General features: G+C 56.3%; 1 protein-coding gene across 7 annotated transcripts; it reads right to left on the reverse strand.

Moving 5' to 3' along the window:
- Nucleotides 1–2,669: 2,669 nt before the first annotated feature.
- ADGRL1 (adhesion G protein-coupled receptor L1) lies at nt 2,670–48,592 on the reverse strand. 7 transcript variants are annotated; one of them, XM_059918297.1, is made up of 25 exons: nt 47,624–48,592; nt 31,616–31,779; nt 28,579–28,792; nt 24,701–24,810; nt 22,820–22,873; nt 21,014–21,028; nt 16,477–17,277; nt 15,321–15,635; nt 14,469–14,572; nt 13,998–14,183; nt 13,628–13,666; nt 13,275–13,458; nt 12,970–13,092; nt 12,222–12,436; nt 11,757–11,927; nt 11,109–11,318; nt 10,795–11,015; nt 10,520–10,586; nt 10,031–10,122; nt 9,194–9,362; nt 7,766–7,894; nt 7,483–7,579; nt 7,261–7,389; nt 7,085–7,102; nt 2,670–6,615 (listed from the first exon to the last, which is right to left on the reverse strand). In XM_059918297.1, the coding sequence occupies exons 2-25, from the start codon at nt 31,683–31,685 to the stop codon at nt 5,873–5,875; spliced, it is 4,476 nt and encodes a 1,491-aa protein (XP_059774280.1). In that variant the 5' UTR covers nt 31,686–31,779; nt 47,624–48,592; the 3' UTR covers nt 2,670–5,872. The 7 variants fall into 7 exon arrangements, with proteins under 7 accessions (XP_059774280.1, XP_059774281.1, XP_059774282.1 ...); XM_059918298.1 differs by lacking the exon at nt 7,085–7,102; XM_059918299.1 differs by lacking the exon at nt 22,820–22,873 and having other exon boundaries at nt 47,624–48,591.
- Between the last annotated feature and the right edge of the window lie 21,040 nt (nt 48,593–69,632).

The raw sequence follows: 69,632 nt of genomic DNA on the forward strand, positions 1-69,632 counted from the left end.
AACAAATATTTATTGAGCACCTAGTGTGTGCCAGACACTGTGCTAAACAGTAGGGAACAGCGGTGAAAAAACAGCCCATTGTACATTATTTTCTGGTGGGGGAGGCAGACAATAAACAAGCAAAAAAGACAGTTTGTGAGATGGGAGCACTATGGGAGACAAAGCAAGACAGGGGTTAGGAAGTTCTGGAGTGGCCAATTGCAATTTAAATGGAGTAGCCTGGGAAGGCCTGCTGGGAAGCTCTTATTTTCATAAGCCCTGCAGGGAGAATAGGTGAACCCTAGGAACAGCCAGTGTAAAGGCCCTGAGGCAGGCAGGAGGGTGCCTGCATGTTTGTGGACGGTGAGCACCCCAGTGTGGCTGGAGTGGAGGGAAGGAGGAGAGCCGTAGGGATGAAATCTGATGCTGTAGGGCCTTGTGGGCCACTGTGCTGACCTTAGCGTTTTCATCTGGGTGAGAGAGGAGGCCTTTGGAAAGTTTTGAGCAGAGGAGGGACAAAAATATGCTTACTGAGATCACTCTGTTTTGTGTGTTGAGAAAAGCCTGAAGAGGGACAAGGGAGCTAGTTAGGGGACTGTTACAGTGGTGCTGGTGAGAGACAGTGGTGGCTTGAACCAAAGTAGTGAGAACTAGTTAATTCTGGATATTTCAAAGTTAGAGGCACTACTGCATCTACTGTCAGATTAGATATGGGGTATGAAACAATGAGTGAGTTCAAGGGAGGCTCCAAGGGTCTTATCTTGAGTCTCAGGATGGACTTGCCATTAATCAAGGTGGGGAAGCCTGTGGGAGGAACTGGAACAGTGGTGTGTGTATACGTGTGCGTGGAACTGGATTTAAGTCTGAGATCCTATCAGACACCCAGGGGGAGATGTGGAGTGGGTAGTTGGATGTAAATGAATCTGGATCTCAAGATGGAAGTTCAGGCTGGAGCTCTACATTTGGAAGTCATCAGCATAATAGATAGTACAGCTGACACTTGAAAAATGCAGGGGTTAGGGGTGCTGACCCCTGTGCAATCAAAAATCTATGTATAACTTTTTTTTTTGGCTACACTGTGGCATGCGGGGATCTTAGTTCCCCGACCCTGTGCCCTCTGCAGTGAAAGCATGGATTCTTAACCACTTGGACCACCAGCAAAGTCCCTCCATGTATAACTTTTGACTCCCCCAAAACTTAACTACGAATAGCCTGCTGTTGACTGGAAGCCTTAACCATGACATAAACAGTCAATTAACACATATTTTGTATATGTATTATATACTGTCTTCTTACATGAAAGTAAGCAATAGAAAAGAAACTGTTATTAAGAAAATTGTAAGGAAGAGAAGGTACATTTACAATACTGTACTGTATTTATCAATACCGAAAGCTTACATCATCTATTTACAAGATGAATCGTCTGTCAGTACCTACATCAATATTGTCTTATAAAAAACACTGTAGATATTACACATATTACTAACACTAGACATCAAAAATGAAACGAAAATGTGAAAAGGAGATTCATTTTTATTTACAGGTGTAATGATTCATGCACTGATAATGAAGAAGCAGCAATATGATTGCTTTATGGTAGCCTAGTGCAGTCGATGGGGCTGTGTACGGTTTGTCAGTGTGTGCATAACTTTTGATAAATTTTAACTTTTTATAATAGATATGTATGTATTTTATGGTAGTAAATGATAAAATAGACTAGTATCTACATATATTCTGTGCATTCATGACATACCTCTTTCTTAATTTTTTTGGTATTTCTAGGTTACATGGTTCATTTGCGAGTTTTTTCCAATTGTCGCAAATCTCCAAGAATTTTTCCAATATACTTATTGCAAAAAATCCTCATCTAAGTGGACCTGTGTGGTTCAAACCTGTGTTGCTCAAGGGCCAACTGTATTTAAAAACCATTTAATGGGATGAGATCTCCCAGGGAGTGAGTGTAGGTAAAGGTCCAAGGCTGAGCCCTTGGGCTCGCCAACATTAAGAGGTCAGGAGATGAGAAGGAACCAGTGTGGAGACTGGGAAGGAGTAGCTGGGGAGTGGGGAGGAGGAATGGCTGAGTGTGGCATCCTGGACGCCAGTGTTGAGGGCAGAGGGGCATGGAGAGAGGTGCTTGCACTGCTTGGTCATTCCTCTCTCTCTGAGCACTGTGAGAATGTGAAATACACGTGATGCAATTCCACTGTGCTGTCATGATCAAAAATGCACCATTCCAGTAACGTGTGGGAGTCTAGGAATAGCAGTTGGAATCAGACAGGCACAGCATACAGTTCCTATGCTATGCTCTGATATAGCCTGTGGACCGAAGTCCAGGCTGAGAAGGGCTTGAGGCACAACATGGCACAGTGGCCTGGCCCACAGAGACTTGTATGTGCATCCAGGTGCTATAAGCCTCAGTTTCCCCATCTGTAAAATGGAGCTCGAATAACCTCCGCCCAGAGCATTTATGAGGATTCAGAGAGAAATTGCACCTGAATTGCCTAGCAGGCCCTTGAACCTACCAAGTTCTATAAACATTAATGATTCTGTGACTCACCAGTCCTCTGCTGTGGGTTCTAAATGCGGCAGTGCAGGTTCCTCACTCGGTCCCAGCCTCAGGGGGTGCTCTGTGCAGATCCACTCACCTGTTTCTTGCCTCCCCCCGCAAATGAGTCACGCCACTCTTGTCATTCCAAGAAATCTTAATTTCTTTATTGTTTGATTTTTTTTTTTGACTCAACAATTTTTTTAAACTTTTTTTTTTCTGAAACGTTCTTGTTATGAGCCTTTTGTTTTGTTCTCATTAAATGCACTCGACCCAAAATTGGTTTGGCATATCGAAAAGGAGACCAAGGAGGGACTGGGGGCATGGGAGAAGAGGGAGGAGGCCCAAATGGACAGAGAGAAATTGAGGGTAAGAGAAGGAGAACACAGAGACAGTGAGAAAGACACAGGGAAGGAGGTGGAGACACAGAGAAAAAGGCAAGGAAAACCAAAACCAAAGCCAAAAAACCCCCACCAAACCCAGAGAAAAATAAGATTTGAAAGCAAATGAATTCAGGAGCCCAAGAAAGGGAGTAGGAGAGGAAACCAAGACCCTTCCTTCTTTATACCGTCCCAGCTGGGGTGGGGGCATCAAGGCACCAGGACTGGTTGGGGTGGGGGGGACACCTGGGCTCTCGGGCTAGCTTTGTGCTGGACTGCAGTGGTTTCCAGCCCTACCAGGGGGCCCTGCCACCCAACTCTGAGGCCTGGGAATCCACCTTGGTGATTCTGGCTGGAATGGGAACCAAGGGACCCGCTGTACCCTCTCTCTCCCTTTGACTGTCAGAGTCTGGAGAGATAAAAGGAGGACTGGGCAGGGGAGAGGACGCAGGACTCCTTGCTTGCCCCGCAGTCCCCCTGGGAACTCTCCTACCCCACCCTCTCTTCCAGACCTCTTTGCTGGTCAGAGGCATTCTCTGAATCTATGGGGGCTGATGGCTGGGCCGGGCCCACTCTTCCATCTACCCTTGTCTCCCACCAGCTCTTCACAGGTCTCTAGCCACCCCTCCCCAAAGAGGAGTTCCTGGCTTAGTGAAGCCAAGGAAAGCCACGGAGCTGTCTCCTGCCCTCCTCACAGAGCCATCCACGCAAGACCGTTCCTATCCTTACTTCACCTCCCCATCCAGACTCACCCATGGTCTGGTGAAACGGGTTAAAACTCCCTACCAGAAAACAGATGGAACCCACCTTTACCTTCTCCCCACACCTGTCCCCCAATGTGGGACAAACCACCATCTTTGGTCTGACCCCTTCTCCCCTAACTGATGGGGACAAGCCAGCCCTAGCTCCTCAGGAGAAGGGAGGGGCTTTCTAGCAGCAAAAAGGGTCCCTCCAGCCACCTATCTGTCCCTTTCCCCCAGTTCCTCCCTGGAGTTCCTCCCCCTTAACCCAAAGTTCATGGCAGCAGCAGGCTGAGACCCGAAGATGTTTGAAAACTCATGGCACTTGTGAGAAAAGAGGGAGGGACAAAAGAGATGAGGGGTCAGAGCGGAGGTGGAGGGCCACCCCTGGGGAAATGGCAAATGACAGGGCTGGGCTAGTATGGCAGTGGGACTATGCTACCCCCAAAGAGTTGGGGGGTGTTGCTGGGAAGGCCAGGGTGACAGACTGGAGAGGGGACTGGGAGAGGTACTCAGGAGACATCCCAAGCCTGGAGCTTCCAGCATCTGCAGCTTTGGGGTTGAGCCCTCTGAACATGGGTGTCCTGACCCTAGCCAGGCCCTGGTACCTGGCTTTGCCTCCCCTGCGGGAGTGTGTTGGGTAGGGAAGGCAATCTCTCACCTTTGGCCTCCCCACCCCATGAAGGAGAACCACCTCACCGCTCCCAGCCCTCCCTTCTCAGTCATCTGTCAAACCCTGCTGCCCTCATTTTCCTTCCCCTCTCAACCTCTCTAGGTGGGAAATCAGCCCCTTCCTCCCAGGCCAAGTCCCAGAAGCAATATACAAGAAGCAGGAACTCAAAGGGACAGTGCAGCCACCTTGGCAAAAGCATCTTTGGGTGTGAGGGTGCCTCCCCTGGGCCAGTGGGGAGGGGACGGGGAGAGAGGCCCCAAGTCCTGGGGCAGGCAGTGAGGTACACGCCCCAGGAGGGCTGACTGATGCCAGGGAGAGGCGGATCAGGGAAGGAGGCAACAGAAACGGGTGCTGGGTGCCGGAAAGGAAACGGGTTCTTTGTTTCGATGTTGCTTCTAGATTTTGTTTTCTGTCTCTGGATTGTAAAAAGCTGCTCTGGCGGCCCGCCCACCCGGCTGGGGATGCACACGTACACAGAGAAGTCCTGGCTGCCAGGGCCCAGCGGCGCAGCTCTGCTCCGGAGAAATCCCGGGCTGGCCAGGCCGCAGGCTCCTGGTGGCTTCAAGTGATGAGATTTTCTTTCTTTCTTTTTTTGTCTTTTTTTTTTTTTTTTTTTTTTCCTTTTCCATTTCATTGAAATATTTACAGCAATGGGGACGGAGGAAGAGGAGAGAGGGAAGGGGTAAGAGGGCCCCCTAGGGAAAGATCCAAGCCCAGGACCCACTCCCCAGGGAGATCCAGACCCAAAATCTGCTCCCCAGATAGCCAAGCCCACAGGACTGGGAACTGCTCAAATATGGCCACCCCTGTGGGCTGGGGGCCCTGCGGGGAGTTGTGCTTCATCAGGAGTCGCCCCAAGGGAGGGGGTCATTGGGTGCACTCAAGGAGGGCTGAGGGGGGCAGGCTTGCTGGGAAGGCTGGGACAAAGAGCAGAGAGAAGGAGCTTCAGAGAAAGTTCCACCTTTAAACCACCAGCCACAACCGCCCATTCCTCTTGCCCTGGGGCTTTCTCCCCGCTAGGGCTCTGTCCCCGGCCAGAGGCCCCAGTCTCTGTGGAGCAGGGAACTGTAGTGCAGAGGAACCTGTCCATCTGTCCCGTCCCCACTGCTCCATCCCGGTGCAACTGGCAGCACTCAGGCTGCAAAGAGAGGAGCAGCTGACGGGTTCCATCCAGCAGGGCCTTTGACCCAGGGAAACCAGAGCCCTCACTTCCCTCCAGGGAGTAGGAAGAGTAGGGGGTGGGAGGGGGAAGTCAAGAGTGGGCTGCACCCTTCCAATTTCTCCTTCCTCATTCCCCTGGGGACCTCCTGGTTCCTCACTGCACTTGCCCCAAATTGAGCTGGTGCACATGGCTGGTGGGAAACCCTGTCTGTGAACCCTGCACCTCGGGCCCCCAGAGCAGAGTCCCCGAGGGGCCTGGAGGGCCCATGGCCAAGGGGCACCTGGAGAGAGTGGCCCAGCAGCCACTGTCTCCATCGGTCTCCCTCTCCCACCACAGCCCTACCCAGGGTTCAATCCCCGGCCTGGGACACCAGCCCCTGGTCCGTGAGGTCCCTCAGAGACTGGTAACCAGTTGCATCTGCCCATCCCCATCGGGCCCTGGCCCCTCGAGGCCTGGGGCCGCCAGGTAGCCCTCGTGGCTGGGCCGCCGCACCTGGTAGTAGCCCTGCAGGGGGTTCCGGGCCACCAGGGCCGGCGGGCGCGAGGTGTAGTAGATTTCGGGGGGGCCAGGGGGTGCAGGTGGGGGTGGGGGCAGGGCCTCACTGGGCCCCTCGGGGCTGCTGTCCGGGTAGGAGGGCGAGTCCCGCAGGTTGGCCCCGCTGGCGTAGAGGGAGTCCCGGCCCGGAGGGGAGGAGAGGGGCCGGCTGGTGGCCCCGTCCTCCGCTGTGCAGCTCTCCGACTCGTCCAGATCGCTCTGGTACAGCACCGACTGGGCCCGGGGCAGCAGCAGTGGCTCCTCCAGGGCCTTGTAGAGAAGTTCGATCTCTGCCCGGTCAGCACCCCCGGGCCCGCCTGCCTCTTCCTCGCCGCTGCCCCCTGGCACTGGCGGCACGGGGGGCTCAGGCGGTGGAGGGCCCTTGGCTCCGCTGCTGCCACCCCGAAGGTTGTTGTGCACCAGCTCCGAGATGATCATCTTCTCGAAGGCGGCAGCGTCGGCCAGGTTCCGGCCTCGAGGCGGCTCGGGGGCCCCATCCCCTGGAGGGAAATCCCCGCTTCGCAAGGAGTAACTGTTGTTGAAGTTGCCGTTGAGGGGCAGCGTGTCCATGCCGCAGGCTTCTCGGCCTCCCAAGGGGTGCTCTGCAGGCAGAAGGGAGCTGCTCAGAAGGAGAGCCGGGCAGCGAGAGGGGCGCAGGCCATGTGGAGGGGGGTGCCTGCTTTCACCTGGCTTTCCCTGGCTTCACCCCTGCCCCTGGGGACTTGTATTCCCTCTCTTCCTCACTGGCAGTGGGGACACCAGCTCAGCAGAAGACTAGTGGAGGTACGTGTGGGGACCAATTCCCCCAGGGTCCCCTCCCAGCTGGGGGCATAGAGTCTCAGCAGTATGCGGAGATCTGGGTGACCAGGTCCCTTTCCAACGCTCTGACCCCCCATCACCTTCATTCCCCACCTAATGCAACAGCCTCCAGCCAGCTGCCAAGCCAGAGACTGTCTGCATGTGTGTGCGGGGGGGGGCACTCGAGTTCTTCTAAGTTAGGCCATCTGAGGAGGGCACTGTCACGTTCCCCTCCCGGCCTTGGAAATGTTACCAGGAAATAGTCACACTTACTGGGTTCCCGGTAGCTCCCTGCAGGCGCCGGCCAGGAGGGAAAAGAGAGAAGGTGAGAGCGGGCTCAGGATGCCAAGTCTCGGCTCCAGTTCAGGAGGCACGAGGATGCCCCAAGCGGAGACCCCCCGCCACCTGACCTGGGCTGTCACCCTCTCCTGGCACCAGAGTGCTCTCACCTGGGGAGTTGAAGACGGCGGGTGAGGAAGGATTGAAGCCCACTGACTCGGCAATGAGAGTGTTGTAGGGGCTGGTGCCCCCACGGGGCTGCAGCACAGGGTTGGTCAGCAGATGGTTCCCCATGGTACCTGCCCAGGAGGTCAGAGGTCACAAGGCGGCCAGGAGACTCGGGCTCGGGAATCTTGAGGGACTGAGGCCGGGGGTGAGGGATCCAGTCTCACCTCGGTTCAGGGTGGGTGTGCTGTTGATGTCGCCCGCCATGAAAGAGGATTCCGTCTGTTTCCTCACGGTGTCGTTCCACATCCTCCGGATTCGGCTCTGGGGACACAGCTCAGACGTGAGGGGGCCCTTGGGCCGCCCACCCTCCACGATCTTTCTGAGACCACTTGCCTGATGAGCACCACCAGGGACCTGGGCAGAGAACTGCCCTGCCTCTTGGGCTCTCGGGTCCCACACTCAGCCCCAGGGAGCCCTGCCTGGCGCCCCAGCCCCCGGCCCGGATACCTGGGTCCCCGTGTAGTAGCGGGTGTTGCTCCGCATAGCTGAGGTCTTGAGTGAGCCGTGAGTGCCCCCGGGCGGGGAGCGAATGCAGCAGTAGGAGTGACGCAGGCACTTGCTGTACTCCTTATGCACCTGGGGGCCGAGGAGGACAGGCAGTAGGTGCCCCCGCCTTGGGGGTCTAGCGACCAAGCTCCTGGTGGGCATCAGAAGCCCCACTGTCTCCTGTCTCCCAACAGCCAGCCAAGAAGGCTCTCTTCTCACTCAGGCCCATCCTCCTTTCTCCACCTCCACCAATAATTTCTCATCCATTCATTCACGCAACAGATCTTTAATGAGCATCCTCTATATGCCAGGCGTGCTTTAGGCCCCGAGGACAGACACAAATCAGACGAAAAGCCCTACTTCTCAGAGCTGGTATTTCCTAGCAGACAGAGATTGAACACGGGTGAAACATCAGTACGTTATGTGGGGTGTCTGATGGTGTGAGGTGCTGCCGAGAACTATGGCCAGGAGTTAGGTAGTGCTGGTGGTTGGGGTTTGGGGCACGATTTCAAAAAGATCAGGGGAGGCCTCACTAAGGAGACATTTCGGCAAAAACCTAAAAGAAGGCAGTGGGCCCTGTGGATATCTGGGGAGGGGCAGGGGACAAGCCCCGGGGAGGGTCCATGTCTAGGTGTCTGAGGGACCAGAAGACAGAGCATGGCTGGAGGGAAGGGAAGAGAAGGGGAAGCCCAGGCTGGATGGACCGTATGAGCCTGGGGGCCTCTGTAAGGATGTCACTGTCACTGTGTGTCCGATGAGGACCATGGGACAGTTTTGAGCAGAACAGTCAACCTTGCATCCAAGACTTGTGATCACTGCCTCCTTCATCCCCTCCTTAGCCTTACCCACCTCACTGTCCCCTAAGACCAACAACAGTCTGACCGGGCCGCCCCACTGCCTTCAGGATGAATCTACAAACGCCTTGGCTCAGTTTCCCTGGCTTTAGTCTTGAGTCTACTGCCCGTACACCCTTCTCCACATTCTTCTGCTTCTGTTATCTCCTTAATTTATATTTTTTAAGAGTCAGACTTTAACACACTTTATTTTAAAAAGAAACTTCCTATCACCACAAAATTCACAGTTTATCCCACAACTATTAAAGTCGGAAATGTTCTGTCTGGGTGGCACCCAGAGTCGTCTCCCTCCACGTGCTTGACTTGTGCCCTACGCCGTGGGGAGGGTCCATCAACCACGTCCCTGCCCTGTGCTCTCCCAACTCCCCAAATCTGTCTTGCTTTCTTGTTCCTCTAGGCCCCTGTATCTTGCTCTTTTCCAGAACCCTCTTCACCCCTGCCTAAATCCTCCCTGACTGTGAGCCTGTGCTTCCCGCCAGGCAGACACAGGTCCCACTACAGAAGGCAGGCAGCTGGTCCCTTCCCTGGACCTCACCTTCTTCTGTAAGGCGCAGTGAAAGACGAAGATGAAGACCCCCTGGAAGGCGTTGAAGGTGGTGAAGAGATAGGCCATGACCACCGACTCCTTATTGATGAAGAGGAGGCCGAAAGCCCAGGTGAGGCCCAGCAGGAAGAGCAGCGCAATGGCCCCCAGGGCCCAGGATCTGGGGAGAGGTGGAGAGGGAACAGGGATATCAAAGTCCCCACCAGCAGAGATGCCTCCCCCAGAGCCCTGCTGCGTGTCCCTCTTTGAGCGGGCCTGGATGCTGCCCTGGGGTGAGCAGGACTGCCCAGTGACACTTTCACCCAAGCTGAGCCTGAGGGGCAGGCAGAGGTCAGGGGTCAGGGTTCTGTGAATAGCCAGTCATTCTCCTGCATCCTTCATCCTTTTGGCCATATTTCCAGACCTTTAAACTATCTTTTGCTGCCTATCTGTCTTTAAGTTGCCCTGAAATGGACTTTTTTCTTCTTTTTTTTTTTTTGCCGAGTCGCATGGCTTGTGGGATCTTTAGTTCCCCGACCAGGGATTGAACCTGTGCCCTTGGCAGTGAAAGTGCGGAGTCCTAACCACTGGACCGCCAGGGAATTCCCTGGACTCACTTTTTGAACTCAGTCTCACCCTTAGCAATTATGTGCTTAAAACCACAGTTGGATGTGCTAATACCACGTTTTCTAATACTCGTTAAATAGATACATAACGAACACAGTAAAACACCATCTTTGTCCTTAAAATCCCAGTATGTGACACCAGAGGTGAGAACACCACCTTTTAGGAAACCCTGGGAGAGGCCTGGAAAGTCCCAGGGCATGGGTGGGGCAAGGGGGAGCTCACTTAATGTTGTCGAGGCGACTGGAATCGGGCTTGAGCACGGATGAGCTCCGGATCATCTTGTGCAGAGTCACCATGAGGAACACCAGGTTCACCTGGGGGCGGGACAAGGGGAGGGGCTGGGCCAGGGTCCCTCTGCCTCCTAGCGTCAGCTCCTGGCCAAGTCTCAGCCGCGACCCCCCTTCTTCAGGGTCCCCTCTGCTGGTGTACCTGCCCACAGGTGCCTGCCGACTGGTGTAACTGTTAATGTGGCTCCCGGGGCCGGGGGAACAGGGCCCATGGCCTGATACAGAGCAGGGGCTCAAATCACAGCTCCTGGAAGGATGGACCTCAGTGCTGGAGCTCTACAGACCCACTCTGCTCTTGTTTTCTCAGTTGGCTGCTCAGTTCTGATGCTTTTCAAGGGCTTGGGGAGAATGGGGGCCTTGGGGTCAGAGCTGGGCTGGATGAAGGACAGAGACTCAGTACTGGGGGTGCTGCCTTCCAACTTACCACGATAACAAAGGAGACGGGCCCAATGAAGCTCCAAATGAAATAATTGTCCACTCGGAGCCAGCAGCTGTGAAGGAAGCAGGGCCGGGGTATTGAGAGGTGAGGGGGGCAGGCTCTTCCCTCCCTCTGACTCCAGGAGCCCAGGGACTCTGCCGGCTGCGGCCTCGGGGCTCAGGAGGAGGGAGGCCAGTGCCCCGAGGGTCCCGGCCCAAGGGATGCTGCCGAGCAGGGAGCCAGCAAGGAGGAGAGACTCGGGGGGTGAAGGGGGCACTCACGCCTTCTCGGTGCCGTAGCTGCGGTAGTCGATGGCGGCCGCGATGCCCACCACCAGGGCTGGGAAGCAGTACCCGCCCAGGTAGTAGTACTTGGTGCGGGAGTACTCGCTCTCAAACACCTCCACCAGCAACAGATAGAGGTGCACGCCCTCCAGGCACAGCCAGGAGAAGGCAGCCAGGAAGAAGTAGTGCAGCAAGCCAGCGAAGATGGGGCAGGCAATCTAGAGAGTGGGGAGCACCACAGGTGAGGGGCTGCCCCGGCCGGCCGGTGTCATCGCTGCCTGCCTCCGCTCCTGCTCTGGAGTCCTGCTCACCTCATACTGCGTCTTGTCTATCCCAACCAGGAAGAGCAGCTCAGCCAGGAAGAGGTTGATGCACAGGTTCTTGTGGATGGTGTTTCGGTCAGTCTGCAGTCCCCGCAGGAAGCAGAAAGTGGAGATACAGATTGCCAGGCAGACCAGGGAGATGACGATGCCCACCCAGGTGATGACTGACAGCAGTAGCTCGTTGATGCGGCCCTGGTACTGGGGGAAGGAGCAGGGGGTGTACTTAGCGCCTCTGGTCTTGCGCATGGCCAGGGCTCAGCTTAGGTGCCAGCTATGGGCAAGGCTGTGGGCCATGAGCACCGCTGGTGCAGCCCACCCGGCCTTCTGCCCCCCTGGCCAACTTGCCGGCCCCCACCCCTCTGCAGGCGGCAAGCTCACTTCCTCATGCTCTGGAAGGCTCGTGGAGAGATGACAAAGGTGACACCAACTTGCTTCTCCAGAGTGCCTTGGGAGAAGGTGGGACCGTGACCAAAGAGAACCAGACGTATGGCCTCATGCCCCAGGCAAGACTCAGGCCCCCCATGCCCACGAAGCTGGCCTTCCCTGGCACCGCCCATGCAGCACTTTCTATGATGCCATGCAAAGCCGGGCCAGCAAGTGGGCCCGCCCGGAGGAGCGGAGCGCTGGCCAGCTTACGATCTCGCGGTGAGCCATGAGCACGGCGAAGTTGGTGAGGTGGCTGCAGGCACACGTGGTATGGGTCTTGTTGGACTCCACCAGGCGGCAGCCCTGGGTTGACCAGTAGCCCAGCATGGAGCGTTCCGAGTAGTTCCAGAAGGAGCAGTTAGCGTTGAAGTGGTTCTTGGCCTGTTGTGTGGTGGTGACCGGGGGGTCAGATCCGGGGAGTCCCACTCCAGCCCGCACACCCAGCTATGGGGATAGCGACAAGCAGGAGAGAAGTGCCCGGGGCTTTGGGCTCCAGGTGACAGTCTCAGATCTCTGGGGACAAATGGCCCAAGCTGCTGAGGTGGGGGCTGGTGCCCCAGGGAGGGGTTGTAACTTGCTCTTGGGGTGGGTGAACACACAGTAGGGGGGGATACACAGCCAGGGACAGTGGAGGATGCTGGGACGCTCACGGAGGGAGGGGGCACCTCAGCTCACCTCCAGGTGGGCCACAGTGAAGATGACAGGGTCCATGAGGAAAACTCGGCTGGACTCCTTGTTGATGGACGCTGCGATGACCTGGGAGTTCACCACCAGGGAGGCGCCCCCCAGGCCCCCCGCGCCCGCTTCTCCTGCCAGCTTCACCGTGGCATTCTCGGTGGACAGGAAGAGGCCCAGGTTGTTGTAGAGGATGAAGACAACTTTGACCACTCCTGGGGAGAACAGGCGCAGCAGGGTGTGCCGTCAGCCCCTGGCTGGTGTGCAGCTCCCCCACGCTGGCCGCCAGGACCTCTGAAGCCAGGCAGGCTGCAGTCCAGGCAAGTGGGGCTCCGGGAGCCCTTATAGGGGACCACTGCTCAGTTATAGGCAGTTTCCAACGACAGGGCAGTGGGCCAGGATACACAGGCTGGGTCCCTGGCCCACCTCTCACTTACTGTGTAACCTTGAGCAAATCCCTAACCTTTCTGGACCTTAATCTCAAATGGCACAATCCTCCCTGAACTATGAAGATCAACTGTTACTGCACAGGAGCCCTACAAACTGCAAACTGTCCTAGGTTCTGTGGGGCTTTCAGGGGGGGTCTCCGTGAATCCCTTGAAATGTTAACACTAGCTTGAATGAAGGACATCTCTGTGTGTTGCCACGGGTCCCAACCTCCTTTCAGATTCTTCAATCTGATAAAAGTTAAGAACTGCTGTCCTCCATGAGAGGAGCAGGGGTGCCAGCACGGGGCTCGGGCACTGACCGTTGCGGCTGTTTTGCTTGATGGTGTTGGCGGACAGCTGGATCGAGTTCTCGCTCGGGTACTCCTGGGGGAACACCAGCTCTTGCACTTGACCCTCTGTGTTCAGGACTGTGACCTCGAGGACTGTGGGGACAGGGGATGGCAGGGCACACAAGGTTGGGGGTCTGTCCACAGTCCAGAGGCCCGGGCTGTGACAAGAGGCCCAAGGTCGAGGGCCGGGGTATCCCCCAAGGTCTCCAGGCCGAGTGGGCCCCACTGTTCAAGATTTGCACCCAAACTTGCCCTAGCACGATTGTAGCACTCACCCACGTTCTGCTTGGCGGCCAGGAAGCGGGCAGGCTCCCTGACATTGTCGGCCAGCAGGAAGGCGCCCTCCTCTAGGACGTCCAGGAGCATGGTGGCCGTGTGCACCTGCTCGGTGGCATTCATGTCCTTCCAGGACTCAAGAGCCTCTGGCCGCAGCAGGTTGTCCACCGTCTCCACCACGGCCTGCAACGGTGCGGGGGCAGCGCCCTGATTCCCCCTACATCCTCCGGTTCCCTAGGCTGGGCTCTGCGCCCCCTTCTCCGAAACTCCATCCCCAGCGCCACCTGGGGCCTGCCCAGGAGCGACAAGGGCTGCCCCACCCCCTCGGCCAGCAGGAGCCCTTGAGCCTCACCTTGATGTAGTCCTTACAGGTTCTCTCTCGCTTGTGCATCTGGGGAAAGAGATGGAGGTGCTCTCAGGGCTGGTCTCCCAGCCCCACTCCTCTAACCCCGACACTCACGTCTGGGCCCCAGGGAGCTTGCTCTTCTGCCTCTGCTACTGACCTGGGCCTAGGCCATGAGCAAAGGCCATTCCTAAGGGAGCCCACACCCCCAGGACCGTCCAGGGCAGTTCAGCAGGGAGCCCCAGTAGGCCTGGGGTCTGTCCTTCCTTCTTCTCTCATCACCGTGGGTGGCAGCCCAGCTCTGCGGTAACAGGCCGGATATCTCCTAAGTTCCCAGGGCGGTGCCCCCTGCCCTGCTGGCCCTGCCGCCAGGCCCTACCTTGTTGTAGTTCTTGCCAGCCGACTCGCGCTCGATGGGCCTCAGGGCCTGCAGCTGGGCATCCAGGATGTCCAGCAGTTGCTCCATCAGCTTCACAGAGGAGGACACATCACCCGCATAGATGGAGCCCCGGGTGTGGCGGGCCAGCTCGCTGGCAATGTTGGCTGCGTTCTCCCCGCTCTTGATCTGTGTGAGGCGGGAGTGGGGTGCCCCGGCTCTGTCAGGGACCGTTTTGCTTCCCTCTTCGCACGCCCAGCCTGCTCAGCCCCTCTCATCCCTCTCTCTGCTGCCCCTTCTCCCTGTCTGCCTTCTCCCTCCCCATCTGTCTCTGCTCCCTCTGCAGGCCAGGGAGTGGACCCCTGCTTGTCTCCCCAGTTGTTCCATTGCCCCCACTGTGCCCTGTGCCCGGGCACCCAGGGCCTGCTGCGTGAGCACGTGTGCCTGACTGGGAGGGGCAGCTTCTGCTGGTACCTTCTGGGCCACCTGGTTGACCCAGGGGGAGGTGCAGTTGCTGAGGTCAGGGCCCCGGGGGTTCCAGAGCCCCAGGGCTGGTAGACACTGGAAGGAGGCAATTCCTGTAGGGACAGACACACAGGAACAGAGAAGGGAGCCACAGGGAAGGAGAGAAGGATGGGCCAAGGCAGGGAGAAAGGAGATGACAGAGAGAGGGGGACGAGTGGGTGAGGAGAGAGGTGAGGGGAACACGGAAGACCAGGCATGAAGCAGGCCAGACAGTCAAGAGAGGTGTCACTCTGAGGTGACATAAGCCACTCCTCACTTCCCCTAAACCCTCCCTCTTGGCTCCTCTTCCGTCTTTGCCTACTACAGTTGGAACCTTCTAGCAAAGCTCGTCTTGGAAGCCCCCCCTCCCCCACGAAGCCTCTTCTGAGCCTCCCCTCGGGATCCCTAGAGCATGCCGTCCTGGCGCCACCCTCTCTGGCACTTCAGCTGCTGTGCCCTGTCACCAGCTGCTCCCAGGCCTGTTCCATTTCAGTCTGAAGCCAGGACTCAAGTTACCTCCCATGGGCTCCCTGCAGGGTCCACCCAGCGCTTTGCACGTGGCGGGTGCTTAGTAGCGCAGGAGGGGACGGGGGACGAGGCGTGGGGCACTAACTGAGCTGCTGTTGGGCTCTGGGGACACAGCTGCAGACATCAGGCATGACCCCTGCATGAAACCCACACTCTGCCAGGGGAGGTGGATAGGTAAGTGCATCTACGCTGAGCTGAGTTAGGGGCATGTCCCCTGGCCCTTCCCTGGCCAGACCCAGCAGTGGCCATTCCCCAAGCCAGCTGCAGTGGAGGTAACCTTGGCTCTGCACTCACCTCGAGTCCCCTTGGGGCAGGGCCTCTCCACCAGCATGCCCTGCTGGGTGGCCGGCCACTGGACCCGCCGCACCTCTCGAGGTTCACAGAAGAGTTCTGGGGACACGTGCAGATTGGGGGCGGGGGGCCGCCGGGTGCTGGGGGCGGGTGCAGTGGCTGGAGGTAGGTCAGGTCCCAGCTGGTTGATGGCACCCACAGGGTGCGTGGTGAGGGGCGCCCGGCGGAGCGGGGTGGTGGCCACAGGCGAGGCTGTGCTGGTCAGGGGTGTGGGCCGGGCCGTGGTGGTCGTGCTGAGGGGTGGCGAAGTGGCTGGGCCTGGAAGGGAGAGGGGATATGAGATGGGGTTAGCCACACGCTTCAGGCCTACTGAAAGATATCCTGGTCCCCACTAGGTCTGGGAGAGCTCCCCTGGCCCCTGTCTGCCCACAGAGGTCCCTTGTACCCCTGGGTCCATTGGAAAGTGGCAAAAATTCACTCATTTGTACTTTGAAGTCTGGGAGAGCAACGACGGAAGACACGCCAGGAAGGAGGTGTCTGGAGGCTGCTGTACACGGCCACCTCCCACCCTCATTCTCCTCTTACTCTGGTCTCTCTGACCCGGCCACGTCCCTTCCCTCTGGGGGCCTCAGCTCCTCCTTTTGGATTAGATGGGACTCCCTGGAGCTGTGGGGCTGCTCAGAGCTGGTTCAGGGCAGCTGAGGGGGCAGAATGAGACTGTGGAGGGGCCCCCAATCCTGGCCAACATCAGCAGCACAGCTTTGCTGTTTTACTGATACTGGGCTTCCACCCAACATTTTGGTTGAAGGGGTTCCAGGGCTCAAAATGCACAGGCCTCTAGGAGACATAGTGCAGCTTGGTTAGGAGCCCAGAGTCCTTGGTCCAAATCCTCAAATGAGCAAGCTAATCCCATACTCACCCAGTGCTTGGGTTTCCTCATCTGTAAAACGGGGCAATAATATGCCCTGTCTCCTAGGCTGTGAGGATCAGAGGAGTTAATTGGGTGCTTAGAACAGCCTCTGTCACGTTGCCATGTCACACTGCCATTGCCTCCAGGGCTCCCCCGAACCCACCTCCAGGTCTCCTAAGATGTCACAGAGTGCACCCCCTGACCCTGGGACCTAGGGGGCGTTTGGGAGCGAACTTGAGCTGTCCTCACCAGCACTGGGGTCGGGTGGCCCGAACTCCAGGCTATAGCGCACCACAAAATAGTTGTTCCAGACATACAGCTGGTTGTCACGAGGGTTATAGTCAACGGAAGAGACGAACTGGTAGGGGTTGGGGAAGGCCAGGCTGACGGGCTCCTCGCGGTTGGCGTTGGTGTTGAAGGCGTAGTCCACGCGGTTGCCGGCAGCCTCGCTGTCGTCATCCACATACACGGAACGCAGCACGTAGAGGACGCCGCACACCATGAAGGCGTTGGATGCTGAGCGCTTGTCGTAGCCGGTCTCCCACGTGCCCTCGAAGCGCAGCGTGTAGGGGTTGAGCTGGCTCACCACCAGCCGCCCATTGTTGCCCTCGGTGGCGTAGATGACCCACAGCCCATTCTCGTCCACGGCCAGGTCGATGTCGGTCTTGCCCCCCCAGCGGTAGGGCGAGGTATCGTGGTAATTGGCCGTGTTGATGACCGTCTCCCCGCTCTTGATGCGCGTGCGCAGGTCGTACTTGACGATGTTGCGCGTGCGCTCCTTGTTGTAGAAGACGGCGCCGTCATAGACCACGAAGCCCGTGCCATCCACACGGTTGGGCAGGCGGTAGGTGGTGGTGTGGCGCGCCGCCACGTAGTCCTCCCATGAGGCGTACTCGGTGAGCGTGTCCGTGCGGTAGGGGATCCAGGGCATGACGTAGATGCGGTCACCCGCCTGCAGTGGGTCCTTGCACCATGCGCCAGACTGGTGCTCCGACTCGTGTGTCGAGGTGGGGTCCAGCACCTTCTGCAGAGTCCCTGGGCACACGAAGACTGGGCCAGGTGGGTGGGCGGGGAGGACACGGGGAGAGGAGCAGGGGCAAGGGAGAGGGAGAGAGAGAGGCAAGTTGGTCACGCGGCCAGGGGGGTGCCAGGCTGTCCCCTCCTGCTGCTGCAGTCACGGTTGCTTGGTAGGGCTGGTGATGGGAAGGGGGTTTCCGGGCTGGGACCCCTGCCCCACCCAGCTGCCCCTCTCCCTGGAGATGTCAACCCTGGAGGCCATTAAGAGCAGGGTTAGTGGTGGGAGGTAGTGCCCCTCTTTCCTCCCCTGGCTGCTAGAGACCCCACAGGCTGGGGATAAGGGGTTTGGCAAGAGCCATCCCAGAGACGATCTCGTGTGCCTTAAGCAGGAGTGGAAAGATTTCCTCACTGCAGCCACTGGTGGCTTTGAGGATCCAGGGACTCGGGGCCCTGCCCCTTCGCCATCATCTGCACCCCCTATGGAAGAGCTAGGGTCAAGGGTCCCATCCTTCACCAACCACACCAGGACACAGATTTTTTTTTTTTTTTTAAACTCCATTTTCTTCCTCCTGCAAAAACTGCAAGGTAGAGTGATGTTTCCGTACCCACTGTGGGTGGGTGTCAGGAGCGCACTTCTATTCCAGGGTGGGAGAGGCACCCGAGGTTACTGATGCAGCCTGTGGCAGCCCCCACCCCCAGTACCCATGAAATCAGTAGCTGAGGAAGGGTATTCGGAAAAGTCCAGCCCCTCCTGAGGGTGCCCAGCCCTGCCCCCAGCCGGCAGGGTCTCTCATGGGGTTTATTCAGCAGCAGACACTGACACTGGTGCACAGGGTGAGGGGGAGAACTTGGGGAGGGAGAGGACTCCCGGGAGAGTTGGGTGGGGGGGAGGAGAGCTGTGTGGAGGGAAGAGAGACAAGGTGGTGGTGGTGGGGGGCTCGGCGAGGTCCTGGCTCCAAGGGAGGCACACTGGAGAGCACCTGGGAAGAAAGGGTTAGTGCTGGCGAGGAGAGAGGGGGGTGAGCAGAGAATTCACTCCAAGGCCCAGGCCCGACTGAGGGTCCCTTGGGGGGGCAGTCCCAGGTCCAGCTCAGAAGGGGCAAGGGAGGGAACCAGGTGCTAGGATAAAGACCCAGCCCGCCCCCAATAGGCCCCCCCCCCACCTCCCCTGCCCTGACCCCGATTTACCTGCAACCATCCCCGGCTCGGGAGGAGGGACCAAGGCAGCGCTGATGTCAGAAAGGTGGGGGGCCCCGCCCCACCCCCCCATTCCCTGAAAAGGAGGAAAACCTCAACTGCATCTCGTTGGCCACCAATAGCCTGCCCACCCTTGCCCAGTCACGTCCCAGCGCCGCCTACTCCTAGCCTCCCCTTACTGACCCGGTGGAGGTCTGGACTTTCACAGTGTGGCCAGGCTCCCCTCCTCCGCCTATAGAGGGGATGTCCCTCCATCCAGGATGGCTGGGGGCCTCCCTCTCACCTCCCTGCTAGCAGAACCCACGGACAGGCCAGGGTGAGAGTTTGTAGTGAATTCTCTGCTCCTGCTTGGTCTGTCACCAAAGCAGCTGGCCCCGAGGGGACGGGGAGGGCTGGGACTTAGTGCTGGCTTGGGGGTGGGGGGGTTGGCCCCAGTGGTTAGAGGGGCTTGGACACTTCTCATTCCCCCACTTCCAGCCTCATTCTTCAGGAGGCTCAGGTGGGTGGGTGCGGATATCCAGCCCTCCCTTCACAGCAGCAGGGGGACATTTTGACCCAAGGGTCTCCAGGCACAAAGCAGCCAGGCGCATGCCCTGTTTTAGGAGGGGGAGGGGAGCTTGGGGCTCCACCAGCTCCCTGTCCCCAATGCCCTGAGGGGTTGGCCTGCACCTTCTGTCCAGCACACTGGCCTCTGCCCTTTTCCCCTGTGCCTGGGTCTCCCCTCTCCCCAAGCTAGGTCCCCCGCCAGCTTTGTGACAACTGAGCAGATGTGTTTGTGTGTGTGTGTGGGTGGGGGGACAGTGGGAGGTCTCAGAGCCTGGCCTGGTCGGCAGGGCATGGAGGAGGAAAACGTGGTTAGAGGTTACCCTGGGGAAGGGGGAGAAGATGAGGAAGGGTCTGCCTGGGGCCTTTGCCAGCAAGGACCCCTCCCCAGCACCAAGCTCCCAATACCTCCTCTGCCCTCCAGCCTCCTCCCACCCGCCCTTCGAAGAGAAAAGATCCCAGGCTGCCGTATCCAAACCACCACCGGGCCTGCAAGAAGAGTGTCTGGTGCTGGGTGGGAGAGAGACTCCAGGAGAAAGAGAGGGAGAGAGTGGAGGGGTGCAGTGAGGGGCAGGGCGGTGGGCTGGTTGCCCAGGCCTCTATGAGATGGGGGAAGGGATAAGGGGGAGGGGAGCAGCTCGGAGGGACCCCGCCCCACCTCCCTCAAAGGGGGTGCTCCACCGACCACCGTAATTTCAAGGCAAAAGCGATCCTGAAACGTCATCTCTTCCATCCGTGCCCCCTGCTGCCTGCCTCAGAGCTGCAGATTTCCCAAAACTTTCAGGGGAGGAAGTGACCATCCCCAAGAGCCCAGGCCTGCAGCTGCAGCCCTGCCCGGCTCCACTAACAGACAGCTCTTCCCACCATGGAGTTCTACACCCGCCTCTGCTGAAGGTTTCACCCGCAAGAAATTATGGTGCTCGTGGAAGTCCCCAGACCCAGCCTATACCTCCCCCGCCCCCCTCTCCCTGGTCCTCTAACCACAACAGCCCAGAAGAAACCCTGACTGCAGCTTCGCAAGTATTTCAGAACCAGAGAAAATGCTCCCCCGCCCCTCACTCCCCCAACCTTGAGGCCCGCCCCCACCCCCTCGCCCCGATTTGTCAGGCTGCCCTCCCCGGGCTGGGGACAGCTTATACCCCTCCCCAGGGCTGGGCCCCCCGCTGGTGGAGGACAGGGGTTGGGACTGGGGGAAACTGGTACTCCATGCTCCAAAACAGCTCTGGGCCTTGGAAACACCAAACCAGAAGGAACTTAAGCCGCCAGGAGCCAGAGAGAGAGAGAGAGAGAGAAAGAGAGAGGAGGAATCTGCTCCCCAAAAGGAAAACAAAGGTGTCCCCCCTACCCTGCCTCCCCCGAACCCCGACACATGTTACAAAAGCGGGGGCACGAGGAAGAGAGGAGAGAGACGGCTCACCCGGTGCCCTCCACCCCTGGTCGGGAGCCAGGGAAGGGGGTCCCTCCCTCCCCACCCGCCCTGGATGCTTACACAGTTCTCCTGAAGGAGGCAAAAGAAGTATGAGAGAAGGCCAGGTGCCCCCTGGCCCCGCAAGGGCCAGGGACTAGGAAGGTGGGCCGGGGGTGGAGGGGAGGGTTGGGGGGAAAGAGAGAGAGAGAGAGAGAGGGAGGGAGGGAGGGGGGGGGAGAGAGAGAGAGAGAGAGAGAGAGGGAGAGGGAGAGAGAGGGAGAGGGAGAGAGGGAGGGAGGGGGAGAGAGAGAGAGAGAGAGGGAGGGAGGGAGGGAGAGAGAGGGAGAGGGAGAGGGGGAGGGAGAGAGAGAGAGAGAGAGAGAGACACGGAAGATCCTGCCCAGGCTCAGAGAGGAGCTTCCTCAGGAGTCTGGAGGGTGGAGTCACCTGGCTGCACCAGGGCTTGCCCCACCAGGGGGACACCGGGGTGGGGAATGGCGACTGGACCAAGTTTGGGGTGGGGGGAGAAGAAGGGGCCGGAGGGGAGGGTGGGTCACATAAGTACGGTACAGGTAAAACAAAGTCTGAGTTAGGGGTTAGCATTGGTAACAGTGCGTTTACCTTTCTGCTCCACTTCTACTTTAAGCATCGGAAGAGAGAGAGAAAACAAATTGAAAAAAAAAATGTGCAAGAAAAAAAGAGAAAAAAAAAGATTAAATTGCTTTCGTTTCTTTTCTGGCAACACGCCCCCTTTTCCTTTCTTTCCTCACTCCTGGTTCCCCAACCCCGAAGGTAGCATCAGCCCCCGCCCCCAAGTCCTTTCCTCTAGGGAGGGTGTCAGGGAGACAGTCACAGGGAGGGGGAAACACATGGGAGGACAGAGACCAAGAGAGACGAGGGGTGGGGGGAGAGGGAGGGGGGTGTACAGGCAGGCAGGGGGACAGAGCCTTCAGATGGGAAGGGGCACCCTCAGTGCAGTGGGGACTCGGGAGGGGAGCCCCAGCTGGGAGGCGGCTCCGCTTAGGGGGCACCAGGGAGGGATGGTGGGGGGGAGTGAAGGAACCACTTAGATCCCCTTCAGCCCGGCCTGCTGCCCTCCTGCTAGAACCAGGGGCCCAGCGGAGGGGGTTCAGTGCCTCCTGGGGCCTGGTAGCCCCACGAGAGAGAACACACTGGACTCCTTCCCCTGCTGTGCTGGCCTTGCAAGAGTCCAGCTGAGTTTCCCCAAACCCTCAGAACCCCAAACAAGCCAACACAGAGAGAGGGTGGCAGCATCAGACACAGAATGACGGAGAGGCAGACAGGCAGAGCCCCCCTGGGCCCCAAAGAGCCCGGTGAGGGAGACAGAGGCAGAGAGGGAAGAGGCTGGGGTGGGGGGACATCACAGATGGGGCAGGACAGCAGGTGGGGCACAGACACGCTCCCACACTCCCCCGGGGCAAGCCCGAGGCTCAGTTTCTCTGCCCAGCTCCCCCCTGGGGGCCCAGGAGCCGGGAGCTCCCCAGCCCGCTGTTGGGATGGGCGGGCGGCACCTGGGGGAGGAAGGGGGCATGGTTAGACTGTGCTCAGCTGCAAGGCAAATCCAGTGTTAGTCGGGCCTGTCCGGTACGTGTGTGCGGCAGGGAGCCCCGCACACCCACTGCTCCCTTCCCAAGGTAGCCCTGCACCCGCCCCTGACCAGCACTGGGGTCACCCCAGCCTCTGAAGCCCAGGGCAAGACGGCTGCCCAGGCCGCTCCCCCTCCAGGCTCTGTGTCCTTGACCCCTTAGGAACCTCTGACCAGGGCCTTGCTCTCCTGCCACCTCTCTGGAGGCGCCGTGCTTGGCTCCCTTCCCAGCGCCTCATCCAGGGCCCGGTACGCAGGAGGTGCTCAGAGAAACTTTGGGGGATAAGTGAGTGCCCGGCTTCCCTGTTCTGCGGCGTGGCTTCCATCACCCTTGTAACACCAGCCATCTTCTTCTGGGACCGGGAGTTAGCTCAGCCCCCCAAGACACATCCTTCATGTCCGTTGACTATGAGTGCGTGTACGTGTGTGTGCCCCTGCGTCTCCCAGGGCTCAGGCTAGCTCTCTCCCGTCAGACTGGGGGCTGCCCATCCCCTGAGCCCTCCTGATCTCTGAGGGGCATGCCCTCCCACCCACACTTGGAGGTTTGGCTCCAGGAGGTCTCTAAGCCCCTCTCCTCCCCACACCCTCTAACTTTTTTCCTGCTCCTTTACCGGCATGGTATCCACTGGCTTTGGATGCCACTTGGATCAGGGGATTTTTTTTTTTTTTCCTGCCCTTTATCTTACCTGCCTCAGGAGAAACTGGGTTTGTCATCTGTTGTTAGTTTTATTTTTGATTACCAATAGCAATTATAATAATTGGTAAAAATCATGATGAGGAGTCACATGAAAAGCAACAACTACCAAGTGCCCAGCGCTTACTATGTGCCAGGAACCGTGCTAAGCACCTCTCGGGCAGCCTTTCGAGAGCCCTGTCTGTAGAGGGGAAAGAGGATCAGTGAAGTGAGGCAACACGGCTGAGGCCACATGGCTATCCAAAGCAGGCACCGTTTCCTTCACACCTACGGCTGAGGGTGCACAGGGAGCTTTTACCCACATTCTCTGTGCTCCGGGCAGCACCTCAGGGAAGGTGTTTGATTCCCCTCCCACCATTAAAGAGGAAGATATAGGTTCAGTTGGATCGAAAGGGCACCCAAACCATTACTGAGCACATCCTGAACCAGGCCTGGGTCTGGGCGCTGGGGGGGTGAAGATGAGGCCTCCGCCCTGGAGGAGTTTACATCCAGCACTGTGTCACCAGGAGCAGCCTCTGTGGCCAGCCCTGGGTTAGGCGCTTCGCACACACGATCTCCTGGACTTTCGCCTCCTTCTGCAGCGGCCCAGAGAAATCAAGTCATTTGCTCAAGTTTCAGAGCTAGAAAACCCAAGGGCCGGGGCCGAGCCTCGAACCCAGCCCGATTTCCCCACTGTGCTACGCTCCCCAACTCCTGCCCCCTTTCCCTGCTGCCCCAGCCGTGGGGGTGGGCGGTGTCCCCAGTGCTGTGGGGAGGCTTCAAGGATCAGATGGGCGTCCCTCTCAGGCAGTGGCTGGAGGCCTTGGTCGCTGAAAGGAAAGGGTGAGGAGTAAAAGAAGAAGGTTATGGAAGCACATAAGCTGTCCCGTCTCCCCCAGCACGTCTGCAGTCAGTCACCTGCGAGGAGAAATCAAAGGTTGGGGGGAGGGGGGGAAGGCTGGGGTGGGAGGGGAGAGGAGGGAGAGTCACGGGGTCTCCTGCTCCCCCACCCCTACCCCCCCACACACTCAGACACCCTGGTGGCCCTGCCTCCTCCCCCCTCTGCCCGGAGGCCCTACCTCCAGGTTGGCTACATGAAGCTGGGGGTGGAGGGGAGGGGATGGATGATGGGGGGAAAGGGAGGGAAGAGTAAGGGCTGGAAAGAAGGGCCACGTTAAGGGTGGGGTGCTGAGGAGGAGAGACCCTGTCATTGTTTGCTCCCCTTGGCCAGGTGCAAGAATGGCAGGCCCCTGGCTCCCCAGATCACCTTTCTCAGGCTTCCTGGTGCCACCCTCAGTCCAACATGGTGGCACTTCCTCTGCAGACAGGAAGTACTATTGTGGTAACGGGCCAACAAACCAAGAGTTAGGAATCTGTGGAAGATGCCCCTAGCCCTTCACACCTGATCTGCCACCAGGCCTCAGAGGGTGGTCTGCCTCTGTGTGAGGACAGAGTCCAGCTTCCAGGACTGGGAAGGGGCAGGAGTGGGCATATGTGAGGGGGACAAGAGAAAGGAAAGGGAACTCAGAGAAAGGGGGGTGAGTGAGAGGGAAGAGCAGGTGTGTAAGAGGGGGTCACGAAGGGAAGGGGTGACAGAAGAGGAGGGAGGCAGAGGAATTAGAGGGCAGCGAGGTCAAGGTCCAGGGAGAGGAGAGGAGAGATACAAGTGTGCCAAGTGGAGTACGTGGGTGTGGCCTTGGAGTGTATAAATAAGCCAAGGGCATGCGAAGAAGCAGGGTGAGCAGGCCAGGGTAACAAGAGTTGGAGAAGGTGCCCAGTGGATGGGGACAGAGTCTGTGAGGGTGGGGGTGTGGGTGGGGCAGACACCAGTGTGGACAAGGGTGTCTGGGTGAAGAGAATGTGTGAGGGAGGGAGCAGGCCCAGCTGTCCCCCCGTGTGCCTGGCCCCGACTTGGCCCTGTGTGTGTGTGTGTGTGTGTGTGTGTGTGTGTGTGTTCAAGGTGTCTCCTCCTCACTCGATTCTGGAAGGGGGAAGGGCCCGTGTCCGCATGAGGAACAAGATGACTCACTGTAGGGGACACAGTCGTACTGCACCTCCAGGTACTTGTAGGTCCCGGGACAGGGGTCGGGAAAGGCGTCGGAGCCAGCGACCACCACGCACTGGGTGCGGTTGTTACACCTGTGGAGGAGAGACAGGGAGCTGGCAAAAGACAGGCCTGGAACTTGGGGGGGGGGGCCCAGGGTCAGGAGAGGAATGGACACCCCCAAATTGGGAAGGAACTGTGGAGACCACGCCAGGGACCTTGTGTGGGCGTTGTTTTCTGTTTCCTGCCTGCTCTCTCCTACCAGATAGGGTTCTTCTATTTTTAAGCCCTGGCACGGCATGAAGCTCAGGGCTGGGCCAGAGGGGTGGCCCCATAAACTGCTTCCCCAGCCACGCTTCATCACTTTCATCCTGAGTGTCACCAGTGCCATTATGTCCTTGTTTTTTTTTTTTTCCTATATTGACCATAAAGCCCCTCCTTTGTTCACAGAAGAGTAAGATGTGAAGCCATACACGCAAGGTGGTGTCTTTGCAAAGATGCTATTAATGAAATGCTCACAGCGTTTGCCTGTGTCCACCTCAGACCATGTCTTGACATGTCCTACCCTTTGGACAGCCCTGCTGTGAGGCTCTGCAGTCAGGAGAGGGGCAGAGTCTTCACCTCATGCTGAAGCCATCCTTGGTTCCCCATGGGGAACACCCCCGAGTGTCTGTCAACTTCTCAGGAGGCTGGCTACCATGTAACAGGAGGCCTACTTAATGACAACAAAAAGATGTTTCTTGCTGTCTGTTCTCACGGTCAAGGTCTCCGTTTCCCTGGAGCAGGCCAAGTCTTGGCTGGGCAGGACAGCAACTTGACTGTGGGTGTGTTAAAGTGGTTTGGGGGGGCTTCCTGACAGGTACAGGGCAGAGGGGGCTCCTGTGTCTTCCCTTCAATCCTGCCCTTAACCAATGAGTGCTTAACTAATGAGGATCTGCTTATACCCACCCACCTCAACCCCCTTCTTCAAAAATATAACACTGACCTCATGAGGTTAAACAGAGACTTAGTTACCTATGACCCAAAGAACTAGTTCTATTCCCAGAAGTGCTTTCATCTGCTGTAACACTGCAGGTGTATTCCTGCACAAATTCTTGTATACGAATGTTCATAGCAGCATCATTTACACAATCACCAAAAGGTGGAGACAACCCATCGACAAATGAGTGGATAAACAAAACATGGTACATCCATACAACAGAATATTATTCAGCCATAAAAAGGAAGGAAGCTCTAATACACACTACAATGTGGACGAGCCTTGAAAACATCACGCTCAGTCAAAGAAGCCAGCCACAGAAGCCACGTGTTTCACGGTTCTATTTATATGAAATGTCCAAAACAGGCAAATTCAGAGACAGAAAGTAGATTAGTGGTTGCCAGGAACTCGGGGGAGGGCGGGGAATGGAGAGTGACTGCTAAGGGTGACGGAGTCTCCTTTTGAGGTGATGAAAATGTTCTGGAACTAGACAGAGGCAGAGGTTGCACAATATTGCGAATGTAATTAATGCCACTGAATTGTTCACTTTAAAATGGTGAATTTTATGTTATGTGGATTTCACCTCCATATAAAGACGAAAACAAAAAGAAAAACCCCAAAACGCTGGCCTTCCAGCTGGAGACTGCATGTCCCAGCCTCCTGTGCAGCTGGAAGTGCCCGTGACTGAGTTCTGGCCCAGGAGGTGGGAGTGGGGGTGAGGGGAGGACTGGGGCGGGGGGTGGGGTGGGTTGCAGTGCTGAGACAGAGAGAAGCGGGTGCTGAGGGCCTTTCCAATTCTGATCGTGTTCAGGTCACTGTATTTATCCTGGGGTGTCTCCGTCAGAGTAGTGGCGCTGGACCCTCACTAATATAAAGAGCCTCCAGGTGTGAAGACAGTGGAGCAGGTAGGTGGCTTCATCACGATCCCTCAGCCCCAGTGACCACACTGCTCAGTGTGCCCCCCCCCCTAGGACTGAGACCCCCACGAGCGTTGGAACTGGGTCAGTCGCTGTGCTAGGTACTTGGGGACACGGTGGAGAACATCACGGACCCTGAGGCCAGTGCTGAGTGAAGTGGGCAGGGAGGATTTGGAGGCAGGAGGTAGGAGGAAAGAGAGGCTGCACTGGGACTGTTCATGCAGGGGTGTCGGGAGATGGGAAGCGGGGAAGGGGGACAAGATTGCTGGAGGGGGATGGATGTTTGATTTTTTCCTTTTTTTTTTTTTTTCTTTTGCCGCTCTGTGCAGCTTGTGGGATCTTAGTTCCCCGACCAGGGATTGAACCCAGACCCTCGGCAGTGAGAGAGCACAGTCCTCACCACCAGACCGCCAGAGAATTCCCAGAATGGATGTTTGAGAGAGAAACAGTGGGAGGGAGGGGATGAAGCGGTTGTGGCCTGGCCCACCCACCTGAGCCACCTACCTGATCACGCCTGTGCCCTGCCCAAAACTCTCTCGGGAGGCTTTCAGTGACCCCACCCAGTGACGTACTCTAGAATCCCCAAGGAGCTGTAGAGCTGGCCCCAGGCCTCCTTTCCTTTTCCACTTTTATGCTCAGGATCCTGGAGTGAACCCTGCATTCTCTCAGGCGTTTGGCAAAAATTCAGTGAGCGCCTGTGGTGTATCTGGCTGTGGACACAGTGGTGACAGACAAAACCCCCTTTCCCCGTGGGGCTGACAGCCTAGTGAGGGAAGACATAAAAAAAGACACGATAAAGAGGCAAAATAGCCAATGGGACTGTGGATGGAAGTCAGGACTAGGAGAGCGAGAATGTAAGGAAGGGGCTGGGAAGTGGCAGGGGCGGGGGGCGGGTTGCTGTGATTTTAGAGGGTGGTCAGGCAGGCCTCGCTGAGAGGTTAGTGAGGTAAAAAAAATATCCCTGAGTGAGGAGGAGGAGGAGTCATGCGGGTGTTGGGGAACAGCATTCCAGGCAGGGGGAACAGCCAGTGCAAAGGCCCTGAGGGAGCCCTTAGTGGAAGATGCCTGATGGGTGTAAGGAGTGGGCCAGGTAACTGAAGCCCAGTGAGTGAGGAGGAGCGTGGAGGAGGTGAGGGCCGGGAGAGGACAGGGCAGAACGTGCAGGGCCTTGGGGGCCTCAGGGGAGGACTCAGGCTTTTGCGCTGAGTGAGGTTGGAGCCGAGGAGAGCTGTGATCTGAGGAGGGACAGGACCTGACTCAGGTGCTCACCAGCGCCCCCTGGCTGCTATGGGGGGGGGGAACAGACTATAGTAGGCAAGGAGAGGGGGCAGAAGATATCGTAGCAGTCCTGGGGGGCTTGGCGGTGGAAGTGGCGGTCACATCAGGGTATAATTTGAAGGAGGAGCTGACCAGCTCTAGGTGGTGTGGGTGTGAGTGTGAAAGGAGGCTTCTGCAGCTTTACACACATGCACCCCATACTCACACACTTACAGACATAAACAGTCTTCACACTCCCTCCCTCACATTCTCACACATGTTCTCTCTGACCCTCACGAGCACATACACTTCTGCCATCTGTGTTCAACTATCACCTCCTCAGGGAAGCCTGACCAGACCTCTGAGCTGTCTCTCAGTTCCCATGACATCTCACTCTGTCCTGCCATGGCTTTTACTCTGCAAGCCACAACTAATCTTGGGATGAGCTTCTGGAGGCAACGGGCTTGTGGCAGAGGGTACAGGTTGGGGAGGTGACAGGCTGGCAGGGCATGGGCTGGGTCTTATTTGCTGTTTGCATGGGACCCGGCCCCTAGTAATTGCTCAGGAAACATGGGTCGAATGCATAAAAGGAAGACTGAAGGTGAACGGGATGTGCTGGCCAGGGGGCGCATGGAGGACAGGCACCTTATTGACCCCAGGGACTACTGCCACCCCATCTCCCAGGAGCCCCGCAGGGTGGGGCCCCTCACCTCTGGGACATGATCTTGAAGGCGTCCGGCAGATAGCACTGCACGTTCTCCATCTGGAAAGGGTCAGCGTCGCAGATCTTGTCATCCGTGCGCCCATAGTTGGCGTTCTCCACCATGATGACGTCGCTGCCCGGGCACCGCAGCTCGATGGGGTAGCCTTCACATGCCAGCTCACGGCGCATCAGCCCAAACGGGAGCCCGGCCCGGCTCAGGCCTGCAGGGAGGAGGGGGAGGGAGTCACACCCGGGCCCAGGGAGGGAGGGGAGACCCCCGCCGAAGACGTGCCACCTCCAGTTTGACTGTATTGGGATGCGGACTGTATGAACTTCAGTTTATTCATCTGTAAAATGGGCTTCTCCGTGTGCCCACCTGTGTAGTAAGGCCATTAACCTGGCCCAAGGAGAGTCTGGCCTTTGCCTTGGCTCCTGGGAGGTGCCCTCTAAGCCCTTGAAGTGTCCTGCTTGAGAAGAGTGCCTTTGTTTACCTGGGGGCCTTGAGCCATGCCAGGCAGCTTGTGCTAACTGTTATGGGTTGAACTGGGTCTTCCCCCTCCCCAAATTCAAATGCTGAAATCAAGCCCTAACCCTCAGTACCTGAGAATGTGGTCGAATTTGGAGATAGCTTCTTTACAGAGGTAATCAGGTTAAAATGAGGTCATTAAGGTGGGCCATTAATAGGGCCCTATTGGGTCCTAATCCAATATGAACAGTGTCCTTATAAAAAGAGGAAATTTGGACCTAGAGGCACACACAGAGTGAAGATGATGTGGAGACACATGGAGAAGATGGCCATCTACAAACCAAGGAGAGGGGCCTGGAACAGATCCTTCCCTTGTGGCCTTCAGAAGGAACCAACCCTGCTGACGCCTTGATCTTGGACGTCTGGCCTCTAGAACTGGGAGGGAATACATTTCTATTGCTTAAGTCTCCCAGTCTGTGGTATTTTGTCACAGCAGCCCTAGCAAACTAGTATACTAACAATGCGGTTCCAGGTAGGCGCTTTGGGTCATGCGGTATCAGCTGACCTCTGGAGGGGCTGGAGGCTGAGGTCAGCCATGTCTACGTGACTGAGCCCCAGTAAAGACTCTGGACACCAAGGCTCAGGGGAGCTTCCTGGGTTGGCTGTACAACACGCGTGTTGTCACTTATCATTGCCAGGAGAGTTCCTGCTGCCCGTGACTGCACTGGAAGCGGACCGCCAGAACCCCGTGCATGGAACTTTCCTGGATACTGCTCCATGCACCGCTTCTCTTGGCTGGTTTTTTTAAAAAAATATTTATTTATTTATTTATTTTTGGCTGTGTTGGGTCTCATTTCTGTGCGAGGGCTTTTCTTTCTAGTTGCGGCGAGCGGGGGCCACTCTTCATCACGGTGCGCGGGCCTCTCACTATCGCGGCCTCTCTTGTTGCGGAGCACAGGCTCCAGACGCGCAGGCTCAGCAGTTGTGGCACATGGGCTCAGTAGTTGTGGCGCACGGGTTTAGTTGCTCCACGGCATGTGGGATCTTCCTGCAACAGGGCTCGAACCTGTGTCCCCTGCATTGGCAGGCGGTTCTTAACCATGCGCCACCAGGGAAGTCCCTGGCTGGGGTTTGAATCCCGGCTTGGCCACTCCCTGGCTGGTGGCCTCATCCAGTCACTGACCAGCTCTGTGCCCCCGTTTCGTTCCCTAAGGAGCTGATAACGCCTATCTCATAGATCCATGCAGAGGGTTGCAGTGCACACGGTACACAGTGAGATGGCAAGCCACTAATTACTGTTATCATTAAGATGATTAAGGCAGCGAGTCTCTGTTGGACGGAGTGGGCTCAGTACCGTCCATGCCTGCTGGGTCAGCCACCTTCTTGGACACTGGTCCCAGCCAAGCCTTGCAGGGTGCCAGAGGGAAGTGGGGATGCACAGAGTGGCCCTGGGCTCCAAGATGGGGACTGTCACTTGTAGATGAAGAGAAGGCACCAGTGCATGATGGCAGCAGAGCCAAATGGGCCCCTTTTTCAAGATCTAGTGCCTCCAATGCCACCTGGGGGCCCAACGGCGTTGGCAGCTAGGCCCTCAGGGTTTTTTGGGGTGAGTTGAGTCCCACTTGCCGCAAAGTTTTACGTGCGTTCCTCTAGCATCATCTGCTTCCGCAGCTAATTTTAGCCCTTCCTGGACCCGGGAAGGAGGCCGGGGGTGGAGGGCTGGCTTGGATGGGTCTGGGGGGTGGAAGCAGCCCCTCCCAGGCCAGCTGGGGCTGTGGGGCAGGACCTGGATAGGTAGAGAACATGGGTGCTGGGGGAGGGGAGGGTGCAAGCTGGCTGGAGCAGTGCCAAGGCCCTGTGGCACGGCTGAACAATGCCCCCTTCACCTCTGTGGCTCCCCAGAGGGTGGGGCTGTATGAGGGAGCACTGGGGAGCAGGGTCCACCATGAATGCCCTCCAGACAGGGCTGGGAGGGGCAGGCAGGGGGCACACCCAGGGCGAGGGCGAGGCTAGAGGGCCTCCTCTCGCTGCCTCTCTTCCCGCCCTGCCCTTGCCCCCACCTGGGCCCACCATGGGGATTGTAATTGAGTAATCGGTGAGGGTGGGCGGGCAGGCTCGGGGCGCTAATTGTGGTGTGTGCAGGATCCCGGGAACGGCATAGGGCCGAGCCGGGTAATTAGTTGTTTTTAAATAAACGTCAGCGGGCATGCTTTAATTAAACCTTCTTCCCAGCGAGAGCCTCGGAGACGTAATCACACTGAGAGAGACACACACTAGACAGAAGAGCATCGGCTCACCAGGAAGGCCTGTCCCGGTCCCGGGGGGCCACATCCCGAATCCCAGGCTCTAGGACCCCCGGTGGGATGGACCCTGGTGCTCTGGGTTGGGAGGTGAGGGGCTGATCCGGGGACCCCTTGGTGGCACTAGGGGGCATAATCACCAAGTCTTCCTCTGGCCTGGTTCTGAGTGGTCTGAAGCGGGTACCGTAACGAGTGGTCGGGAGGTATTTCAGTGTTCTATCCGCCCTCCTGGCAGGGTTTTGGAGGCACGGCCCCTCCCCAGCCCCAGCAGCACCTACCTTGGGTGGCCGAGGTGACCAGGACGGCAGTGACGCAGAGACCCCAGAGCACGGCGGCCAGGCGGGCCATGGTGGCGGCTGGGGCGCGTTCGGGGCTCTCAGTGGCCTGTGCAGGCGGCCTCGCCCCGCATCACCAGGTGGGTGCCACGGCCTGGCCCACCAGTCTGGGGAGGACAGGGAGAGTGAGGTGGGGGCAGCGGCCGACCCCCAGCGGGCCTAGTAGGAGGGGTGTTTGGGCCGGTCCCCTCTCCTCCTGCTGGCGGCTGAGGGCTTCCATCCTGCAGCCCCAAGAGGGGCTGGGCGATGTAACCCCCTCGAGCCAGCCGTATCTGACAGAAGCTGCACCCTTGGGCCAGAGGCTGACCCCCCTCCAAGGCCTCTGGCTTACACTGCACCCTCCACTCCCACCCCAACAGATGGACCCACCCATCTGGGCATCTTGGACCTCCTGGAAGCACCTCCTGGGGTCTGACAGCCCCCCTCGGGTGGCTGGGGCAACGCTTCAGGCTGTCACAGCTATGAAGGGCCCACCTGTACCCAGGCAGGCCTCAGACCCTCCATCACGGAGGAGGAGAGCCCTCTGGAAGCCTCTTCCCCGACCCGAAATCAAGACTCTGCCTATTTGTCTCCCCCGCCCCAGCTTTCTCACCCAGCACAGCGTCCAGGGTGGGGGACCCAGGCGTCTTGGCCGCAGCTTGCAGCCTCTGGGTCTTGGGCAGGAATCCAGGTCCCCACCCCTGGTCCCCTGCTTCCCGTTTCTCTGGCTCTGGTAGCTAATTAGAATCCAGCTGGCTGGCGCCACAGATCAGGGACCAGGGATGACTGAGTCCCCTCTTTCCTCTCAGGGGGAACCCTCAGGGTAAGCTGGAGACAAGCAGGCAGGGTGAGGGGTGGGTGCAGCCCCTGGGGTGCCAGGGAGGGTGAAAGAGGGGTGGAAGTTGTGTGGCGACCCCTGCAATTCCCCCCAAGCCCACCCCGTCTGCCCATCCTCAGGCACAGCGGCTCTGAGGGCACAGAGCCGGGTTCTGACCCACTTCTTCTCCCTCATGGCCTCTCCTCTTCTCACTGCCTCCGTCTCCCCTGGATCCTCTCGAGACTGGACACCCAGATCTTTACTTTTAGTCCTTTGCTTTATCTACACCCCGGTTCTCCAATATGGCCCCAGCCCAGGTGCACCAGCCTGGCCAGGAACTTGCTAGAAATGCACATTCTCTGAGGAGGGTCAGCACCCCATGCTTTTTTGTTTGTTTGTTTGTTTTTTGGCCGCACCGCGCGGCATGCAAGATCTTAGTTCCCTGAACAGGGATCGAACCCGTGCCCCCTGAAGTGGAAGTACAGAGTCTTAACCGCTGGACCGACAAGGAATTCCCCAGCACCTGTTTTAACCGGCCCTCCAGTGTGCAAACCCCTGGTCTGTCCTCTCCCACCGTCACCCCAGCCTGTCCTACGGTCTCAACACCACCGACCAGCCAATACTTTCCAAATCCCTTATTTCCAGTTTGGAATCTCTCAAAAGAACCCCGACTACTGTTTCCCCCCGCAAAATGAAAGCCTATCCGCCAGTCGATTTAACTCCCTGTCCCCACCTCTGCTCCAGCCACTCCTGCTATTCCTCAACCACACCAGGTCCTGCCCCGGGGCCTTTGCACTTGTCACTTCCTCTGCATGTATCTTCTGTCCACCATTTATTCACATGGCCTCTTCCTCTGCTGCCGCACCCCCTTTGGGCCTTGGTTCAAATGTAACTACTTCTCCCTTTTATGGAAGGGCCCCTGCACCGGCAGGGATCATTGAATGGCTTTGTTTTGCTCCTGCTTCTAGAACAGGCCTGACACACAGCAATGAATGCTTGTTGAATGAATCTCAGAACCCAAACCTAGGAATCCTCCTCAATTCCTGACTCCTCTCCTCCCCTCCCCTTCATAAACTCCATCAGCAAGTCCCACGGGCTCTGCCTCCAAAGTATCTCACCAACCTGCCCACTTCTGGCCCTCAGTGCCACCACCAGGACCAGGCCACCATCCTGCTGCACGTGGATGCTTGTCCCGGCCTCCTCCTCCTCCTCCCAGCCTCCCTGCCTCCACGCCTGCCCTCCACTCAGTGCTAAGGGACCATTTAATGATGTAAATCCGAGTATTCACCTCCCACTCTGCCCTCCCCTGGGGTCTCTGTTCCTCATCAGGGCCTAGAGGCCGCTGGTGACCCAGCAACACCATGCTCTCCAGCCTACCCACTTCCCGTTCCTAGAAGCTCCAGCTTCCTTCCAGCCCGAGCCCTTGCCTGGGCTGCTCCTCTGCCTGGAATGCTCTCCCAGCATCCCCACACGCCTGCTGGAGCTTTTCACCATTCAGGGCTCAACCTCAAGGGCACCCCAGAAGAGTGACCTACCCCGACCACCCTAACCACTCCCGCCGCCCTCGCTTGCCATCCTTCAGCTCCATTTTTGTTTGTTTGTTTCTTTTTTTGGCTATGCCGCACAGCATGCAGGATCTTAGCTCCCCAACCAGGGATCGAATCCTTGCCCCCTGCAATGGAAGCACGGAGTCCTAACCACTGGACCGCCAGGGAAGTCCCTAGCCCCATTTTTAATTCACGGCACCTGAAATTACATTCTTGTAAAAATTACCTTCCCCACTAGACCATGAGCAACTTGAGGGCAGGGACTCAGCACAGGTTCTCAAGAAAGATGAGGGCAGCTCGCTCATGGGGCGGGACATCCCTCCAGGCCTGTCTCCTCTCATGTGAGACGGGAAGGTAGTTTCCCAGGGCAACCCTGCAGCCCTGCTCCCCGATCCCGACCCGCAGCAGCTCTCTGCACCCTCCCCAGCGCCCAGCCTTCAGGAAACTCCCCCCTCTACTTCCTCAGCCCACAACTGTCTCTTATCCCGCAACCCTGTCCACATATGGCCTTTGATGGGTTTTGGTTCATTTCATAGCACTTTACAATTTTACATGGTGGGGGGGGTGTTCTTCACCACTTCATTTCTCCTGCACCCCATCTTCCAGCCATGGTCAGATGGTGGGGGGGACTGACCCTAGGCTGATGGATGCTCCCCTCCCTGACCCTCCCCTAGAGAGTGAAACTGGTGAGTATCTCCTCCCTGGCTCTCCCTTAGGGAGTTAAACTCCTTAGCGTCTGGTTAATGCTGGAGAGGCTGCTGGATTGCCAGGCTCTGGGGGCAGCCAGCCAATGTGGGTCTGGAGCCCGACCCTGCCATTTCATGCCCCGTGACCCTGAGCGGGTCCTCCCCACTCACGCCCCCAGTTCCCTCGAAACCTCGAATCTGCAGGGTTCTGGTAAGGACCACAGTCTACGTACACAGTAGACCGGCAAGGGACCCATCAGAGGGTGCTGTCACAGCAGAGTGAGAGTCAGGGCACGGGGAACGTCCATCTGAAGGAGGCGGCTCCTCTCCTCCTCCCAGGCTGCACCCCGGGACACCAGGACCCCAGGCCTCTTCCCCGTCCACACCCCACCTCAGGGATCCAACCAGCCTCGTGGCTTTAGACACCATCTGTACCGTGACGACTGCCACATCTGAGTCCCCGCCCCGCTTCCCTCCTCAGGTCTACACCCCCATCTGGGTCTCCGAAGCATCTGGAGACTGACCAGACTGGACACAGTCCCCCATTTCAGTGCCTGGTCCCCCCCTCCTCCCAGGTCCTTGGGCCAAAACCCCAGGAGTCAAAATCTTGGGTTCCTCTTTCCCTCACCCCCACAGCCAGTTCAGGAGTAAGTCCTGGGTCTGCACCTCCAGAACACCCCAGCGTCCACCCGTCCATCCTCGGCAGCCCCCCTCCAGACCTGGGCATCACCATCTCTACCAAACGGCCCTGACCTCTTCCCAGCCGCCCTCCAGCCCCTCTCACTCCCGCAGCCCAGGCTCCCCCCGCCTCCCCTCACCCGCCACTGGCAGTCAGAGGGGCCTTTAAAAACATTATGGTATAATATATATATATATATGTGACATAAAACTCGTCATTTAACCATTTTTAAGTACAGAATTCAGTGGCATTAACTGCATTCTCAATGCTGTGCCACAACCACTGCGATCTATTTCCAAAACGTTTGTATCACCCCAAACGGAAACCTGGTACCCGTTAATCAAGAACTCCCTCTCCCCTCTCCCCTCAGGCCCTGGCGACCACTCATCTGCTTTCTGTCTCTACGCATTTGCCTGTTCTGGGCATCTCATATGCATGGAGTCATATCGTGTTGGCCAAAAAGTTCGGTTGGGTTTTTCCATAAGAAGTTATGGAAAAATCCGAACGGACTTTTTGGCTAATCCCAATACAATCTGTGGCCTTTTGTGTGTGACTTCCTTCACTCAGCAAAACGTTTTTGAGGTTCACCCGTGTTGTAGCCTGTGTCAGTTATTCCTCTTTCTGGCTGAGTAATATTCCACTGTACAGCCGGACCACATTTTGTTTACCCATTCATCATTTAAAAATAAAAAATTTTGGGGGGGCTGCGTTGGGTCTTCGTTGCTGCGCACAGGCCTTCTCTAGTTGCGGTGCATGTGCTTCTCATTGCGGTGGCTTCTCTTGTTGTAGAGCATGGGCTCCAGGTGCCGCGGGCTTCAGTAGTTATGGTGCACGGGCTTAGTTGCTCTGCGGCAATGTGGGATCTTCCCGGACCAGGGATTGGACCTGTGTCCCCTGCATTGGCAGGTGGATTCTTAACCACTGCACCACCAGGGAAGTCCTAAAAATTTTTTATTGGAGTATAGTTGATTTACAATGTTGTGTTAATTTCAGGTGTACAGCAAAGTGAATCATTTATACCTGCATCCACTCTTTTTTAGATTCTTTTCTCATATAGGCCATTACAGAGTATTGGGTAGAGTTCCCTGTGCTATACAGGGTCCTTATTAGTTATCTATTTTATATGTAGTAGTGTGTAGATGTCAAAGTTTTTGGTTTTTGTTTTGGCCGTGCCAGGCAGTTTGTGGGATCTTAGTTTCCTGACCAGGGATTGAACCCATGCCCTCGGCAGTGAAAGCAAGCAGTCCTAACCACTGGCCCACCAGGCAATACCCTATCCATCATTGATGGACACTCAGGTTGTTTCCACAGAGGGACTTTTTAAAGACAATGTTGGGAATTCCCTGGTGGTCCAGTGGTTAGGACTTGGTGCTTTCACTGCCGAGGGCCCAGGTTCGAGGAACTAAGATCCCACAAGCCGCTCAGCATGGCCAAAAAAAAAAAAAAAAAAAAGTCGACACATTGCTCTCCTGCTTAAATCCCTGCCGAGGCTCCCACTCCACATGCCATGAGGTCACGCACGCCCGGCTCCTGCCCCTTTCCCGCTGCTCCAGCCACGCTGGTTCCCACCATGCAGTCTCGGCCTGTGTCCCTTCGATCTCAGCTCATGTCCCCTCCTCAGAGATGCGGGTGGGCCTCCGCCACCCTGCACCATAGCACCTTGCGTTCAGTGCCCGTTTGTCCCGTCCCCACCATCCCATAACCTCCCACGTCTCCATCTTCCTCTCGGTAAAATGGGGCTACCTCATAGCGTAGCTGCACGACAAGATGAATTCATACCCGTGAAACACACAGGGCCATGCCCGGTGCATAGTGAGTACAGAGTGTCCTGGGCCGAACTGTCACCACCATCCCCCACCAATCACGTCACTGCTGTGTGACTTGACTTGTCCGCTCGTGGATTTCCTTTGTAGCCCCCGGAGAATGGAAGCTCCCGAGGCCGTCCCTTGGTGCCTAGACGTGCAGTAGGTCCTCAAACAAATATCGACCAGATGAACACAAGGATGGTGGTGGGGGCAGCTGGATGGGGCGTCTGCCCTGTGACCTGGGGCCCAAGCCTGGCCCACACAGGCTGGGCACCACTGCCTCAGGGGCACAGAAGGTGTTCCTCATGGGCTGCTTGCTGCTCCCTGAAGCCCCTTCCCTGCAGCAGCTCCTCCAGGAAGCCCCAGGCACCCCCAGAACTGTCCGCACCTCGGGGCTGGAGCAGGGGAACTGGGCACTGCAACTTCTGTTCCCTCTCTTCCTGGCCTGACTGCACGCCCACTCGGCCCCGGGGAGTTTCGCCTGCTGCCTGAGGCTCACCTAAGCGAGGAGGGGAGGTCAGACGTGGATAGGTGGGAACCACCTGGGAGGCGCAGGCCTGACTACCCCCGAGGCCTTGGGATGAATGGAATTGTGTTCCCCTCCTAAAAAGATACACTGGCATCCTATCTCCCAGCACCTCAGAATGGGATCTTCTTTGGACATAAAGAGGTAGTCAAGTTAAAATGAACGAGGTCATTAGGGTGGACCCTAATTCAATCAGACTGGTGTCCTTATAAAAAGGGGATATTTGGACACAGACACCCCCCCCCCGCCCCACCAAGGAGAACGCCACGTGAAGACGGAGGCAGAGATTGGGGTGATGCGTCTACAAGCCAGGGACTGCTGGCAAACCACCAGAAGCCAGGGGAGAGGAAGGAACCAACCCTGCTGACACTTTCATCTTGGACTCCGGGCCTCTAGAACTGGGAGATAATAAATTTCTGTTGTCAGAACCCAGTCTGGGGTATGTGGTCACAGCAGCCCTAGCAAACTCGCACAGGGTGTCAGGGCACGTGGTGGGGGAGTTGAGGCAGAGATGGGGGCAGGGCCCTGAACCACACAACTTCAGGGGAGCCTTTCAACTACAGGGTGTGTGGACTCAGCTGGGATCTCCAGTTTGCCAGAACCACCCATGATGCCAGGGGCAGCGGCTGACACCTCTGTGCCCCATTCTGAGCACTGCATGCCTGTATCTCCTTTAATCCTCAGAAGAACTTAGTAAGGGGGCAGGGGGTGTATACCCACATTTTACACAAGAGGAAAGTGAGATCCCAGGGGCACCTGACTGGCAAGGGGTCTTTGAACCCCAGGCTGAGCATGGGGAGCTGGGGAGACCTGGGGGCCCTCGAAAGCCCCCTCCTCTGGGCCCCCACTGCATCTGTGTAAGCATCCTCAGAAGTGGACACGCCCACAGGGGTCAGGTGAGCCCCCACCTGTGTCTGTCCCCACCTCGAGCCTCAGAGGGCTTGAGTGACCCCAATTTAACCCATGGGAAACAGGGCCCACCACCCTCTGAGCCCCAGGTGTGTCGGACCCCCAGGTCACATGGGCCGCCCACTGGTCCCACACCTGCCTCCGGGTTTGCCTGAGCCCCACATCAGTTTCAAGTCAAGGGGCGGGTGCAGTGGGGTCCCAGGGCCGGGTGACACGGCCCAGGCTCTGTCCTCAGCTGCCCTGGGATGGGGCAGGGGAGGGTGGGTGATAGGAGGAGAACCAGCTGCTGGAGGAGGGGAGGCGCTGCTACCTTGCCATCCAGCGAGGTTGCCATGGCAACCCTCAGTGCTTGAGTGGGTGGGAGTCTGAATGCGGGGTTGGGGGTGGGGGCCGGCGCACCAACAGCGGGGTTCCGGGCCCCTCAACACAAGTTTCCTGCCTCTTGCTCCGTCCCCAGCAGCCTTGAGTCTTCCCCAAACCCAGCAGCCCGAGAGCCCAGCTCCACAGGCCCATCTCCTCCAGGAAACCCTCGGGCATGGCAGGGTGGGTAACTAGCAGGCCCTGGGATAGGTCCAAGGACTTGGCTCCTGGATCTCAATCTGCTGTGTGATTTCGGGCCAGGCTCTTGGCCTCTCTGAGCCCATTTCCCCATCCCTACTCTGGGACTAACAGACTTCCCTCACAGAGACGGAGCAAGTGCCCAGAGAGTGTCCGGCACATAACCTCCTTCAGGAAGGGGGCTGTGGGCTCAGGGAGGGCAGGGTCCCCACCAAACCCTCAGCTCCACCCCCTCATCTTCCCATATCTCAGCAGAGGGCAGCCCAGTCCTCCCAGGCGCTCAAGAACCATACAGATATCCTGGACCCCTCTTCTCCTCTCATCCCTGCAGCAGCTCCTGCGTCTCCTTCTTCAGAATCTGCTCACTTTCTCCTGACTCCTTGGTCCCCTCCCTGGTCCAGCCCTGTCGCCTCCTCCCCTGTCTCCCAGCTCTCCACCCTTGCTGCCCCGTCTGTTCCACATACAGCCACCAGAGGGCGCCTGTGAGCATCTGAGTCTGGGCACATCCCTCCTCTGCTCAGAACCTTCCATGGCTCCCACCTCACTCAGAGCAAAAGCCAAAGCCCTTCCTCGGCCCACAAGGCCCTGCACACTCTGCCCTGTCCCCTCCCTACCTTCACCTCTTTACACTTTCCCCCTTACTCACTCACACCAGGCACAGTCCCCTCTCAGGGCCTTTGCACTGGCCGTTCCCTCCTCCCCAGATACCTGCATAGCTTCTCCCTTGCCTCCTTCAGGTCTTTACGCAAACGCTGCCTGCTCTGGGAGGCCCTGCTGGCCCCAGCACTCTTGCATCCTGCTCTGGCTTTATTTCTACATGGCACTCATCGCTAGCATGCCAGCCACGCGTTTTACTTATTTGCTTATTATCTCTCTCCCACTAGATGTCGGCGCCACAGGGTGGGGTTTGTCTGTCTTGTAAATTTTAAAAGGTCACTCTGGCTGCCAAGTGGTGCTGGACTGCAGGGGGTGGGACCATTCAAAACCTCCCCTTCTCCCTGGATGCCTCCTCCCTGGTCTCCCCCATCTATCTGCTACTCCCACCACTTCGGATCTCTACCCTGCAGCCAGAATGATCTTTGCAAAATGAAAACCCAATCACATCCCTCCCTGCCTACAGTCCTCCATGGCTCCCTATTGCCTCAGAGGCCTCAACATGGCATTTCAGGCCCTGGTCTCCTGCTACCTTCTCATCACCTTCTCTGCTCTGGCCTATCCTCACCCTCCACATCTCTCTCTCACATACCCAGAGGACTCCTGCCCTCTGTCCCTTCTTCCTCCAAAAGTCTCTGCCTGCCAGGACTGTGTTGGTCCCTCCCGTACCCACACTAGCGGCACACTGGGTCTCCACATTTTACTCCCCTAATTGGACTTGGGCTCTGCAGTTGAAAGTCTATCCCACCAGGGAAAGTTCCATCGTGGCTTGGCCTGGCTCTCTGTTGCATGCCCAGCCCTGGGCAAGGAGAGGGTTCTTGTTAATTTGTTTAATGAACGAAGATGAAACAGACCCATAGAAGAGGTTGTCCATTCAGTGGATAGTTACCTAGCTCCCACCTGGTCACAAGTGCTTTGGAGGAAAATAGGCTTGTAGGGGAGAGAGAGAGTGAAGGGGGTATGCGTGGGTGCAAATGTAGATGGGGTGGTCAGGGAACACCTGGCCAAGAAGGTAACATTTTAGCAAAGGTCTCAAGGAGGGGAGCCATCTAGGTACTGGAGAAAGAGTATCCAGGCAGTGGGAACAGCATATGCAAAGGCCCTGAGGTAGGAATGTGCTGGAGTGTGGCTCTGGCCCAGTGAGTGAGGGGAGAGAGGGAAGAGGTGAGGGCGGGTTTACAGGGCACAGTGAGCAGGGCCTGTGGGAGTGAGGTGGGAGCCGTGGACGTTCTGAGTGGGGACAAGACGTGCCCTGACTCGGGTACTCACAGACTGCTGCTGGCAAGGGGAGATCAGACTGTGTATGTGAGGAGGGGTGCTGCTGAGAGCAGAGGGTGCGCCCCACCCCCCCCCCCTCCTTGTTTCTCCAGGTCCACACTGCTGTCAGAACCAGAAACCTGCACTTTCCCCCTCCCCCTCCCCTTCCCTCTGCCTTCCAACCAATCATCTACTAAATCATGTCAACTCTGTCTCGAAAGCCCCACACGGGTCCATCTCTAATGTCTCAAGGCCTCCACCTGGGCCTTCACCTTGACGGCTGTGGCGGCCTCCTACCCACACTGGCCTCTCCACTGCCCCCCCCGCCCCGCCCACCCGCCCTCTGCAGTTCTCTCCTACAAAGCAAGCCAGAGGGAGCGCATGCTAAACATTCCAACCATGTCTCATGGGCCTTGACCCCTTCACAGGCCTCCCCAGCCCCGTGGACAAGTAGAAACGCAAACCCACAAACAGTCCTTCGGCCCCCAAGACCGGCGTCCTCTCTCCCCGCCTGGCCAGGAAATGTCTTTCCTTTCCCCCCCAGCCACCCCCTTCCTTCTGACCTTAGGGCGGGCCCCTCCCTCTCACAAACTCTCCCTCTCCTCCACTTTATCCCTCTTTCCCCTCCAGATCTTAGCTGGGAAGCCCCCTCCACCAGGAAGCTCTCCCTGACTTGCAGGCCAACCGGGCACCTCTTTGACGCTCCTCGCCGCAGTGGGTTGGTACCATGGTGGCCTGTGGTCCATTTCCACCCCAAGGTGTTCCCTGACTGGCCACAAGCCTCGCACTCACTCCAGGCATGCAGACCAGTGCTGAAAACAGTCATGGGAGCCAGGGCCTGAGGCAGAGCGCACGGAAGAAGGCTCTGGGGCCCTCTGCTACCACCAGACTAGCAGCGAAGGGGCAGAGACCAGAGGGATGGGGAGACGGTGCTCGGCAGGGCGAGAGGGAAGAGGCCCTGGGTCTCGGGGTCCTAGGTTCAAATCCCAGCTGTGCCCACTTTAGGCTGTGTGACGAGGCCCCCACCTCCCTCCTCTGCATTCTGTCTCTTCCCCAGGGAAACGGGTTGAAAGTCTCACAACACTGGTTATGGGGCTTAGAAGTGGTATCCAGTAATCCTACGCGTCTCTTTTAGAGCACGTACTGTGCACCAGGCACCGATCTAGGTGCTGGAGAGACAGCCAGGTACGAGTCAGACACAAAGAACACTAAAGAGGTCAATCCCGTGATGTACTAGTGTTGTGTGTATGTGTCATGCAATCTTAAATACGGTGATGGGGAAAGGCTGGACACGTCAGCAAAGCTCTGGGAAGCTGAGGGAGGAGCCACAGAGGTGCCCAGGGAGGAGAAGACTCGTGCAAAGGCCCTGGGGCTGGCCGGGGCCTGCATGTTTGAGAACCAGTGAGGGAGCGAGCACAGGGGAGTGGGAGGAGGTGAAGGCAGGGAGGTGAAAGGGACAGACAGCACCAGACTTGCCCCCAGTGGGGCTGTCCCTCTGCTGATGAGGGTGCATCCAAGGATGCCCTGACCTTCACCACCAGGGGCAATGGGGCGGGAGGGGGCTGGTGCTGCAGGGTGGGAGTTGGGCACCTGTGGCCTGGACACTGCCCACAGCCAATGGGCTAAAAATGGTTTTGCCACTTTCAAAGGGTTAAGAAGAAGAGGGAGAAGAAGACTAGTAAGCCCGCCAAAGTCTCCAATACTTGCTGTCTGGGTCTTCACAGAGGGACTTTGCCGACCCCTGATCTACAGCAGAGGTACTCACCTGGGAGGGTGCACAATTTTGCTCCTCTTCCCAGGCTGTTTGGCAATGTCTGGAGACATTTTTAGGTGTCACAACTGGCGGGGGGTGGGGCAGGGGGGCATGCTACCGGTATCTAGAGGGTTGAGGCTAGGGACGTTAAAAAGTCCTATGATGCACAGGTCACTCCCCCTGCCGAGAACGACACAGCCCCAGTGTCAGGAACGCCACAGCCGGGACACCCTGCCCTGGGCCCCTCACCTGTCTGCACCACCTCCCCGACCCTGGACAGGAGCACCCACCTGGCGGCCTGGCCTACCGGGTATTTTTAGCCCCTGAGGGAGAGGACCTGGCTATTTTTAGCTTTTGGAGGGGGGGGGGGTGGGTGGGCAAGGCTATTTTTAGCCTGGGCATCTATTTATTGCAATTTTTATCTTCCCCAAATTTTGAAGTTGGGGGGAGGGTGGCAGGGGGGTTTCTACTTGGCTAATTCCCCAGTGCCGGCACAGACCACTGAAACAAGGGTGGGGCGTGAGAGAGAGCCTGGGCTAGTGCCCCCACGAAGGAGGGGTTGCTCAGTCCTTGACCGTGGCACTCCTACCCCTGGCAAGGGCAGGGGGGGCCCCACATTACCCTCCAGGCTCTAAACCCTATATGCACGCAGCCCTGCAGAGGAGCCGCCTCCCCACGCTGACACCCTCACACACAAGAGCACCCATGAGGCCACCCCAGGGAGAGGCCTCACAGGTGTCTGCATGGGACAGGTGCAGAGCTGGCCTGGTCTGGCCCCTGGTGGGTAGCCCTGGATCCCCCAAAGGGACAGGGGTCGATGGGGAGCCCTCACTGTGCAAAGCCTGGGGGGAGTCGCCTGGGGTCTCCAGTCCTTTGAGAGGCCCCCTCCGACTTAGCTAAGAGTTCTTGAGCATCTACTGTGGGCCAGGCATAAGTCTAGGCACCTGGCATCCGAAAGCAAACCAAGTAACAAATTCCCTGAGCACTTGGATCCTGGTCGGGGAGACAGACGATAAACAAACAGGCACAATAAATCAGGAAATTACAGAGTGTGCGAAAAGCCATCAGCGCTACGGAAAGTCAGGAGGCAGGTGGGAAGCTGCAATTTTAAACAGGTTGCATGGGTAAAGGTTACTGAGGAGGTGACATCTGAAGCGGGTGAGGGAACAAAGTTTTTGCAGATGTCTGGGTGAGGGGTCCAAGTGAAGGAGCGGCCAGTGCAAAGGTCCTGGGGTAGGACTGCGTTTAGGAGCAGTGAGGAGAGAGGGGGTGAGGGGGAAGAGGTGATAAGGAAGGTCATGCAGGTTTGGACCACAGGACACCCCACGGGATTGGGATTTGCTGTGGTGCCAAGACGCAGGGGCTGCTGTTTTCCGAGTCGAGGGCTGCCTCTCCCCAGCTGGGACTCTGGCCCTTCTGGATGGGGAGACACAAGCCTTCTCCCCCACTGCTGCGATAGGAGCCCCTTGACTGAAATTGCTTTTGTCACTAGACTGTGTGCTCCCTGAGGACAAGACTGGGGCACCGTCCCCACGGCGTCCCCAGCACAGCGCCTAGTGAAAAGACACTTGGCAAATATTCACAGATTTCATGAAGAGGTGCACCCAGCCTCGCTCCAAGGAGCCCCACATACATACACCTGGGAGCACGCCTGCAGGTGCCCACAAGATGCAGAGAGCTGCTCACACATGGAAACACACACACACTGCCAGCCCCTCTGCAAAACTCACAAACACTAGCACACAAAAGACCCTTATGAACATAGGACCAGCCTGTCGGACACGTGGCCGGCTGCACACAGGCTCGTCCAGGTCACCATCCAAATCACACAGAACAGGTACACACAGGTGCAGACAGACGTGTAACACAGGACTGGATTCTAGGGGCAGTGGGAGCCACTTCCAGACCTCTGTTCAGCAGCCCCCTCCCACCTGGGACCCCACTTTCTTTTTCATCAGGGTGGCCAAGGCGAGAGCTGGGAGGAGTGCTGGTGCCGTCAGGTCCAGTTCCAGACCCAGGGAACCCCCATCTCAGGAGCATCCCCCCCCCCACCGCCTCCCTGGAGGGTCTGGAGGAGGGGAAATGTCTGGCGTCTGGAAATTGAATCCTCGGGAGGAGCCCACACAGAAACCACAGCCCTCTGTGTGTCCTTGGCCACACGTCTGGCTGGAGAGGTAGGAGGGGGCAGAGACTGAAAACTTCAGCTCCCCGTGGCCAGCGGGTGGGGACATCGGGGATCCCGCTCCTCCTGTTCTCCATCACGGGCACCCATTCTGGGGCCAAGCAGCACAGCCTCCTGGGATCGGCACCCCCACCCCCAGATGCCCAGGCTGGGGCTGAAGCGCCACACTCTCTCCTGCCAGCCTGGGCACCCAGGGAGGACGCAGATGCCAGGCGCAGGCAGCAGGCAGCCCCGCACATGCAGGTGGACCCCAGGCCGGGACCAGATCGCTTGATGCGAACAGACTCCGGAGCAGCCAGGGCGCCCGCTGGCCCCTCCCCCACTGGCCGGCAGGGTCCTCCTTGGGCCCCCCAGGAGAAGAGGCTCCCCAGGGCAGGCTGGGAATAGAAACCAGACTTCGAGTCTCCTGCCTTCCACCTCCTCCCTGCAGGCCCCACAGCCCAGATGCGCTGGTCCCCAGCTACCTGCCCTCCCCCAACCCTGGGCATCGTCTCCACGTCCAAGGGCAGACATAGCACGGGTGATCCTGCCTTAGGCCAGCTCCCCACAAGTGGATGTTGGGATGGGCACCCCCTGGAGTGAGGGAGGGCCTGGTAGGGCATTGGAGAGCAGGAGTAAGAAGCATGGGGGGAGCTAAGGCCCCGTGGGAGGTCAATGAGGAAGAGGAGGAAGAAGGTGGCAATGCCAGCAGGAGGGCCAGGCACTCACATGTGAGCACACACGTATGCGCTCGGTGCGTGGGGGCCATTGTTGCCAGCCAGGGATCGAATTAGTTCCCTTTTCTGCTTTCCAGATGATTTTTCATCTCTGTAATTAATGGGCAAGTCAGTTCTGAACAGCATGGCAGGCAAATTACTAGTTAGGAAGATCACGGATAACTTTCTCGATATGATAATGAAGGTTGTATTCCTTCTCTTAGTCTCCCTGTTTTCATCCTACTTTTAAGTAATAAATTCGGCATTAGTGGGAGGGGAGTGGGGAGGAAGGAGAAGTCACCTGCCCCCAGAGCTGGGGCCTGACCCAGGCTGACCGGGGAGTCCTCAGCCCCTGGCCATGGGGCAGATGGAGAGGATGAGAGACGGGGACCCTCCGTGGGGCACCCTGACACCCCGATGACCGATTCAGGGCATCAGGCCTAGGAGAACACGTGGAGGGCAGGGAGCCCCCAGGCTGCTAGCCGGGGTGAAGGAGTTGGGACTGGGGTCGGGTTACAGGCTTATGCCGGCCCTTTGGGTGCTGGAGAGGGGAGCAGAGATCAACGGCCTCTCCCCAAGGAGAATCGAGATCCACAGGCCCAGAGCAGATATCCACTCTCAAGCGTAGTACCCCACACCTATCCTCACACTGTCCAACCCCCTCTCCTCGATGACTCCTGAAGCAGCTGAGAGAACAGGGCAAGCAGAGAGAGGGAGAGAAAGAGAAAGAGAGAGGCGGAGAGACAACCAGCCATCTTGGCAGCCATTTTGAACTCCTCCCCCTGCTCCCCCCTGCACACCACATGTTTGGAGGTAGGCAGCAGAACCCAGACCCTGGGTCCTGCAGAAGCCGGGAGGAAAGGGGGCCCTGTTCTCAAGGCTGGGATGGAGGGACACCCACTCAGCTGCCATGACTTTGGGGGGAGAGGTGGGGGAGGGAGGAGTGGACTTCGGGGAAGGTACAGTGAGGTGCTGGGTAGGCATGGGGCTGGGTGCTGACCGAGACTGGAAGACTAGAGACAGGTATGTGCGTGCGGGCTGTGTGCAGGCAGGGGGCTAGCGGTCTTCAGATGGGTGCCAGGGGTGCACTGGAGAAATGCCTGTGGGGCCACTTTTTGGCCAGGGCTGGAGCACACACAGCGCTGCCCACCCTCTTCTGCACGGACTCCTGTCACAGGACCCTCAGATGGAAAGATGACAATTGAAACCCCAGGCTCTACCCAATGAACACCTGGGAGAGAGGGAGGGCTTGCTCTCAAAGCCCGACTCCGGGTGGCTTAAACCCCACAGCTTCCCACGCTTAACCGGGTACCGCGAAGAGAAGATGCTCTCGGTGGCTACAGCCGGCCAGACACCCAGACAGACCCCTCCCCATCCCCCGCGCCTCTGCCTCCCAGAGAAAAACAACCCCCAGGCCGGCATCCTGCGGTGCCAGCCCCCAACGCGGCTCCTCTGGGGGCCGGGGCCCGCGCGCGGCGCGCACACGCACCCTCTCCGCTCACACCCAAACACCTACACAAACAGGGCGCCAAGCACCCGCGCGCACACGCACCGGGGACACGCAGGCACCGCCGCGCCGCTTCCCCACAAAGGCTGGCGCGCGCGCGGGCACACGCAGCCACGCGCGGGCACACTCGCGGTCCCCTCCCCCCACCGGCACCCCGCGGCCGCGCATCCGCACCCCCGACACTCCATGGGGGCTGCCCCTCCCGGTCCCCTGGCCGGTGCGGGTGAGGTGCAGGCCGCCCTCGATTTCCCTCGCGCTCCTGTGCGGTAACCCGCGGCTCCAGTATCCCCTCCCCCTTCCCGGCTAGCACAGGCCCCGGCTCCCATCTTCCCTACCTCGGCCCACACACCTGGCCCAGGTACGGCGTCCCCCTCGCCCTGGGCCCGCAGACACTCACCTGTCCAGCGCCGCTCCGGGGTCGGCTTTGCGGGTCTCTCCTGCGGCTCCGCGAACCCAGGCCCCCCGCCCGGCACATCTCCCGGAACCGGGGCTGGGGGGAAACGGGCGAGGGTTGGCGGGGCCCAGCACCGCCGCCACCAACCAAAAATTTAAAAAAAAAAAAAAAAAAGCGGATTACACAGCTCCAAAGGCGGCCCCCTCGCGGCAGCAGAGACTCGGGGCTGGGGGCGACCGGGTCCGCGCCCCTCCCAGGGAGGGAGGCGGCGGAGGCGGCGGGGCGGGGGCGGTGTCAGAGCTCCGGGGGCTGGGGCGAGGCGGAGCCCCCCGAAGAGGCGCTAGCAGCTGCCCGCATCTCCCCCGCAGCTCCGCGGCCCCGACGGAGGCTGCACGTGTGCGCCCAGGCGACTTCCCAGCCCCCTCCGACGGTGGCAGCCGAGGAGTTAACGGGGCAGCTGGGGCGCCCCTGCAGCCCCCCGCCGCCCGGCGGCGCCGCTCCGGGGCCCGCGGGGCCCCATCCGCCGGGGCCTTCTCGGCAGACGGCGGGGCGGGGGCGCCGCAGCGCCGACAGCTCCCGCGCCGACGGCTCGGGCTCCCCGCAGTGGCCGCAGGGGGCTCGGATAGGGGGCGGGCGCCGCGGAGCTGGAGGGGGGGCGCGGCTGTAGGCGGGCGAGGCGGTGTCGCGCCCCCGGGGTGGCTGGAGGGGGGGCGCTCAGCCGGGCCCGTGGGCACCGCAGGACGCGCGGACAGAGCCGGCGCCGGGCACCAGCAATGACAAGCCGCCTGCTCGCCCCTCTCTCCGGCGCACCAGCTCCAGGAGGGGGGCGCGGGCGCGCATAAAACGCGGCGCGGAGCCGCCGCCCAGGACCGGCCGCAGCAACCTGCCCGAGCGCACCGGGGGCCGGCCCGAAAACCCGGGATGGATTTTCCTCCCCTTCGCCCCCTCTAGCCCCTCTGGAAAAACGGGGAGAGGGAAGGAGACGTGCTGGATCCCGGCGTTGGAACGGGAAGTGGGGGAGGGGAGACAAGCTCAAGGAAGACCCGGAGCGGATTTTGCCCTTAGCGAAGTAAAGGAAAGGCGCGGAGCCCGGTGAGGGGAGAAATGGGAGAGATCTGGAAGGGGTATGCAAAACCCGGGTTGGATTAGATGGAGATGGGAGGAACGAAGGGAGCTGCGACAAGGCCAAATGCACCCGGGGCACGCAAATTTCGGGCCGGATTCTTCCTCGGGAGACGGAGTAATGCGTCATGCCTAATGCAGTGGGAACAAGCAAGACCTGGCCTAGAGTTCCCAGACCTGGGCTCGCAGGGGGCTCCAGGAGGGGGCTGCTTAGCGGCTGGGGCGCGTGGGCCGTCTTCCAGGCAGCGACGTGCAAGAAGGAGGGGCAAAAGGAGGGATGGACTCGGACACGAAAGGATCCGGAGCGCTGGCTGCACCGAAGCGGGCAGGTAAAAGCGGTTTCAGGATCCAGGGGTGATGCGAAGGGAATGCAATGAGGAGGCCGCTACCCTGGGAGACCAGACCTACAATAAAAGGCGAGGGAGGGCCGCAAAGCCAGGACTGGAATATGCGGGATGGGACAATACCCCGAGCAAAAGATCCCTGGCAACTGGACAAGGGCTTGGAGCTGACCGGGCCGGAGGAGCGGGGAGGGGGGTGTTAGGGGGAGGTCAGTATCTGTATAAACACCTCAAACGTCTCGCTTTGGGAGGGGGGCGGGGGAAGGGAGGAAAAAAATTGAATTTTAGGTTCTCGGCAAGAGCAAAAACTCGGTACGGATTTCCACAGCCTAGCAACTACACTGCAGCTGGTGGACTTGAAGAAGTAGGGCAAGGAACCGGCGGGCTCCCAGGCATCTGGCCGAGTGAGGCGAGGGGCAGGTTTCAGGCTGAGGCTACCGAAGGGAGCCCCGCACCCCCCACCCCCCCGGGGTGGGGAAGGCAGTCCGACTTGGCTTGGATCCCCGGAGCCAGAGCTGTGACTGCCAAGACCCACAGTGGGGACTGTAAAACCGGGTCCCGGGCCAAAAATAGGCACTTCGGCAGAATAGACAGCTCAGTGCAGGGTGGGGGCTGAGGAAAAACTGGAGGGGGGGGGGTGGTGGCAAGAATCCTTGAGGGGGGCGGGTACGGGAAGGTCCTGAGAGGTAAGATCCGGTGAGGATCTCGGGAGAGCGAACCTGGAAGCATGGCATTTTATGAAAGATGGGTGCAACGCGAAGACTGATGGATGGGGAGGAGCAAATCCCTGGCTTGGATCCTCGGGGAAGGGAGTCCATCCAAGGGAGGCCTAAATAGTAAACCGGCCAGTTCATACAAAGTCTGGGCTGAATCTTGGCAGACACAGAGCGGGCAACAGTGGGGGGAGTAGGGCAGACAAGTCCCGATCTGGATTATAGAGGAAGGGGACTGGCTGAGGATGGGGAGGGGGGCAAACCCTTGTCTCTATCTCCAGGGAAGAGAATGCATTACCACCCCAACTTGGCTCTGCAGAATGGGTGAGGAATTGGGAAAGAGTGTGGAAGTAACAGCGGGGCAGGTGGCGTGGTAAATACACAAAACTTGGGGCAGACTAAGATGGGAACTATGAATTTCTAAGAAAGCCTAAAGGGAACATGTGCAAGTGAATTAACCTGTCCTCTAAGAATCCCTTCCCAGAAGCCTGTCTGGTGGCTGTGGCTGAATTTAGGGAAAGGCAGAGACTCCAGACTTCCAGGCTGGCTGGGTAACCAGGGGCTACCTCTAAGGCACCCACCACCCTCCTCCCCCTGCTGTGGGCACCCATCATTTCAGGGCAGGGATTCTTATAGCCTGGAACCTGGGCCAAATCCAGCCCCCAAACTTCAGGGGTGGAGAGAGTAAGTGGGCTACCTTTGTTCCTCCTTCACACCCAGGATTCCCTGGCTGCAGACTTTGGGCCTTAAATCTGGGTGACCCGGCCCATCAGCTGGATCTGAGGGACCAAATACGTATGAAGTTGAGGTTGGTGGCTGCGGAAAGGATCCCATCCATCTGTGGTTGGTGCAATACCAGGATGGGAGGATGGGGGAGGTTCCACGTCTCCACACATCAATTTCCCACTTTGAGGCATCTCGACGGCACCTGGTAGGACCCATGGAAGGCTTTGAGGTGCTGGGGAGAGGGGGCGGAGCCACAGGGGCCAATCAGGAACCCTCCCCCCACATCCACACTGTCAGCTTTCTATAAACACAGCAGGACTGAAAGGGGGAAAAACGTGCATCTCAGGGAAAGCTGAGCATCTCCAGAGCCCTCTGGCTCCAAGCCTCCTCCCACCACTCCACCCTCCGGCCCTGAGCAGTCTACCCACTTCCCTCTGTGGAGCAACCCTAGGAGCCTATGAGGGTGCCTGGGAGATGGCTCTAACTTGCATTCTTCAGTGGCTGCGAGAAGCAGTGTCTTTAACTTATATGAGGGTAAGGAGTGACATGCTTTAAGAAACCCCCGGCTCAGTTTGGAAAAATCCTGGCCAGGACCCCCTCCCAGCCCCTCCTATTTCTCCCAAAGCCCGTGGTCAGCGGAGCACCCCTGGTCGTGGCCGGGATCAGTTCACTAGCCTCCATTCCATCTCGGTTTTCTGGCCTCACGGGCGAGGGGCTCACGAGGCGAAGGATAAGTAGAGGCTGGGGGCGCGAAACAGCCCCAGCGCCTCTCCTCTCCCAAGACCCTGGGCTGCGCAGTCGCAGTGGAGGCCGCTCCAGCAGCCCGGCTCCGGAAACTAACGCGTCCGCGCGCGCGCAGTCTCGCCCGGGCTCCGAGTGCCCAACACTGCGCGTGTCCGTCCCCGCGACCAGGACGCCTTACTCCCTACTACCAGGGCGCTCCTCTCTTCGGGCATCCAACCTTGTGCCTCGGGATTCCCACGCCCAGCGTGACCCGCGCCTTGGATACCCAACGTCCTGTGCATCCGGAGCCTGGACGTCCCACTTTTCTCTGCACCCTGTGCCAGAAAACCCCCGCACCCATGTTGCCCCACGCCTAGGACACGCCACGTAGCGATCCCCCGGCGTCTTGGAGACCCTACATTCTGCGCACGTAGCACCTGGGGCACCCTGTACTCAGACGTGGATGGCTCTGCTCACCTGTGCCCTCTCCCCTCGCCCTGTGCCCTCCACGTGTTGTGCCCACTGCTTCAGGCTCTTAATGCTGACCGTCCTGGGCGCTGCGCTCCTCCACCCTCCCTTGTCCCCAGTGCTCTGTGTCCTCTGTCTCAGGCCTGGCGCCCTCAATCATGGGTGTCCTACCTTGGGTTCCTTAGGTCCGGTGTGCGGCGGGGGTGGGGCGCAGACCCAGAACACGTGCGAGGGGGGAGCGGGGCTTGAGGTTGGGGATGAAACACGTTCCTGGATTCAGGAGCAACGCTCAGACCTCCACTGCCCAGCAGGCGTCCCCAGCAGGCTCGGCACAGGATGTGCAACCCTGAGGGTCTTCTCATCGTTCGGTTCATGTATTCATTCCTTCCATTTATTCTTCAAACACAGAGGACTCCTGCCAGCCTTTAGTGTGGCCGGGTGCTAGGTGCTGAGAATGCCCTAGTGGCCTGACAGCAGGACGGGAGGCCCTCTCCGGGTGCATCCCCATCCCGTGGGTAAGGCAGCCACAGGAAGCATGATGGAAGTAGCTCTGGAAAGTGAGCAGGGAGCTAGGGGAGTGGATGGTGAATCTGTCCAAGCCTTGAGGGGTGGATGGGTGGTGTTCTGTGTGCCCCTGGCTCTCCTGGAAGCTCCCTGTACCCCCATCTTGGGCAGTGACTGAGCCCCGTTCTGTCCTATGCTTTCACTCAAATGAAAAGCCAGGTAAAGTGGTCTCAGAATTGAGCTGGGAGGTCATTGCATGGGCGGGGATTAATTCCAACTACTATCTTTGGGTGGGGGGAGGTATGCATTCAGTCAACACGCATGTATTGAGCACCTGCTAGGTGCTGGGGGCACAGCAGTGAACAAGGCAGACAAGCTTCTCTGTTCTTGGGGCTGACATGCCAATCAGGAAGACAGATGAGAAATCAGACAAAAGATACAGGGTGTCAGATGATGATAAGTGCTATGGAAGAAAATTAAGGAAGGAAGACAGAAATTTTAGATAGAGGAGGTCAGGGAAGACCTCACTGAGAAGGTGGTATTTGGGTAAAGACCTGAAGAGATGGGAGGAGTCATGGGGAGATCTGGGGGAAGGGGGTTCCAGGCAGAAGGAACAGCCCATGTAAAGGTCCTGAGGCAGAAATCATGCCGGGTGTTCAAAGGATCCATGAGAGGGCCTGTGTGGCTGGAGGGAGGGAGTAAGGGCAAAAGGAGGAGGAGGTGAGGGTAGGGAGGTAATGGGCCAGATCGTGCTGGCCTAGTGTGCTTTGGGGAGAACTGATTTTTGCTTGGAGTCAGCTGGGAGCAATGGAAGATTCTGAGCAGAGGAGGGATGTCCCCTGACTTAGATGTTCACAGGTGCCCTCTGGCCCTGGTGGAGGAACAGAGTGTGGGGGTCAAGAGCAGAAGCTGGGGGACCAGAGAGGAGGCAACTGCACTGGTCCTGGTGAGCAATACTGGGGTAGGAGCAGGGAGGTGACAGGAGGTGAGCACCGGGCGGATTCTGGGTGTACTTTGAAGGTGGAGCAGATACATGGGAAGTGGGATGCAGGGGTAAGAGGCAAGTCAAAGCCTGTGGCCGGAGCACCTGGAAGGATGGAGACCCTCGAAGGAGGGGTGGTTTTGGAGGTTAGATCCAGGAGTTATATTTGGTTTAATAGATATTCAAGTGGAGGTGTCTGAGTAGGTGACTGAGGAGAGACCCAGGCTGGCTGAGAAGTGGACCGAGTCTCATTTAGTCTTTATTTTTTGGCCTTTTTTTAACAGCTTTATTGAGGTATAATTCACATATCATACAATCTACTAGTCTTTTTGTTTTTTTCTAATGGTTATCTTTATTGTTTTTTATTTTTTGCTGCACCGCATGCAGGATCTTAGTTCCCTGACCAGGGAAACCTGTGCCCCCTGCAGTGGAAGCACGGAGTCTTAACCACTGGACCACCAGGGAAGTCCCTCATTTACTATTAATGATCACCCCGTGAGGTAGTTACTTTCTCCCCATGTTACAGAAGGGAAAACTGAGGCTTGCCCAAATAGTTAAAAAAATTGAAGTCAGCTTCTGAGCAGGACCGCCTGACCCAGGACCTCGCTTGGAGCCGCTGCCCTGCTACTCAAGTGTTGGTGGTCGCCTGGCTCCCAGCTTCCCTCTGGCTCATCCATTCATCCTCAAACACCAACAGATGGAGGAAGTGAATACTAAGCTCCAGACAGGGCAAGCACTGGGATGAGGTGAATGAGGCACTTCCTGGGCCACAAAACTTAAGAGGATGCCAAAAAAACTCAGCGATCAAGAAAAATAATATTGCAATGCAATATTTAAGAAACCCAAAATTCATGTAAAAAATCCACACTGACCAAAAGAATCAACTTTTTAAATAAAGGCAGGATCAATATGAGTGCCGTGTGGAGCCACGTTGGAGCCTGAGGGGAAAGGGAACATCGGGAAAACTAGTGCTCTCTTTTTATTGAAGATTTTGACATTTTGTTCATCATGAATTTTTGCATGAATTTTTTTTTTTTTTTAAGTATTGCATTAAAATATGCTTTCTCTTTTTTTTGCCTCACCCTGGTCCTAACACTGCTTCCAGGCTCTGTTTTGGAAGCTGAGGGTATGATGGTGAATAAGAGACACAAAGTCACTGTCCTCCTGGAGCTTGCACTTTATTGGGGAGGCTGGTGATTCACTAGTAACAAGAAGAAAATTTCAGAACGTGAACAATTCTATGAAGGAGAAAGCAATGAGGAATTGTGAGATGGGATGTGGGTGAGTATGATTTAGGCTGAGGTGGCTGGGAGGGTTGTGCGTGTGGAGATGTTTGAGCTGAGACCTGAAAGCGGAAAGGAGCTCATCATGTGCAATCTGGGGTAAGAGTGTTCCGAGAAGAGGAAACAGTAAGTGCAAAGGTCCTGTGGTTGGAACAGACAGGACTATTTGAAGAGCAAGAGGGCCAGCTTGGTGGGACCACCTGACACAGCCTGAGAGGCTGTGGGGAGGGTCTGGATTAGATTCTCAGTGACAGGAGGAGCTAAGGGAAGACTATGAGCAGGGGGATGGCGTGGTCTTATTTGAACGTTTAACAGATCATAGGATCAATAAATACAACATAGAATTACCATGTGACCCGGCAATTCCACTCTTAAGTAAGTATCTATAAGAATTGAAAACAGGTATCCAAATAGATAATTGTACACCAGAGTTCACAGCAGCACTATTCACAGAAGCTTGAAGGTGGAAACAACCCAAATGTTCATCAATGGTTGATCAGATAAATAAATGTTGTATAATCATTATTCACCTGTAAAAAGGAATGAAGTTCTGATACATGCTACAATGTGGATGAACCTTGAAAACATTATGCTGAGTGAAAAAAAATCAGACCTAAAAGGTCATGTATTGTATGATTCCATTGATATGGAATGTCCAGAACGGGCAAATCCATAGAGACAGAAAGCAGATTGGCGATCGTAAGGGGCTGGGGGAGGGGAGAGGGCAAGTTACTGCCACTGGATACAGAGTTGCCTTTTGGGATGATGAAAATGCCTTGGAACTAGATAGAGGTGATGGTTGTACAACACTATAACATTGTGAATGTACTAAATGCCACTGAATAGTTCACTTTAAAATGGTTAGTGGTTAATTTTCTGTTTTGTGAATTTTACCTCAGTTAAAACAAAATTATAGAGAGGATGTGAGAGGGAGCCAGGAGACTGGGGAGATGGATTTCACAGTCAGTGCAGGTGAGGGCGGTGGAGGCCTGGAACAGGATGCTAGGGAGAAGTGGTCAGATTTGAGGCATAGTCTAGGGTCAGAGCCAACAGGACGCCCTCCCTCCATGCACCCCCCTCCCCCATCAGGACTACTCAAATGTCACCTCTTGATCACGCTGTTGAAAACTGCAAACACTCCACCATCCTCACTCGCGGAAGGCAAGAGTCCAGGAAGCCTCCCCGGTCCTGTCTGAGCACCAGCAGGCAGGCAGCAATGGTGGTCCATTCCCACCAACTGGGAGGGGAGGCCAGGTGGGCTGCGCTTCCCTCCCCGGCCGCTAGGGGCCGCTGCCCCGCTGCTCTGCGGCCGCCAGGTGAGGAGGCCCCGCCTCTTCTCCACCAGGTGCGCTGGAGGCAAGTCCCAGGGGCCAGGGGAGGAGGGTGAAGAGCGCAGGGCCGGGAGAGGAGTCCGGGGTGAGGGGACGAAGTGGGGGGGAAGGGAGAGAGCTGTGCATGTCCGACTTGGGGGCTGCTGAAAGCGGGGGGAAGAAAAAGCCATGGGGAGGTTGGAGGAGTCAGGTAAGGAGCAGAAGGAGACGGCTGGCTGAGTGCCTGGGAGAGACGAGGGGTGAGGAGGGAAAGCTGAGGGGTCTGGCGGAGGGCGGGGGTGGGGGGTGGAGGTGGGGGACTACCGAGGGCGTAGAGCACAGTTGGTGGAGGGAAGACAGGTGAGGAGTCAGGGAGAGTCCTGGAGGTGAAGGACATGACTGGGGGGACATTTGGACAGTGCATGGGCGGCTGGGATGGTTGGGGGGGTGGGCCTGGCCTGTGAGAAATTAAGGACCTCAGGGAAGGGGCCCTGCATTTTGCCAGCCATGGCTGGTATAGACTGTGGGGGGACGGGCGAGGAGGGTAGTTTCTCAGGCCTTGACCGCTAGGGCCAGCAATGGGGAAAGAGCTCCTGAGGAGTGAGGTGTGCATGTCAAGCTCCGCCTAGGAACCCAGCTTGCTCCTGCAACCTGGCAGGAGGGCTCTCCCTCTCTCTTCTTCATGCCCCATGCCCCATGGCCAGTATTCACTGTGCATTGAGTTGGTTGGAGGGCAAATGAAGGAGACAGATGCAGCCCTGCTTGACTGGGAACTGGTAAGGAATCCACGATGTGAAGGATGGAAAACAGGGGCTGTGGGAGAGCTCAAGCTGGAAGCCCTACCCAGCCAGGGGCCTCAGAGAAGGTTGCCCTGGGGAAGTGACCTGTAAGCAGACAGCAGGAACCCACCAGCTGAAGATAGAAGACCTTGGTGGTCTGGGCAGAGAGGGGGTTCTGAGGATGTTGCCAAGAAAAATGCCAGCAGGGTCCAGGCTGCAGTAGGGCAGGAGGAAGGTAAAAAGTGATTCCTGAACTTGCATGAGCCCAGGACAGATCCCTCAATGCCAGAGGCTGACAAGGCAAGAAAACCAGAAATGGGGCAGGTGTGAGGCAGCGAGGAGAGAGGATGACACCTGTAGGGAGCCGGATATGCACCCCCTTTTAGGCCGGCAGCCGCTTGCTACTACTCAGCTTCAGCTGAGAGCTACTACATGGGAAGTCAGGCTCGGAATTGACAGGATAGATTCTTCAAGAGAGAAGTCAGGGGTTTTGTGCAAAATTCCCTGAGCTTTCACTCTCACAGACTGATCTACTAATTGCTGTCAATTGCTCTGACCCAGCAATTCCATTCTCGGGTTTATTCCCAATGGGAATGGGAGCTTCTGCCACCAAAAGGCACATACATGGATGTTCATAGCAGATTCATTCACCATCGCCAGATGCCGGCCACCGGCCATATGACCATCGACTGGCAAATGGAAAATTAATTGGGGTATACTCATTGAATGGAATACGGTGCAGCAATGAAAAAGAACAAAGTATGGGGACTTCCTTGGTGGTCCAGTGGTAAAGAATCCACCTTACAATGCAGGGGACACAGGTTCCATCCCTGGTGAGGGAACTAAGATCCCACATGCCGCAGGGCAGCTAAGCCCGTGTGCCACAACTACTGAGCTTGGGCTCCTCAGCTAGAGCCCGCGTGCCGCAAACTACAGAGCCCACACACTCTGGAACCCACACGCCACAACTACAGAGCCCACACGCCCTGGAGCCTGTGCACCACAACTAGAGAAGAGGAAACCCACATGCCACAACTAGAGAGAAGCCCGCGCACCACATGAAGAGCCCACATGCCGCAACGAAGATCCCACATGCTGCAACTAAGACCCGACGCAGCCAAAAAGAAAAGAACAAGGTATGAACTCATACACAGCCCTGTGCATGATGCACATAAGACACAAATAGGGTGCACTGTATGATCACATTCCTGTGACACTCAAGGACGTGCAGAAGTAATCTATGGTGGAGTTGGGGGGCCCAGTGTTTCCTAACTTTGGACCACTGACATTTGGGGCTGGATGATTCTTTGTTGTAGGGGGTCTATCCTGTGCATTGGAGGATGTTGAGAAGCATCCCTGGCCTCTGCCCACTAGATGCCAGTAGCATGTGCCTAGTTGAGATAAATGTCCCTTGTGGGAGGGCACAATCACCTTCAGGTGAGGACCACTGGGAAATTGATATTTTGAGGCAAGGCACTCACCCGAAAGTGGCCTTGGGGAGCTCTCGAGGGACTGGAAAATTCTATAAAGCTATGGTGGTGATCAGGGTGGAACATATTTTTAAAATTCACAGAACTGTATTTTAGAAGTATGTGCTTCACAATAAAAGAGTGAACCCTACAACATGAATGACCCTCAAAAACATGACGGTGAGTGAGAAAAGCCAGACACAAAAGGCCACAGATTACATGACTCCATTTATATCAAATGTCCAGAAGAGGCAGATCCATAGGGACAGAAAACAGATTAGTGGTTGCCCGGGCGTTGGGGGGGGTGGGGGTGAAGGGAGGGGGTAATGTAAAGTGGCTGCTAATGGGTCCAGGGTTTCCTTTGGGGTGATAGGAATGTTCTGGAGTTAGCTACTGGTGATAGTTGCACAACACTTGAATATACAAAAATGCACTGAAGTGTACACTTTAAATGGTTCGTCTTAGGTGAATTTTACCTCAAAAAGAAGTTATATTTTTTTAAAAAGAGTTAACCCAAACAGGCTGAACAGAACTGGTCCCTGGGCCAGCTTGGCCATTTTGCAATGGAGGGAGGAGATGGTAGGAAAGTGAGGTCACAGCTTCTGTCCAGAGAAAGTGCAGAGCAGGAGCTGTGGGCCTTCTTGGCAAGGGGAGGGCTGCAGCAAAAAGTATGTCTCGGCTCAGGGGAGCGCTCTCTCTTAACCCAACCTGTCAGCCCTGGAAAGAAATTGCAGGCAGGTCAGAGGCCAGCCTGCGAACTGTTGAAGGGAATGCGGAGTTCTGACACGTGGAAGAGAAATGACAACCGCTCAGCTCAGCCTGACGCCACAGAGGCGTGAAAAACACCCACCACAGTACTTGCGGGGTGGGGGTGGGGGGTTCCTCTGCGAGCTGGGGGGGGCAGATGGGGGCTCACCCCAGCTCTTCGGCAGCTCACAGAGGAGCAGACTTCCCGAGAGCTCGGCCTGCACTGGAAACAGAGGGCCATCGGGTGACATTTGGACCTATGCGCTCCTCCCACCCACCCCCTGCCGTAGGTGGGGCTGGGGGTGGGGGAGGGAACCACCCACTGTGAGCCGGAGGCCGGAGGCCAGGGGCCAGGGGCTGGGCTGCCAGGCTCTGAGTCTCCACTGGCTTCAAAAGACTGAATGAGTGAAGAGAGAAAGCAAGCAAGCTAAGGGCTCCGGAAGCTGTTGGGACCTGGCTGGTGGGCCGAATGGCGGCCCCCCACACCTAGATATGTCCACCTAGAACCTGGGACCGTGAGCTTATTTGAACACAGTGCCTTTGCAGATATAATGAAGGCTCTTTTGATGAGATGATCCTGGTTAGGGTGAGTCCTAAGTCCAATGACAAGTATCCTTAGAAGAGAAGGGGCAAAGACAGAGGAGAAGGCCATGTGAAGACAGAGGCAGAGATTGGAGTGATACAGCCACAAGTCAAGGACCACCAGAAGCTGGAAGAGGCAAGGAAGGATCTTCCCTTAGAACCTGTGGAGGAAGCATCACCTGGCTGACATCTTGATTTCAACTTTGGTCTTCAGAGCAGTGAGAGAATAAATTCCTTATTTTAAGCCACCCCGTTTATGGTCTTTTGGTACAGCAGCCCTAGGGAACTAGTACAGGCCCTGATATTCAATTCTCTGAACATTTACGAAGCCCCTGGAAGGCCTTGTGGTACAGTCGGGAAGGCAAACATTTGAATGGATCACTCCAATATATATATATATATTTTTTTGGCCACGCGGTGAGGCTTGCGGGATCTTAGTTCCCCGACCAGGGATTGAACCCAGGCCATGGCAGTGAAAGCGCTGAGTCCTAACCACTGGACCATCAGGGAATTCCTGGGATCACTATTAATGGAGGAGAGCATGGAGGGATGGACATCCCATGGGGTGGAGGACAGCCTGGGAACTCTGCAGCAGAGGTGACAACAGAGAGCTGGTGACAACACACACCTGTAGAGGACAGTAGGTAATATAAACATGCTGAGCAGCTGGGTCAAGAAGACAACTGCATCAGCAGTAGCACAGGTGACCTTCAGTTCAGTGATGGGGGGCAATAAGGAGTGGTGAGGACTGTGGCAAAGAATAATAATAATTGCTAACATTTATCAGCACTTGCTGATAAGCCCTCTCCTTACACAGTATTAACTCATTTACCCTTGCATCACCTCTAGAGGCAGGTATTATCCCCATTTACCAGGTGGGTTAACTGAGGCATAGAGGCTGTATCACAGTCAGGGCCCTAGGCAGGAAACAAATGGTACATTCAAATTGGGTAATTTGAGCAGAGTTCAACGAAGGGATGAATTTATAAAGCATGGACAGATGTAGAGAACCACAGGGAATAATGCCACACCTTGGGCTAGTAAAGCGGGGAGGGTTAGCACACCTAGGTCTGAGAGGCAAGGGGAGGGAGCAGTTGCCATAAGCTAGAAACACCACAGGCTGCGTGGATGGGGAAAACTTGTGACCTCGAGTGACAGGGACACAGGTGGTCCACAGAGGCCAAACTGGGGAACAAATCTCTCTCTCACTTCCCCTCCCCCTCACCCGCAGGGGTCCTCATGGGCTGAATCCAACCTGAGCCAGAGGACCCAGGAGCCCGTTGGGGTCCACACAGCCCAGCCTCCCAGGAAACCAAGCTAGGTGGAGAAGCCAGGAGAATTGCTTCAGGTGGGCAAGCAGAAGATTCCAGAACAGGAAGGTTGAGTGATTCCGTCTGGGTCCAGAGTCCCCTTAACTACTCACCACGTGAGAGCTGGCAAACCTGTGCTGTCTCCTCGGTGTGGGGCTGCCCTTACCGAGCGCAGCCCCTTGCGCTGGGCGTGTGCCCTCAGCTTCACAGAGGCTGCGTCTTTTGATGGAAAGCCAGGAACACAGATTTTTATGCAACAATCGCCTGATATTTAAAAGGTGGCAACTCATTACAATTTTTAAGAACCTTGCATGGGCCAAACAAATCACATCCGTGGGCTGGATTGGGCTCTGGGTGTCAAACTCCCAGTTTCAAAAGGTGGACACAGACGGGGCAAGGTATCCAGGTGCAGAAACGTTCAGAGGCAGCCACGCAAAGCATCATGGGTGAGATAGGGACCACGGCTCAGCCAGCGGGTTTGACTAGAAAGTGCCTGGGTCCCGGGCTGGTGCGGGGTGTTAGGATGAAACTGAACAGGTGTTTTGGGTCTAGATTGGGAGGGGCCGTTAGAGCCACGCTAACGGGTTTCAACTTTGAAGGAGAGAAGCCACTGACGGCTTTTAAACAGCCAAATGACTCAAGTCATGCTCGCATCACCCCCCCACCCCAACGCTGGCTGTGCATCAGGTTTTCTTTGGGGGTGGAAGTATCGTGGATCCATAAATGAGTGAAACAAATGAAAGAACGCCCTCCTTTGAGTGCGCTCACAGCTTGGCGGGGAGGGCAGATGCATAAATGATAACGTCAGAACATGATGCGCGGGGTAATGGTGGCTTAGCCCATGTCTGCGTATATTTGACCAAATGCTGTGTGTTCCGCCCTGGGGTGAAGGGACAGGACATGGTACTGCTTTTGAGGAAGGAGGCAATGGATGAGGGAGGAAATAAAAGGAGAGGAAAATCCCAGGTGGTGATAAGAAAATGTAAAAATTAAAAGAAGGTGATTGGGGGAAGGGGCTCAGATCAAGCGACCCACCGACCCATGTGGCAGCACAGGAAGTGGGCAGAGGGACAGGGCGTCCTGGCCGGGTCCCAAGCCCCCCCCCCCTTGGCCCCTGGGGCCCGGCAGCCTGGCCCGCCTACTCCCAGAGTCGCCTCCATCACACCAAGAACATACCCAGGGCTGACATGGATTCCTGACTCGGAGCCCGAGCAGGGGGAGAGAGGGGAGGAAAAACACCCATCTGTTCTCCCTCTGATGGAACGCGATTCTTCACCCAGTGCTTAAACCCGGAGCTTCTCCTCCCATTTCCTCTCGGCAGCCAGCCGCGGTGATGCGATATAAATCGCTGCAAATGGGTTTTCCCAGCCGGTCGCTGTGTTGTTTTAATAATGGTTCATTTTCTGCCCGGGGGAGGAAAATATTCCGTCAAGAAATTGGGGTCTGGGTGATAATTTTGTGTGTGTGTGCATGTGCGCCTGGTGTCCCCCTCACCCCAGAGAAGATTCCAGAACATCCACTGAGACACCAAGTCACCTCTCGGGTTGGGTGATACCCAGAGCATCCCCCTCACCTGGACAAAGGAATTCCTCCAGCAACCTGGGTCCATTTACTGAGAACCTGCTGTGTGTGTGCCATACCTGAGCTAGGTGTAAGGGACATGGTGCTCTCCCAGGCCTGGCCTCCCCAGGCCCACATTCTAGACTGGGGGGAGAGATTGACATTTAAAAATAATTGTGCAAAACTATGGGACTTCCCTGGTGGTGCAGTGGTTAAGAATCTGCCTGCCAATGCAGGGGACATGGGTTCTGAGCCCTGGTCCAGGAAGATCCCACATGCCACGGAGCAACTAAGCCTGTGCGCCACAACTGCTTAGACCCTGTGCCGCAACTACTGAGCCCAAGTGCTGCAACTACTGAAGCCTGCGTGCCTAGAGCCTGTGCTCTGCAACAGGAGAAGCTACCGCAATGAGAAGCCACCGCAATGAGAAGCCCGCGCACTGCAATGAAGACCTAACGCAACCAAAAAAAAAAAAAAAAAAAACAATAATTGTGCAAAACTATGTAATTACAATCATGGAAACTGTTCAGGAGAGAGTGAGTGTTGTGATGGAATCAATAACGGGATTTTTGGCATAACTAAGGCCCCCACCCACTGAGGAAGAGACCCTTAAGCTGAAACTTGGAGCACAGATGAACAGAGTTGCAGGAGTAAAGGCCATCCAGGTTGGGGGAACTTCCTGGGTAAACATCTTTTCTTTTTTTTTTTGGCCCTGCCACATGGCATGTGGGATCTTAGTTCCCTGACCAGGAATCAAAACTGTGCCCCCTGCAGTGCTGCAGTGGAAGCGCAGAGTCTTAACCACTGGGCCACCAGGAATGTCCCTTGGGCAATCATCTTTTGTTTTTTTTGGCTGCGTTGGGTCTTTGTTACTGCGTGCAGACTTTCTCTAGTTGCGGCTTCTCATTGCAGTGGCTTCTCTTGTTGTGGAGCATGGGCTCTAGGCGCGTGGGCTTCGGTAGTCGCAGCATGCAGGCTCAGTAGTTGTGGCCTGCGGGCTCTAGAGCACAGTAGTTGTGGCGCACGGGCTTAGTTGCTCCGCGGCATGTGGGATTTTCCCGGAACGGGGATTGAACTTGTGTCCCCTGCATTGGCAGGCAGATTCTTAACCACTGCGCCACCAGGGAAGTCCTCCCCTGGGCAAACATCTTGAGGCTTGAAAGAACATGGTGCAGGCTCAGACCTAGGAGAAAAGTCATGGGGTCCAGTGTAAGTGAGGGCTAGGTAGGTGCCGAGGAATGGCGTGTATCAGTGGCCAGAGACTTGGGAGCTTTCCCCCTGTTTCTGGGCAGAGAGGTTTTCTCCTGTATTGAGATGTAGCCATGACTGTCCTGGGCATATTCAGCCTTTAGTCTCAAGGCCAGTGACACTCCTTGTTTTGCTGATTTAGAAACAGCAGCTGTGGGAGGCCATGTGGATTGTTAACGTCACCCCCTCATCCCTCCCCATCCCCAACCCTGTTCCTTTCCTTCCTGTAGTGGGTTGAATGGTGGCCCCCCAAAAGATATGTCCACATTCCTACTGCAGAACCTGCAGATGTGAACTTATTTGGAAAGAGGGTCATTGCAGGTATCATTAAATTAAGAATCTTATAATGAGATCATCCTGGATTAGGATGAGCTCTAATCCTTAGAAGAGAAGAGAAAGGGAGACACAAACATAGGGGAAAAGGCCATGTGAAGATGGAGGCAGAGGTTGGAGTGATACACCAAGGGACACCTGGAGCCATCAGAAGCTGGTCAGGGCAAAGAATAGGTTTTCCCCTAGGGACTCCAGAGGGTTGCCTTGATTTTGGCCTGATGACACTGATTTTGGATTTGTGGCCTCCAGAACTGTGAGGGAATACATTTCTGTGGGTTTTCTGGTTTGGTTTTGCTTTGTTTTTGTCTTCTGTTGTATTTAAGCCACCCAGATCTGGCTATTTGTTACAGCAGCCACAGGAAACTAATACATTCTCGGTCCTCAGCAAAGCATTCCAAGAGCTGTCTCTCCTCCCCGGCTCTAGATCCTCTTCTCTAATCCCCTCTCCATCCCACTCCAGTTGGGCCTTTGTCCCTGCCCAGCCAGGGAAAGGGCTCCATCCTGCCAAATTCAAGGATCTTTTCTCAGCCTCCAGGACAGTATGCTTCTTGAGCTCCCCTTCCACCTCCCTGACTGCCCTTGCTCAGTCTCTTCTGCTGATTCCTCCTCATCCCCTGTCCTTAATGTTGGAGAGAGAGCCATGAGCTTGCCCTCTTCTTTCCTGTGTCTACGATCAGCTCCCTGGTGATCTTGACCAGTTTTGAGGATTTAAATGCCACTTATATCTGACAATGTTATCTTCCAATGACAGTTCCAGCTTGGGCCTCTCCACTGCCTTCAGCTGCCCCCCTGGGTGTCTCCCCTTGGAAACCTGGTGGGTATGCCCAAGTATCATGTCCGAAACAGAACTCTCGACCCCTCCACTCACCCCAGACCTGCACCTCTCCTGTCTTCCCCAGCCCAGTTAATGGCAGCACCACTGTTCTCCATTAGTGTAATGGGTGGAAAAATGCCCCCCCCCAATTCATGTTCACCTGGAACCTCAGCATGTGACCTTATTCTTTGCAGATGTCATTAGCCAAGGATCTTGAGATGATAGATATTGGATGTAGGCTGGGCTGTAAATCCAATGATAGGCGTCCTTCCAAGAGGAGGAGAGGACACACAGAGAAGAAGATGGAGGCAGAGATTGGAGTGATGCAGCTACAAGCCGATGAAATCAAGGATGGCTCACCGCCACCAGAAGCCAGGAGAGAGGCAAGGAAGGATTCTCCCCTACAGCCTTCAGAGGGAGCACAGCCCTGCCCACACCTTGATTTTGGACTTCTGGCCTCCAGAACTGTGAGACAACATACTTCCGTTGTCTTAAGCCACCAAGTTTGTGGTAATTTATTACAGTAGCCCTAGGAAATGAACACGGTTGTGTTCTCCAGAATGAGCTCTGAGACACCTTGACTCAAATACAAGTGATTTACCTGGAAGGCAACCGCAGGAAGCACTGGCAGGGGAGAGGGGAGGGGAGACGAAGGAGGGAGGGCACCCAGCCAAGAGTGTATCCATTTGCAGGTTATACTGGGACACTTAGGGCTTAATTCCCCCCCCGAGACCTGTGGGGCACACACCTCAGCGTCATCTCATGTGAAGGATGAGGGAGTTGCGTTATGTTCATTGGTTGAAGTATGCTAGCAGGGGAATGGATCCTCCAGAATGTCTGGTTAACCCCAGGCAGGTCTGAGCTGCCTCTGCAGCCAGAGAGAGCTGTCAGGCAAAGAGTTGCAGGTGCCGGCGACACGGAGCCCTTGGACTGATGTGCATGGTGCAGTCTCTAAATGGCTCCCATCAATCTCCACCCTTGTGTGATTCCTTCTCCTTGGGTATGGGTGGGACTCTATGACTTGTTTCTAACCAACAGAATGTGGCTAAGGTGGGACTTCCCTGGTGGTCCAGTGGTTAAGACTTTGCCTTCCAACGCAGGGGTACGGGTTCCATCCCTGGTCGGGGAGCTAAGATCCCACATGCCTCACAGCCAAAAAACCAAAACTTAAAACAGAAGCAATATTGTAACAAATTCAATAAAGACTTTAAAAATGGGCCATATCAAAAAAAAAAAATCTTAAAGAAAGAAAAACAAAAAGAATGTGGTATGCTGGTGGGATATCCCTTCCAAGATTAGGTTACAAAAAGTCAGTGACTTCCATTTTAGGTATCTTCTCACTCTCCCTCTCTAGCTCGCTCTGAGGAAAGCCAGCTCCATGTTGTGACCTGCCCTATGGAGAGGCCCACGTGGCAAGGAGCTAAAGGAGGCCGCCTCTGACCAATAGCCAGTGAGGGACGGAATCCTGCCAACAGCGAGTGAGCTTGGAAGTGGATCCTCCCCATTCAATCCTTCAGACAAGACCATAGCCCCAGCCGCCATCTTGGTTGCATCTCTGTGAGAGCTGTGGGACCCCTGTGGGACCTCTGTGAGCCAGAGGGACCCAGCTAAGCCACACCTGGATTCCTGAGTCACAGAAACTGTGAAATAATAAGTGCACATTGTTTTAGGCCACTAGGTTTGGGGATAATTTGTTACATTGTGATGCTGCGTGCCAGGGGGACATGAGGGAAGGCACATAAACACTGACTGGTAAACCATCTACTTGATTGCCCTAGACTTCTCCCTTACTCTCACCTCTTACATCCAGTCCATTAGCAAACTCTGTCAACTCCAACTCCAAAATCTATCTTGAATCCATAGACCTTTCTCCACCCGCACTGCCACCAGCTCATGCCAAGCTATCCTTGTCTCTCACTTTCATCAAAGCCTCTCCGCCCCACCAGTCTCCATCCAGCTGATTTGCTACAGCCAGAGAGGCTTTTGTATTATAAATCAGATCCTGGAACACAGTAGGTGCTCAGTAATGATGGAGTTAAGTTAAGTGTCAAGTCAGGCTATCTGGGTCTCTCATATCCCCCCAATCAGCCCTTTTCCCTTCCCGTACCTACATAAGGAAGGGAATGATATAAGGGGAGAGTTCTTAGTCCACCAGTGCTGACCTTCTGGCCCTGGGGGCAGCTTGCTGGCCTCACATCTTCCTCCATGCATGCACTCAGCCAACGCTGTCCACCCATGCATGGGACCAATACTCATTAAGCGCTTACTGTGCATATGACTTCTGAGTATCTGATAGGCATGATCTCATTTAATCCTTGAAATGAGCCAGAGAAATCCTGAGAAAGAACAAAGCCAGAGGTATCACATGTCCTGATTTCAAACTATATTACAAAGCAACAGGAATCAAAACAGTATGGTCCTGGCATTAAAAAAAGACACATGGACCAATGGAACAGAATTGAGAGCCCAGAAATAAACCCATGCATATGTGGTCAACTACTATTTGATAAGGGAGCCAAGAAGAGTCAGTGCAGAAAAGACAGTCTCTTCAATAAATGGTGCTGGGAAAATAGGATATTCACATGCAAAAGAATGAAACTAGACCCTTCTCTTACATCACTGGTAAAAATGAACTCAAAATGGATTAAAAACTTAATCCTTCATATACACACTACTGCATATAAAATAGGTAACCAATAAGGACCTACTATATAGCATAGGGAACTCTACTTAATACTCTACAATGACCTATATGGGAAAAGAATCTAAAAAAGAGTGGCTATATATATAACTCATTCACTTTGCTGTACAGTGGAAATTAACACAACATTGTAAAGCAACTATACTCTAATAAAAATTTTAAAAAAAGACTTAATCCTTGAAATGGCCCTACCAAGTAGGACTGCCATTGTTCCTCATTTTACAGTTAGAGAAACTAAGGCACAGAGCAACAAAGCCATTTACCTACAGGTGACTCAGCCAGTCCCAGGTAGGACTGGGATTTGGACCCAGGCATTTTCAACACCAGCATTGGGGTCTTCATTGAGACCCATGTGTGAATTCTCTTGCTTTCAACCAGAAGGGCATTTCTGAGTGCCCAGACACCTAAGTGGGTTTACACCCCTTGGGTTTTTTTTTTTCTTTCTTTTTTTTGTCCGCATTGTGCAGCATGCAGGATCTTAGTTCCCCCACCAGGGATTGAACCCCTGCATTGGGAGCACGGAGTCTTAGCCACTGGACCGCTAGGGAAGTTCTACACCCCTTGGTTTTGTCCAGAAGATGGTTCTGTCATGCTGGGCTGCACTGATGAAAGGGCCATTTCTTGCCCTCAGGGAGGTTCCTGACTTGCTGGGGAGACAAAGGCATCGATAATCTTAAATCCACAGGAATGACAGCAGCCACCTAAACCTGCACTGAGGGCACCCTGGGATGTGTTAATTCTGCCTGGGGAGATTCTGGAAGGCTGGAAGGACTTTGCAGCATGTGGAGTGATGCCATGCCCATGGACGGAGGACCCTTGTTATCCATCTTTGTGCCCTGGGCCTGCAGAGAGTGCTAAACATACCCAGGAGTGGGCAAACAATTTGCTCCAAGTCATGGAGCTGAAAGCCTGAGTGAGCCTCCTGCCTTGTGTCCTGCTGTTTTCGACTCTTGCATTCATTTCCTAGGGCTGCCATCACAAAGTACCACAAACTGGGGGTTTAAAGCAATGGAAATGTACTGTCTCACAGTTCTGGAGGCCAGAAGTCTGAAATCAAGGTGTCGGCAGAGCTCCACTCCCTCTGAAGTTTCTAGGGGAGGATCCTTCCCTGCCTCTGCCAGCTTGTGGTGGTTGCCAGCCATCCTTGGTGTTCCCTGGCTTGTAGACGCATCACTACAGTCCGTCTCCATCACCACGTGGCGTTCTCCTGTTGTGTATCTGTATCTCTTTTCTTAGAATAATTTATTGGCCGCACCGCGCATCTTGTGGGATTTTAGTTCCCCAGCCAGGGATCGAACCCGAGCCCTTGGTGGTGAGAGCACAGAGTCCTAACCACTGGACTGCCAGGGAATTCCCTAAATTTATAATCCAGTCATACTGGGTTAAGGTCCCACCCTCCAGTATGATGTCATCTTAACTAAATACATCAGTAACAACCCTCTTTCCAAATAAAGTCACATTCTGAGGTACTGGTGGTTAGGACCTCAACATATCTTTTTTGGGGGGACACAATTCACCTTGTAACACTCTCCCTCCCTTATAGACTGTCTCTTGTCACCTCTTCCTGGGCTGTACAGGGGCCCAGTTAAATGCATCCACTTTCCCTTTTTTTTTTATGTTGCCGCGCCTGAGCCTCAATCTATACTTTGTTAACGTAAAAAAATATTAATAAACATCTACCCCATCCTGAGCATATTTGGAGATCCAGAAAAATTCAATATTATCATTTGGGAATGCATTGGGCTGCAAGTATCAAAATACCTGAGCTGCAGTGGCTTAAACAAAAAGGTTGCTTTTTCCTCACCAAACAATCTGGATTTTGGTGTCTGGTGCTGTTGGAAGCCAGCAGCTAGATGGCATCAAGGCCAGCATCATGGTCACCTAGATATCCCTCTATATCAGTTGTGTGATCCTCACCCCAGCCAATTGCTGTTTTTATCCCCATTTTATAGATAAAGCAACTGAGGCTCAAATAACATGCTCACCCTTCCCTGAACCCCCCAGCCAACTTCTGCTTGGGTCTCATTGGCCAGAAATGTGTCATTCAGCCACACTTCTGGCCAGTGAGAAGCAAGGGAGGCTGGGTGGCAAGTATAGAGCAAGGCAGATAGTCAATCAACTAGCGAATGCTCTGTTAGCAAAGGAAGAAAGCAAGAGTGTTGGAGGTAATAAAATGTGTCCCCCACAATTCTCCCTGCCTCTAGATCTAGATCAATTATATTGCATACCCTCTAAGTACTAGGCATTATGTTGTAGACTCACTGTGAATTATTGCTAAAAATAGTAACAGTAGCACT

The sequence above is a fragment of the Balaenoptera ricei genome, chromosome 3 (genome assembly GCF_028023285.1).
Source record: "Balaenoptera ricei isolate mBalRic1 chromosome 3, mBalRic1.hap2, whole genome shotgun sequence".
Taxonomy (NCBI): domain Eukaryota; kingdom Metazoa; phylum Chordata; class Mammalia; order Artiodactyla; family Balaenopteridae; genus Balaenoptera; species Balaenoptera ricei.

Coding starts and splice junctions, on each gene's coding strand:
- ADGRL1 (XM_059918297.1), bottom strand. CDS start 31,685: ATGGCCCGCCTGGCCGCCGTGCTCTGGGGTCTCTGCGTCACTGCCGTC. Junction 14,573..15,320: donor CTGCCCCAAGGGGACTCGAG/GTGAGTGCAGAG, acceptor CTGTCCCTACAG/GAATTGCCTCCTTCCAGTGT. Junction 13,667..13,997: donor CTGGCAAGAACTACAACAAG/GTAGGGCCTGGC, acceptor CTCTTTCCCCAG/ATGCACAAGCGAGAGAGAAC.